This window comes from Canis aureus, chromosome 15 (assembly GCF_053574225.1).
Source record: "Canis aureus isolate CA01 chromosome 15, VMU_Caureus_v.1.0, whole genome shotgun sequence".
Lineage (NCBI taxonomy): Eukaryota > Metazoa > Chordata > Mammalia > Carnivora > Canidae > Canis > Canis aureus.
The window spans coordinates 6,684,616-6,755,753 of NC_135625.1; the positions used below are offsets into that span (position 1 = coordinate 6,684,616).

Sequence of the window (71,138 nt, forward strand, 5' to 3'; positions counted from 1 at the left end):
TGGATCCCTGAGTGGCTCAGTGGTTTGGCGCCCGCCTTTGGCCCAGGGCGTGATCTTGGAAACCTGGGATCTAGTCCCACGTCAGGCTCCGGGCATGGAGCCTGCTTCTTCCTCCTCCTGTGTCTCTGCCCCTCTCTCTCTCTCTGTCTATCATAAATAAATAAATGAATAAATCGATCTTTAAAAGAAAAAGAACTCGTGAATCTGTTCTGTGGGAGGCTCTACAGATTCTTTGGTCTGTCCTCATGACTAATAGATCTTGATATAGAGAGACACCCCTCGAGTGACTAATGGATACCTGGACAGGATGAGCATTGACGTCCAGACACCTAACCAGAGAATCCATCTGCTGACTGTCCAGCCTCCACAGTCCCCACAGTGTGCTATCCAACCATCTCCCATCATCCCTCCTAGGGGTCTCTGCAAGCCTTGGATAGAGATGGTGTGCTTCTCGTTCAATCTACTCCCTCCCCCTTAATTTCTCATACAAGCATCTTCCTGTTCAGAGATCTCATAATTGAAGAGACCCTGAAGAATAATGTCCCTATGTCCCATTGCATTTCCTCTTAAATGGCTGCTGGCGCTTCCCCTATATTGAGCCAGTGAGTAGGAGTGAGAAATTCCCATGGGGGGGAGGATATGAATTTGAGCTGCAGGTGACCTAGAGGTGGCTGTGGAATTCCACTCAGGGGAAGCAGGCAAAGAAGCCTCTGTGAGGAGCCAGCCTGGAAATAAAATAACTGTTTCAAGGTTCTGAAATACTGGGGAGAAAAGGCCTGCACACCAAATTATATGTGGGAATTTTTTATTAAGAATAAAAAACCACACAACTTCGTAATAATATTTTAGAGCAAAAAGAAACAAAGCAGATGCAATATTCTACATAACAATTTGAGAGAAATAATATCAACAAGTACAGAAAATGTCTTCTAGAAGAAAACATGGTGTAATTTGCAAAACTATGGATGGGATCTTTTTCTAAATCAGAAATTCAGACATTTATAAACAATTTCAGATTAACTTGTTAATTTCTGTTTACAACCAGGTTATAAATTGCCAGGATGATTTCCCTACATTTGTTAGAAAATGGATTTCACTATGACAAACTTGACATTCTAGATAGGGAAGCACGATTTGACATTCCTATAGATTTACCTAAAGAAAAACTGCAGCATCTGTGTAGTGGGGGGAGTGTATGTGTAGGCGCACAAAAGCAGGACACCCAGCACGTTGTGGACTTGACCGTTTCCATCCAGTTCAGCGGAGGAATTGCTGGTTCACCACATCAGTCCAGGTGGGGACATATCCTCATTCCAACAGACACCTCTTCAGGGTCCTCTGCTGTGGAGGACAAGTCCCCGAGTCCATGAGCTGTCTCATTCCCTATGACAGTCTTCAGAGGACGGGGATACCTGCAGGTCCTCTTACGGAACTCTTGGCAAGACATGCACACAGGTTCCCTCACTCTTTACGACACAATAAACTGTATTGGCCATAAGAAACACAATTCCCAGACATGAAAGAAACCCTGACACTTTATATCTCTAATCTGTCTTAGGTACATGAAAATCTACAAAAAAGCCTGATTTCTTCTGCACAGATCCTATTGTCCCTTACTCTCCAGTAAGGGTGGCATGTCCAAGTTTGGATACAGAGTGAAAATAACATTATGATGTGATGTTACAACTGCACATCTACGGTCACACTCAGAGGCGTTTGCTGGTCATGCAACAATTTCCATTCTACAAAGAACTTGTCAAACTCCTCTGTAAGAAATGAAATGATAACACAGAACAACTATAACCTGACCTCAAAAAGCTTTTGCTAGATTCATGAACTTGGCACTGTTTTCCAGAGGTATCAACCCAGGTCCAAATTTGAATTTGAACTGGTATGAAATCCAGAGTCCACTGCTTCTGGGTCAGGAGGTGCCACAGAGCAGATGGTAGCAAAATAGTTGTAAAAAGTTATGTTCAGTGGGAGGCTGGGCGTTTCCCTTTGGAATAAGAGCCCTTGTTAGTTTGCTTCTCTTCAGTCTTAATGTGGGAGAGAGTGAGGGAACATAATAAAATCACTGTGGTTCAATCAGGCTGGATGCAGTTATTCCCCAAAAAAAAGCACTTAATTTCCTTCCTACAAATTCCAAGCAATGACCAAGACACATCGCTAGCAAGACCCAACACATACTTATGTGTTCAGACAAATATTCTTTCAATATAAATAGAAGAAAAGCATTGGGAAGTGGGGACCATGACGAGAGGGTCAAACATACTCACTTCAACCCCAGGTCCTCAGCATCATATCCACTGTCAACCCTGACTGCTCACTGCCTCTCACCTGCAAGTGGCCCCCACTCTCCCCAAGGCTGAAGGAGAGGCAGGTTCCTGGATAGACCCCATATGAAATTCACACTATCCCAATATAAGATCATGACAAAGACCCAGGTTTAAATATCAGTGTCCTCTAGTTTCAGTTGAAGGCCATATCCCATGAACACACCAGATAGATGGTTCTTCCATACATACAGAACACACACTTCACACAACACAAAATAATTCCAGTATGGGACTGTGTTCGGGTTTGGAGTGAGTGACGCTGTGTGTGTGGGTGTGTGCGCCCATGTGCACCAAAGTTAGGAGACACATCCCTGGACTGCTTCCCCAGACCTCTGTCCCTTCTTGCTCATCCTCTTGGTAGGTCGGGCTCTCCCTGGCACACGCGGGACTTTGGGCACGTCACCGGCCACCTGAGGTGGGAGCATCCCAGCCGCAGTGGTGAGCAGGTCGACGGTCGCCTGAGAATGATTCTTCGGCGTCTCAGGTCTGTATTTGGAGTGGTGAAGGATGACTGCGTTCGCAGGAAGAGCAATTTCTCTTCTCCTGACATTGAGTTCAGGCTGAGGGCGGTTGCATTCTTGGAGGCATCTCCACTGGTCTAATGTCATTTGTTGCTTTGAGGTCTCTTCCCCACGCTCCTCCAACTCAGGATGGTTCACGGAAGGATCGGTTGCCGGCTCTCCTGAGGCCTCACCCACCACTGTGGGGTCTGCCTCGGGAGATGCGAGTCTTCCCTCCTTGACTGACTCCCTCCCAAGGTCTCTCTCCAGATCAGTCTTCTGCATATAAAAGAGGACATAGGCAGGTTGGCGCAGCGCGCAAGTCACATCACAGGCGCTGACCTTAGCATCATCCATTTTATACCACTGGCCATTTCCTGCCTTTACAAAACAGAAGTAATGTCCGCTGTGGCAACTCCTCCCAGCGTGCACCAGCACGGCATAGAGCACATAAACCAAGGGTCCTGCCCTCTGCTCAGACAGGCAGTGTTGCATGTCAAGGCGCTCAGGATATTGCACCTCCTTAGTCATTTTGTTGCCTGTCAAGTCTGAGAATCGTCTCAAGACCAGGATGAGGACCTTCGGGGAAGTGTGCAAAGTCAACACCTTGGACGCAGGCACCTTCTCCAGACACTTACTACAATGGTAGGCATTTTCACCTTCCAGCAGTTCGGGCTTCACCAACTGCTCCAAAGCTTGGCTGACACTGTGAGCAGCCCCGATGTCCAGGCTGATGTCCAGGTAAGGTTCCAGAGTGCTCGAAATGCCTTGGCAGTGGAGACACTGGATTTGAGACCTCCAGTACCCCCCAAAGAGTTGCTGGATGAGGGTGCTGTCCTGAGGACACTCAGGGTCTGAAGGCTTGTCCTCAGGCAAGCATGCTTGCTGCATTGCATCCAGAATGAACATGAGGTACTCATGGGCATCTTCCTGCTTGTGTCTGTGGAAGGCGGCAAGCAGGAGTGGCAGGGGCCAGAGCACACGTCCAGGATGGCAGAGAACCCGCGTCAGGTGAGCCTGCAGGGTACACAGCATGCAGGATGTCTGCCTCCTACAGGTGGTCCCGTGCTGCTGGGACAGCATGTAGCTGGCGAGGGGCTCTGTGTAGGTCAGACACTGTAGGGTCGCATTCACATAGCAAGTGTTGCCCATGTTCTGAAGCCCGGCTCCCACCTGGGAAAGGCTCTTCCAACTCAGAGGCGTCTTGGTGGGAGGCAGCCCTGCTGATGCGGGAGCCAACGGGTCAGTCGGGGAGGAGAGCGTCTTTGATGCAGGGGATGTCGTCTCGGGCACAGAGGGTCCTCCGTGGACTTCAGCACCGCCTCTCCTTGACCAGCATGACTGGGGTTTGGGAGAGACGCTGAACTGAGGCTCCTCTGAGGGGTGGAGGTGGGCAGCCTCCATGTCTGCAGAAACAGTGTCCACAAGATATAGTCAACCAGGAGCTTCGGGTCGCAAAGGGATGCTCCTCTCACTGTGCCAGTTTCCAAATGTCAGATAGTGACCCTCACCTCCACCTTTCATGGCTTTGGGCCCTGGGATAAGGCACAAAGTCCTCTAATCCACTCTAATTGCCAGATTGGATTACGGGATTTGGGTGTGGTCCCTCCCAGACAGAGACCATTCAGGTCAGACCAGCTCCTAATCTTGCCTCCCACAACAGGCAACACTTTCAGATATTTCTCAACCTCCCTAACTGCCTCTACCTATTTCTGAACAGACTTTCTTCAGTGTTTCTATGTTTAGTGGAAATCTTAATGGGTGTCCTTTTTCTTTTTGAGTAACCTCAAGCGAGCCAAGGAGAGTTACACATTAGTGATCTAGGACAGGGAAGATCATTCCCCCAAAAGAGCTCAGGTATCACATAGGAACACCTTATCCCCACCAGCCAGAATGTTTGTAGCTGTAACCAATTATTTGGGAATATGGTGTCCATGCTTTGCTTCTATACCTTCATCTCTGTCTACTATGAATCCAATATACAAAGATGATGAATGTCTTAATGAATATCACTGTCTGCCTAGGTGTGTCTCGGGTCTACAGCAAGTGAAATCCTCTGGATGGTTTTATGCGTTTGGGAAACATTCCTTTAAAGCTCCTTTCTGACAGGTCTATATCTTAAATCCAGTGTTATTATGCCAAATTTTAATTTTTCCTCAGGTAATTCTACAACAATATTCTTTATATACTTTTGACTTAATTGGAGTATGTCGTAGGCTTGCACCTTTTTTACACATTATGGTTTTGGCAGTTGTAGATGCAGGGAGGTAGGCACGGGGTTAGCTCGTGGTTTGGAAGTGTCATTATGGCTTATTCTGTTTACAGAATTGGTAGTCTCTGCTGAAAGATTTTTGATTCGACAAGACAATTAATTCCTACTGTGACCATGACCATTTCCAGTTTATGAATTTGAATAAGCCTTAGGAAAGGTGAAAACCTAAGTCCATTTGTCTTCTTTACTAAACAGAGGCCAAGAGAAATTTTGCAAGGCCTTGGTCAGTGACTGGGCTGCACAAGCCCTGGGGCCCTGCTGAATACTTGATGTTCACTTGTCGTCCCTGGACACTGAGAGAATAAAAGTGTCATCTCTTATGCCACCATGTTTTAGGATATTTATTCTGAAACCATGGAGTCTAAAAAAATTTTTGTGTAGGATGCTCTTTATGATATCTCCGTGTTTAACTGAAAGTTTTAATTGACAAAATGAATATTACATCATGAATATCGTCAAACTATGACCCCATTTTTATTGCCATTAGCTCTAAATTGAGCAACCATACAGAGACATGGGGCCTAGGAATGATGTCTTTTGCTGAGTCTCCTCGTGTTGTCCAGAGATCCCATTACTCATTGTTTGACATGAGAAATAACTGTTTGGGAAGGTTTAACAATCCCTCTGTTTCTATAATCTGCTTAAACAAAGCCAGGCACATCCTCTGTGCCTGAGAAAGTACAATATTATTATTGTCTGCTTATCATTGTTTTTTTAATCATCATTCTCATTCTTATTATCTGCCTCAATTAAGTATTTAAACACCTTATGAGTATTCCATGTCAGTTGATTGGCTAGATGCCTGATGAACTTCAGTAGTCTATTACAATATCCCCAGTTCAACTTTGGACTCTATTAAAAATTTCCTCTTACTTTGAGCAGAAATCTAAGGCTGTGCAATTCCTTTCTGTTGGTCTGAGTCCTAACTGGGGTAGAACAGGTTCAGTGTTTCTTCAGCATGGTATTATCTCAGGTATACGACAGCAATATGTGTTCTTTCTCCTCCTCAAAGCTGTATTTTCCAAGAACAAGTTCCCTTTGGGAGTGACTGCCAGTTCTTTGTATTATTTCTCCTGAGAACATCTGTCACCAAAAACTTTTTTCAATCATTTATCTCAAAATACCTTTACTCTCTTCAGCTTAATCTTTGTTCTGAAGAAAAACTCATTGTCCACATCACCCTGAATTCCAGAATTAAACCCATTATTCATTGATATTTCTTACAGAATGGATCAGCCTCAGGTTTCTTTTATCTTTGCACCTAAAATCTTGAAACTCCACAGCCACATGGCTGTGGTCTATCGTTGCATGTGGCCTATCGTTGACCTGCCTACAGTATAAACAGCACCATCTTTACCTTTTGTCATATATCTGAGACTATTAATTTGGAGACATGAAAACAATCACGCATTGGGAAGGAATGTTATTAAAATTAGAAAGTAGACTGCCTCCATCCCAGGAAGACATACTCTGCTTCTAGATATCCTAGAAATGACTATGGCAGAAGGAATTGAATACCCAGTAGGGACACTGTGTAAGTTGTGCAGGGAATCTGAGCTCCCATACAGCTGCTCACGTGACATGTGCTTTTTCTGATCACCAGGCGTGTACTCGGTGTCTGCAGGAGACTCGGTAATAGGGAATTGTGATTTTGGCCTGGGTGATGTTATGTTGCTTTCTGGTCACCAAGTACTGGATAACTGATGCCTTGCTTTCTCCACACAGCCCATGGAGCTATACACAGAAGGATGCAGTGTCAGAGATGGATGGTCGCTGTGAGGTTGAGTGCCTTTCCTTTGAAGATAAGATTGGGGGCTGTAGAGCTGAACTGACGCCACTTTGCTGCAAAAAAAAAAAGGAAGAATAATTAAAAGCCAAGCCGGAGCTACAGGAAGTGAGAAGCAAAGATCCTCTGGCTGTGAGCTCCATGCGGCAAACATCTCTGGATTTATTCTCTTGACCTCCAACATGGGCATTCTTTGAATGAAGCTGTCAATCCAGCTTCTGACACTGCAGAGAAATATGAACTGTAGGCCGTGAGGGGCCTGGGGGAAGGCACTGTGTTATGGTGACCTTCGGAATCCTCACTTGCTGGCAGAGGCCCCCTTAATTATTTTATGGATTGATAAAGTGAGTGAGCAGATTAACAGATTAAACAGGTAGAATGGAAAGGTGGGACATGGTTGAAATGTTCTAAAACCCTGGCTTCAGACAGAGCTGTGACCCTGGGTCTTTGTCGTTCAGACTCTGGTCTCTGTAATATGAGACGACTCAACCACATAGTACATGCCCACGTGATGGACACAAATTGTGGCCACCTTAGCAGTCCTGCTGGCTCATGCTTCTCCGGCTCCTTCACAGATAGCTGTTAGCATGGCTTCCCCTCCCTCTTCAATCTGGAACATCAAGTGCCATAATGAAAAGGGCCTGTGTCAAAGTTTAAGCTGGCCAAAGATTGGGTAGCGTCTTCATGCTGGCCTCTTGTAGTGAGAATGTAGCAGTCATGGCCTCTTCAAGAGCAGGGTTCCTAGAGATAGTCTAATTCAACACCTTCATTACAGTGGAGGAGATAGAGACCCCAGAAGATGCCACTGTTGCTGGCTTAGTCACAGCAACACTTTGGCTTTTGGTCTTATGTTCTTAGCATGTCCACAAAATGGGGCCCTGGCTGAGAGCAGAAGCCTGAACAGGGATTATTTATAGCAGCTCCGGTGAGCAGCTGGGTGGAAGAAGAAGTGGAAACAGCTGCAGAAGAGTTGGACACTTTCCAAGATCCCTCCTGTGACCTTGTGATCCTTGCTTGTCTGGGCTGATGGTAACAGCACACAGGTTTGCTTTTGCCCTTATTTGCCAAAATTCAGACTCCCAGCTTTCAGGGCTAGCAATATATATGTCATAGGCCACTGTCATCCTAGACTGACAGCACACTGCTCCAGAACAGAAGAAAGACAGCCCCTTGGCTCAGTCTGGAGAATGTCCTTACCTATTTGACTAAGCCTACTTTCTGTAGAGATGTAAATAAAGGAGAGCAGAATAAAACACAACTTACTTCCAAGGATGAGCCAATTTATAAAGGCTGTAAAATAAGAAATCAAAACATTTTTTCTAAAAAATGTTCTGGTGCTGCTACATATCTTCATGGCTAATGGGCTGATTTTTTTATTCTGAAAACTACACAAGAGACGAGTGGGTGGAAGAAGCTCTCTTTTTGCAAGTATCACAGGTCCTGGGGTCTTCCCAGAAGTTGCTTACCCAGGCCTCAGATAAAACTAACTGCCTTTGAGAATCTAAATGTATTTAGGCCTCATACCCTGTTCTTTCTGTTTTTTTTTTTCTCCTGTTTCCTTGCAAAATTAACAGTGGTGTGTATAGTGTCTTCCTCTGCTTCTCGACTTACAGAAACATCCTCTACCACCTTCAGCCTGCTGGGATTTCTCTTAATGAGGAGACCATGACCTCTTAGACATGTGTTGGTCACCATGCTCTTTGTAAAGACTCCAGGGGCACCCTCGGCAATCTATGGTTGGTATCTCTTGTTACCTCGATACATCGCAAGCATTTCACAATGTGGTCTGTCTCCTCCTTCATTCCTGTCTCCTCTGCCCTTGAAGATAGAAGTCTTCCAGCTACTTTCTTTCTCTTCTTCCCTGTTGTCCTATGTTCTCCCTTTCCTGCGATTGCACACACCCTGGATTCATCCATCTTCATATTACACATGTCTCTAAGCAATTCCAGGAGCTCCTGTGGTTTCAGCCTCTCCTGTTGATGTGGCATTATCTCCTCACCAGCCTTTCCAGGCTCCAAGCCTCCATTCTCTACTCCACTCCACGGCAGTGCATGGATGCCCTGCACACTGCATCTTCCAGACCTTGAGGCCAGTTGCTTCCCATTAGCCCCTTTAATGCAAGACATTGGCAGTAGACAGGAAAATAAGATGAAGGGTGAAGACAGTCCCTTTCATTTCCAGCTCTGGCCAGCAGCACCCCAACAGCAACAGATGGTTGGCTCCAGGCTCCAACTCCTTTTGGCTTTCTCAGCAGCCTTGCAATAACCCTTGAAGGAACTAACAGCACCCAGCACCCATAAAGGCATGGCTGGGCCACAACCTGTTTTGCTGTGTACCCTGGTTCTCCATGGCCCCTGTTTGGCCATATCTTCTCCTCAAAAGTCTGAACATTGGCTGCAGGATGTCTCCACCCCACTTGTCTGGGCCCCAGCCATGGAGCACTCCTTCCTTAAAGTCTTAAGCATCATTCATGAGCTGTTCTTGACTTAGAGGTCTGAGCACCAGCTGTGCTGTGTCCCATACTCACACATCCAGCCTCCAGCTGTAGGTAGCTAACACCAGGATTTCGGACCCCTGCCGCTGATAGCGCCTTTCCCATTTCCTCCTCTGGGCCCGTAGTTATTAATCTCTGTGGACATTTGACCATCTGCTACCTGTGTAAGCAATCCTTTGCATTAAATTTCGTGTTCTGAATACCCAGCATGATTTTTGTTGACCTAAATGAGCTTTGTCTGATAAAAATCCTACACTGTATTTCCGACTTCAACTTCATGCTAAAGTTTTACAGGGCATTGGTCTTCCCTAACTGGATCTCTGATGGGCACCCACAAATAACTAGTTTTTATTGCACTTTATCCCTTCCTTTCCAAAACTGATCTTCATTTACTGTTCTAGATCTTAGTAAATATTGTTACCACTTACTCAGGCACTCAAGTTAAAAATGACTTCCTCAGGCTTCTTGTCCCTTACAAATCACACAATTCCCTCACAGCATAAATGTACATAGATTATTTCCCAGTATGTGCAAATTGTGCCATACCTTTTCCTCCCTTCTCTCTCCTCACTAACATTGTTCTCATTTACCAAGAATTAGGGATTGGATATGGTTCTACATTTCATGCTACATATTATGCATATATGCACACACGCATACACACCCACAGACCGGGTTTCTTGTTCAATCATAAAAACTAAGGATAAGTGTCACACTCAGATTTACAAGAATTCTTAGAATATTAAAATGTTAGAGCTAGAAGTGGCCTTGGAGATAATATAAATCAGTGTTTCTAGAGCCAAATGGATTCTAGTCATCTAGGGATGCTTGGGTGGCTCAATGGTTGAGCATCTGCCTTTGACTCAGATCATGATCCCGGGGTCCTGGGATCGAGTTCCACATCGGGCTCCCCAGAGGAAGCCTGCTTCCCCCTCTGCCTGTGTCTCTGCATCTCTCTCGGTGTCTATCATGAATAAATAAAAAAAAATCTTTTTTAGAAAGTTGATTCTAGTCACCTAGAATATTTTTGAAAATCAGAGGTCTGTTCCTGACTCTCACACTTTCATATTCGGAATTCTTAAGTTAAGAATCTGAATTTTTAAAACCACATGTCCGATCAAATCTCCTGCATAGTGATGTTTGGCAACTATAGATCACCGACCAGAGGAGCATCTGAGATTTGAAAGTGCCCTGGTTCTGTGTCCCACACTTCCAGTTAGAAGCCAGAGTGGAGCTTCAGAACTCAAATCTAGAAGTTCTGTCTTTCAGCCCAGTGGTATTTCACTGTCCTGCACTTTTTGAAAAGGAGATATTGAGAGGAACATAACAAATGGCTCACCTCCTTGCTCGGGAAAGAGAAGTTCAGACTTTATAGATAGATTTACTTATTTGTTTGTTTGTTTGTTTGTTTGTTTTTCAATTGAGAGAGAGCTGGTATACACAAGTGGGAAGGCAGGGGCAGAGGGAGAAGCAGACTCCCTGCTGAGCAAAACGGGGCTGGATCCCTGGACTCCAGGATCATGACCTGAGCCAAACGCAGATGCTTAACCGTTTGAGCCACCCAGGTGCCCTAGAACCTCAGACTTTCATTGGAAAATACATGTCCAGCAAAGTAACATAGAACATGGCAGTTTCCACAGCCTGATGGGAAGCCTGTGGGAGCTCAGAACAGAATGACTGAGTTTCACTTTAGTTAGCAGAGTCTGAAACAAGTTCTCAGACAAAATACCCTGTCCTCGTTCAAACCAACTTCTTGTCAATCTAGTCAAAATCACTTTAACTGACCTGAAAGATTGCTGTTCCATTTTATTGCCAAAGTGTCCGTAGCTTATGTTCCCATTTGACAATTACTTCCATTCAAAACTGCCCACTTCCATGAGCATCCAAAATAACAAGGACTCTCTGTCCTCCCTTGAAGGCCGTTCTGCTACCATAGGACACCCCTGTCCTCAGATACCTGTAGGGAGGTATTAAAATGTCCTCATGATGCAGGGACATTCTACTAGTCCTGGTGAGTGCGGACTGAAATGAAGTCATTTTCCACCTGTCTGTATGGACACCACCACCCATGAGAACCATTACTATCTTCGTGCAAATCTATTCTTTTTTGAACCAAGTCTCCTCAGGTAACAAAACAAGTTTATAAAAGACTTATTCAGTTTGAGAAACTGAGCACTTGAGAGAATCCTACACATAGGCCAAAGACTCCACGACCTACACTACCTACATCCCACTACGTCCTATGGGATAGTCAGTGTTTGAGAGACCATAGTTCCCTGGTACCTGAATGCTCCCTCCTGATTGTGTGCATCACATCCTAGGTCTGGTAAGATGGACTTGGATGAACTGCAGTCAGGGGCTTTCCAGGTGTTTAGAACCATCTGTACTTCATCAGTGAAACAGAACAGGAGATGGGTAACAGAAAATGGGGCATTTTCCTAACAGTGTTTTTTGTCTCCAAACCTCCTCTGCTTATATTCTCCAAGAGTTAGTGACTTTCAGATAATAGCATGACAGAGCCATGATACAGCTCAGGGGCCCAGGCAATGGGAAATGATAAGGACATACTTATAGGAAAACTGAGTCTAAGAAAATTAGCTCCATACAACTGATCTTTGGGGCTTAAGTCATTTTTTATGGCTTTATTCCACCCTTGGCTCCCCCTGTTACCTTTCAACTCTGGTCTTCTCAAATGGATTCCTCCTGAGATTCCAGCTGACTCCCAAACCGAATGTGCCCTTCTACATTTAGGGTAGAAACAGGAACTAGAGGTCTTAACCATCCTGTCCAACCATGCCTTACCATAGCCTGCATCAGACTCCCTGCTTTTGACCAAGGAAAGAACTGGAAGTATAAAAGAGAACAGCCAGTATCTAAAAGTCCTGGCCAAGTATATTCAAGGAGGAATAGGCGATATTATTACACTTGAGGTAGGATATTTATTCATTTGTTTTGATGAACAGAAACCTAGGGTTTGCTGAAATGTATGAAGTAGACACAGAGGTGACAACAGTGCTTAATTACCAATGGTAGTAACTCAAAATGGGGGAAGAGTAATGATGACGGTGGTCCTGGAGTTTTTTATTAACACACATTGCAGACTTATGGACAAATGGGGCACACTCTCTAGTCTCAAGGAACCTACTAGATCTTCAATGAAACAATTATGTATACTTCACTTCTATATTTTCTCCATATATAATTTTACTAAGCAAAGTTATTTGCTTTTAAAGAACCAAGGCCAATTGTGAAAACTGCAGCAAAGTATTTTCATCAAATGAGACAATGAAGTATGTAAGAAACATAGAGAATCCATAGGGGTTTCTCCAGTGAGATACCACCATACGACTATTAAAATGACTCATTGTAGGTTTTAGGCCTCCAAACCTGTAAAAAAAAAAAAAAGAAAGAAAGAAATATTTTCTGTTGTTTTTAGTTACTAAGTGTATGGTAATTCATTACAGTGACAATAGGAAACTAGTGGAAAACTCAAGAGAACACTCTGGTGGGAATCCCAGGATGAGAGCCAAGAGACATCTCCATGCGACAGGGAGCAACATGCACAGCTGGCAACAATATTGGTTGTGACACCTCAGAAATCTCTGAGACAGAGTTCTACAAGATGATGAGATTGATGGACATACCTGATCAGACTGAACTTTTTAAGAGGGTCGAACAAAAGGCAGAGAGCTTAGGATTGAAACACAGAAAAGGGGGAAACAAAATCAGATATATTAAAAAAGAGAAAAGAATGAGCCCTGGGGAGAATGTCACGTCGAGCAGGACAGGAACTCTGTAGCGCTCTCTAAACAGCACCACTTCCAAAGCAAGCACTGACCACGGCTGTGCCTGAACACCCAGGGGATAAGGCTGGGGGCAGGGGTGAGGGGTGGGGAGATGTGCTTGTCTACTCTGACAGTTGGGGTTGGTGGTCCCTATTCATGGAGCTCAGGTTCCCTCCCCAAGTAGCTCTCCCTTCTCCTTTTATCTGCTCCATCTCTACTCCATCCTCATTTCAGGGAGTTAACTGAGCTATGCCTGGTTTTCCCTCTGAACGCCTCCTAGAAACCCTCTCCACATAGCAAGCTGCGGCCATTTCCGGGCATCCTTGGTCCACCAGAACCTCCACAAAGTTTTTAAAGAACACTTGGGGGCCCAGGGATCACTCGCCTCTGTGAAGATGATGGAGAAAGTTATCCTGAACTGAAGCATCCTCAGAATTATCTGCTTCAGCTCAGACCCTGAGAACTGATAGTGTCAAAACTTGAAATCCAACCAGGCTTCCCATGACCTAACTGAATCTCTAATAAAACTTTATGAGAGCTCCTGTAGGTCCAGATACCTCCTGTGATGAGCGGGAAGACATAGGGATTTTGTTCTTGGATGGCCAGAGTCGTCAAATGTTTTCGAGTCTACTTGGGAACCAAGGAGCAGCTCTTGTCTTCCTGGAGAGGTTTCAGCTGACACCTGCCCAAATATCCTTAGAATTTTGTACTTCAGCTCAGCGTCAGGGAACCACCATTGGACAATCTCAGCCAGCCTGAGTCCCTGGATATGTTTAAAGTCCTCTCGTTGTTCCAAAAAAGGGGAACTTGCCTTTTGAAGGCACCGGGTGGTGACTGCCCACCTACTCCAGCAACTTCAGCACTTCCTGGGTTCACCCAAAGGCAATATGAAACTCAGATGCTTGCCTTTGTCACCCCTGCTGGTCTGGTTGACAGAGGCTCACACTCCAACAGCCCAGAGCCTCTATATGCAAATATGGTTACCTGGACCTCCAGTGGTTGGATGGAAGAGGTGGAAGAAGGGCAATGGGATGCTAAGGCTAAGAAAATGCTGGGGTTTAGTGGGAGTCATAGCATGGTTCATGGACCCTGGCTGTGAGTCTGGCTCCTGCCTTCTCTGCATGCACCCTGGGCTGGCCAAATACTTGAAATCTGATGGGTATCATGTGGCTGGCCAGCCCCAGACAGCCCCCCTTCCACCTCCATTCTTTAAAGCTCCCCCACTGGGATGTGCACACAAGTTCCCAAGATCCCCCATTACCTGGACCTAGTTGGTTTGACTTTCTATGCCACAGGCTACCTGTTTTGGCCTTATGAAATAATTTTCTTGATCAGAACATGGGGCTCAGAGCCTGAGATACCCCAGGAAGAAGGTCCTGATATCTTGTGATTTGACAAGGAATTTGAGAAATATGTACCGGAATCTCCCAACTTCTTAGGTTTGTTGTAGGAGACTTGGCAGTATTAATTGCTTTAATAGCGTTAAAGTCACTGTGATCGTCCTCCAATCATTACATTGCTCTTGATTATTACTTTTACTATTATGTCTCTTATTATGGATTGTTCATGGGTGGTTGTTATAAAACACTGACTACATTTTCTATTCAAGAGGAGGGTCTGATATTTGGAGACCATTTCTGATTGTTCCCCAGAAGACTTTTACACAACGAGGCTACAGTTCTCCCACTCCACTGCTTGGTTTCCTTTCATGCGGAAACCTTCTCAGCATGTTCCACATTCCTCTCCTGAGGCATATACCCTCCATGAGGGCAGGGAAGCCAAGTGGATAATGTCCCCAGGTTGGCAGATCCTAGAAAAATGTACACGTTCCGTCCAGAGATCAGCACCATTCCCTGTAGACCTGGGAGAGTCACACAACCCTCCTTGCCTCACTAGAGCCCGCATAAAATTTCTAATGTCATTTGGGTGCCCTGCAACTGCTCTTGCAATCCAAAAATACTGGAAAACAAATTAGCAGGGGCCTGAGTACCCTCAAAATTTTGCCGCGGCCCGGCGGCAGGAGTGACCTGATGTCCTGTGTCCTCCCGTCCTCTGCCTTTCCCAGGGGAGCACCGGATCCTGGGCTGTGTCCCCCGGTGCCCTGGGCTCCGAGCCTGCCACACTGTGATTGACCTAAGTACAATGTAGCATTTAAAACCATCAGAGTCAATTTTGTGTGAAGTTAACTTATCCTTTATTACAATAAAACTCATAAGCCATTATACAGGTTAAAGGTTAAAGAAAAATGGAAAATATAGAAACAGTGAAATGCCAGGGGAGGGCAAGCCTCCGTTGGGCTGCAGCCACCACGAGCCCTGCGTTGGGAGCTGGGGCGAGCTCAGGGGTCGAAGCCAGTTGTTCCAGATGCAGGTGGCGGCTCTGGCACTCTGGGGACCCCGATTGCAGGTGCCGGGGCCTGCTCCTCCTCTGGGGTGGCCGCAGGTGCAGGGGGCTCCTCCAGGGCTGAGCAGTGAACTAGAGCAGTGACCACTATCTGCAGGGGCTTCACCTCCCCAGCGGGCGCTTCAGCGCGGGCCGAGCCCTCAGCCCCAGCAGCCGGGACGGCCTGGATCCCCGCAGGCCCCGACGGGGCAGCAGTCCCCACGGTCAGAGCTGGGACTTGCTCCTGAGCTGCTTCAGGGTGTTTTCCTTGGGCTGAAGCTGTAGCTCCAGGAAGGCAAAGTATCCCCATTAGGACGGACGTTCCACATGCCTCCCAAGTCAAGACCACTCTTCCCACTGCTCCACGTGCGTGAGGGCATGAGCCCTGGGAGGTGTCCCCAGGCTGCAGCCCGTGGGGTGAAGTGTGAGCCCACCCCCTGCTCCCAGCCCAGCTGCATGGAGGCTGGATCGGCGGGGCCCACCCTGTCCCCAGCTCAGTCACCCCCAGGCCTCCTCACCCCCAGCCTCTGGCTCCACTGTATGGAGGCGTCTGAATTGCTGGAGGTTACGCCGGGCACGGAGTTCCACGTCTGAACCTGGCATGTGCTGTCTTACGAATTGCAGAATTTTCATAAGGGAGGGAAATTCGGGGAGCTGACAAAAGTCGTCCCCATAATAATCCAGCCATATTTCCAGCATGCAGGAGATGGCCCTGTGGAGGGACAGGCGGGCACAGGTGTCAGAAGACAAGGCTCTGTCACATGCAGGTGTCCCGGGGAAGCCGTGCAGGACCCGGGGACCCGGCCTCCCATGCGGGGTGTCAGAGGCCAGTCCTGCTCCTTGTGCCCCTGCCACCTGGCGGACCTGCCTGCCACAGGCCTGCTCCCTGAGGAGGGGCTGATATGCAGCCTCTGTTCTGGGGAGCCCACGCCCAGCGGGGTGACCATCACCGTCTCTCCTGGGGAAGCGGGACTCCCTCCTCAGCCTGGTCCCTGCCCACCTGCCCCTTGAGTCCACCGGCAGGCGTCCGGGGACTGGGGGCGTCTGGCCTGTCATTGCCCTCACTGCACACACTGTCGCTCTGGGAAGCTCCAAGGCAGGAGGGCTCGGGCTCTGTGTCCTGCCAGGCCTTGCCAGGAGCCGCCCAGGACCGCCACCTTCCCTCCTGTGGCTCTGGCCTGCCTCCCTCCAGAGGGGCCCCCGGGGGTGTCCTTCCACTGACTCTAATCTCTCATCTCCCACAGGGTGGGGGCCGCCTGGTCTGGAGGCCTCACCAGCCCTCCTGAGCACCTGCTGTGCCCCCAGGTCCAGGTGCCACCAGATTGGGGAGTGCGATGCTCCCCACCCCCTCTGCTCTGGGCCCCAGGTGTGGGGCAGAGAGAGGGTTGGGGGGCATGGAGAAGTTCTCCTTAGGGGTCCCAGTGTCTCCCACCAAGACCGCACCCCATCCTGGCTCTCCTGCCCTCTTTTCCAGAAGGGGCCTTAGACCTTTACTCTGTCACAGGAATTGCAGATGTGTGAGGTGAGGGTGCAGCCGCCCCCCCGCCCCACAGCCCCTTCGCTGCCCTCCTGGAGAGGGAAGGCCCTCCTGCAGGAGCCGGAGTCACTCACAGTTTCCAACGCTGGACCGTGTCGTCGTCACCACATGCAGCTATGATGTACCCATATCTAGAGGAGGGCGGGGGCATCCCATGAATCGTCCTGTGGACGTGACCTCTCATCATGGGGGCTGTCACCCTCTGACCCCTGACTAGGCCGGAGCCCCGGGGGCCGTCAGCTCTGTGCGTGGGGCCACGGGCAGCTCACGGAGAAGTGCCCGCACCTGCTGGGGCCTCCTGAAGGCTTGAGCATGAAAGGGCTCGGCGAGGCCCATGGCCCATAACCGAGTGGGCCCGGGGTGCCCCGAGGTCCCCCGGTCTGGTTGCCCGAGGACACAGACCCCCGATAGACTCTCAAACCTCCCTTTCAAATGGGAAACAGGCCGCTCAGGACCCTGGTGACGGGGTGGAGGAGGCCCAGGCCTCATGATGGGGGAGGAAGACAGCTGCTGAGCACTGGCACAGACCCTCTGGCTGACCCGGGGCTGCCCTCCAGGACCCCGCTAGGCCCTGGGGGACCCTGCTCCAGGCGGGGGAGCAGCCCGAGGCCGGGAAGCTCACACCATCCCCAGCCTCCCCAGCAGCAGGTGGCACAGCCCTGGGCTGCGGAGGGGCAGGTGCTCACTCGGTGAACAGCAGGTCCAGCACCTCCTCCGTGGTGGCGAATCCACGATACTCGTCTAAGAAGCTGCAAATGGAGATGACGTCCCTGCGCTGCAAGGCGAGCAGCAGTTGTCGGTCTTCGTGCCCCAGCAGCTCCGTCCGGCTGAGCTTCTTCGGGACAATCTGATGCCCCTTCCCGGCCGCGGCCCCAGCACCCTGAGGTGGGACAGAGGGGACGTGCAGCCTGCAGGGAGCCGCCAGGAGACCTGGGTTCCCGCCCCGGCAGGCCCTGCGCTGGGGCCCCGTGGGCTTGAGGAGCTGGGGCTCCCTCTCCCGCTCAAGCTCCCTGCCTGTCTCTTACACAAACAGGACCAACTATGCAATAGAGAAACAATCTCAGAGGATAAATGTTCAAAATATTTGGATCAATACGAGGACCTCAAGAGACACAGAGAGAGAGACCGAGAGAGGCAGCCACACAGACGGAGGGAGAAGCAGCCCGTGCAGGGAGCCCAGGCGGGGCTCGATCCCGGGCCTCGGAGATCAGGCCTGGCGGAAGGCAGGCGCTAACCACCGGGCGACCAGGCCTCCCCTGAGGGCTCTATTCTGATGTTCCCACACATCTGTGCGCAGGGACTCTGCATCTGGCCCTGGCAGGGGCAGGGCCATGGGGGCAGGTGTGGGGAGGAGGGGATCCAGACTCATGTGGGAGCAGGAGTGTCGGGGGGCCCAGGGGGTAGCAGGCTGGCTTCTGGGACCCGGTGCCCTTCCTGCCACATCAGGGCCCGGGTGTCGGGGGTCCCAGCCCCTGCACTCACCCTGAGCCCGCGCTGGCCTCTGTTAGCTGCGCAGGGCACCTCCCTGCTCCTGGAGGCGGTGGGGCAGACGACCCCTTCCTCCCGCTCGCGCCCCATGTCCCGGGTGGAGCTCTGTGGAGACAGTGCCCGGCAGTCAGGCAGGAGGCCTCAGCGCCTGGTCTGGCCCCCTCGCCTGGGCCGCACCCCCAGCTGCCTCCACCCAGACACACCACAGCGCAGGCGGCACCCACCGCCCCTGGAGAGAGGAAAGGGATGTGGCTGCAGGGCCTCGGGGTGACTCCGGGGGGGGGTAGAGGACCTCAGGAACCCTGTTTCCCCCCTGCCCACTGTGACATCAGGGTGACCCTGAAGGGATCCCCGGGGAATGTGCCGCCCTGCAGCGTCCCCCAGCCTGCATGGGACCTGCCCACACATTCCTGGTACCCTGAACCTGAGGAGGAGGGGATGAGGCTCCCAGGATGGTGGCACAGGGGGCCTGGCCTGGCCTGCGCTGTGTTACCTGACGGCGCCTCCGGATCACCGCCCTGACTCCTTGGTATCTATCCTGGAGCCAATGCCTACAGGATTGGAACAAGCGGCTCCCCCGGGGTTCCTGGGAGCCAGAGCCCCGAGAGGTGGGCCGGCAGCAAGAGAACATCCTCCAGTAGCAGATGTCTCCAGCCAAGTGAGCCTGAGCTGGGGCTGCACTGGATGCGGGTGCCTGGTTACGGGGGTTCCAAGTTCTGTTGGGCTCTGTGACACGGAAGTGACCTCACTCCCTGGGACCCCCTCCCTGACCCACTCCTGGAGGAAGCTGCAGGGGCAGTGCTCGTGCTGCCAATGCTTCCCCCCTCCCTGCAGGCGATGGCCTGTGCACACAGGGACACGACCGCAGCCCTGTCCACAGGCCCCAGGGAAGGACTGTGTGCACCCAGGACCCCAGCCTGGACACACGCCTGGGTTCAGACATGACTGTCCAGTCTTCCCCGGTTTGACACCAACAAGCCGTTGTGCCCATGGGGATGGTCGGCGTCTTGACTGTGGGACAGGGAGTATCCTAGCGGGTGCTTCCCCCAGATGTCCCCAGGCCACTGTGGCCTCATATCTATGACCTTGGAGGCGGGTGTCACCTGCAGGACATACCTCCACCCACACGTTCTTCCTTGGTGTGTACATGCGTCCAGGTCCACGAGGTCCTCTGTGCACACAGGTGGGCACCGGTACCCTCATTCTGGAGGCCCAGAAGGTGACAGTCCCCTTGGGCAGGGATGGGCAACAGCTTCCCAGGATCCTAGGCTCCTGAATCCAAGGCAAACCCTGCAGAAGGTGTCGTCTGGTCTCCTGTTGTGATTCTGAGTCTCGGGTTGTGGATTTGCTCCCGAATGGGACCCTCTGTGCCCTGTGACCCTGGGTCAGGTGTTCAAAACTGCAGCTATTTCAGAAAACCGATCTATTCCTCAACTTTCGATTCATGAGTTACACATCCAAGAAGACTGACTCCACACAAATTATTCCAAATTTAATGATATCTATGCTGACACGCATGTTCACTATCTCATGTGCTATTTAGAAGAGTCCAGAAGGGGGTGGTTGTCCTATGTCTTCTGGAACGCTTGCTTTCACAGAACTGAAGCTCCAGTGCAGCTCGTGTGCTGACTGTGTCACAGCGATGGGGAAGGCTATGGGCCATGGGGCAAGCGCTCAGGAGGACAAAGGATCAGGCTCTGGGCCAGGCCACGTGCAGACATGTTCATGACCAGGTTAATGGAGGACATTGTGGTGTTTGTCCAAACGGGGGCTCCTGTGTTTCCTTTTTCTCTTCTCTTGGACATGGAGCTATTCACCAGGAAGCAGCAGCCTTGCAGGCAGGACTTTCTAGGAAAGAGAGGAGTCAACATGCCTGTGCCAATGTCATTTTCAATGGATTTATTCACAGGCTAAGTCATTTGAAAACACGAGACAGTTACATTTAAAAACTACCATGTACTGGGCCAAGACAGTCCTGCCTTAGTAGTTTCTGTGAAATCAGGTGCAGAGCGGCAGGAAAGTCATCTCATCTCCTATTATGTGAAAGTGAATATGTGCATTGTGAGGAATGAGAAATTTCTAGGTGTATGATGGAGAGATGATGGAGGAGAGATGGATGACAGGGAGGCTCGTCAGCGATAGATGGACACACAGTCGATGGAGAAATAGATAGGGAGTAACATTGCTCTTGAGAGCTATTCCTCAGCCCTCCTTCCCTGCTTGGAAGGTCCTGGCCAGGGGTGAAGCAGGAGGACCCATTACTCGCAGGGCAATATTATCAGAAACTTCCTGGCACTTACAGGGTCACAACCTGATCTACTCTTTTCCAAACCAATATTGACCTCCCAGTAGGGCCTCCAGGCTTCCAATGAAAGCCATGGTTTCCCCAGGTGCAGGGGCTGCACAGGGGATGAGCAAGGACTGCGGAGCATTGGAAGCACAGCACAGGAAAGATTTTTCTCCTTTCCTCAGCAGGCAGTGTCCAGCTGTGGCAACATTAGAGTTGCAAGGTGGGAACCACGTCCCCAGACCTTCTGTCAATACTCATCGTGCCTCTGCAGCTCTAGCAAATGCACACGCTGCAGCCCAAAGTGTGGAGCTGCACACCTGCCAGCCTGAGCAGCTGCACAAAGTGGGGTCCTCCTGGAAGCCTAGGAACAACTTGGGCTGGCCAGCGTCGCCCTCTGCTGGTCTGAGCTCACGGTGCAAGGCTCCTTCCTGTGACCTCCCCTATGCAATGGGAATAGGTGGGTGGACTTGCTCAGGTGTGGATAGCACAGGTGGGAGAAGGTCATCCGGGAGGTGCTGGCCACAGCGTGCAGGGAGCTGAATGGATGATTCTGTGGGTTTTCATAGTGTGGGTGTGTGAGCGTGTGTGTGTGTGTGTGTGTCTGAATGCAGATGTTAATCCAGCAGAGGTTTGGATACAGAAATTTATACACATTGACTTGCATATGTGGATTTTTCTGTGGCTTTTTCCTTCATCATTCATGTGTCCTGCCCTATTGCCATTTCACTTAAGATTCCTGTCAGTTCAGATCAAATCAACAATAAAAGACACTTCATTGGATGTAGTCATTCAAAATCTAACTCCACTTTGTGAATTTAAACCCTTTAATTCCAAAAATACTTTTTTTTTTTGAAAGTTCAATCACACAGTTTAATGCAAAATACTTTTTTCATTTTGAAATAATTTTAGACTTCCAAAAATTGGCAAAAATAAGACAGAGTTCATATGCCCAGCTTCCCCAAATAACATTTTACATAATCACAGCACAAGAACCAAGGATCCTGGTAATCAGCTGCTGGCCACCGTCCTTCCTGGCCCAGGGCCCTCATGGCAGCCAGTCTGTCTCCTTGGACCCCTCCTCAACACAGTTTTTGTCTCAGGACCCTGATACTTGTGAAGAGCACTGGCCTTCACTCCACAGAAAGTCTGTTTATTCTGGGGTCTGCTCACTAGGCTGAGATAAACAAACTCCAGGAGGGCATCAGAGAGGGGACACTGGGCAGGTCACCAAGTGGTGAGCACAGTTGTCTCTACTGCTCCCTTGGGAATCCCTGAGTGCCCTAGGGGTGGCCCCCAGACAAGGCAAACACACTGGGCCCCGACTCCAGGACCCCATGGGTTCTCATCCACACCCCTTGCCACTGCAGTGTGACTGCTGTCTCCACCGCCGCTTCTGCACTGGGCTGGCCACTGCCAGGAGCTGTCTCTGTCCCGCAGACAAGTGCATTCCTGTAGTTACTCTCGCATCAGTGCAGACTTGAAAACATTTATTCTGGAGACTAGAGCCCAGTACAACACTACTTGTCAGTCTTCATTCATCTAGAATTCCTGGATCCAGGGCTGTAGAGGATGGTTGGTTTTCCAAAGCGGCTCCGGCCAGAATGACTGACACAGGATTTCAGGGCACAGAGGGAACTATTTAGGAGGAGATCCACAGCCCAGGCTCAGAGTCACAACTCGACTTAGACATGATTGTTGTCGGAGAGAGAAAATTTCAGGAAGAGTGACAGGTCACTCATCACTAGAATTTTCAGGGTAGTTGGGGCTTTGGAGGACAGGGGTGTGGGATGGGCAAGGTCTGCTCTTCCTCCAGGTAGACCCTCTTTCCTGAAACAAACACCCAACACACACAGATACTCAAAGAATACACACATCCATACATAAAGGAATGATTATAAATGCTGTATTAGAAAGTCAAATGGTTTTCCACATGTATTCATACCTCATTAGGTCTGGTGTCAATGTATTTTAACTTTTTGAAGCAAGTGACACATATTTATTTTACGTTATAAAAGAGAAGAGGATACTTTCTCTACATGTGTGTGGATTCCTCAGGATAGGAAAACCACCAGCTATGCCTGAGCATCCTCTATTAAATAAGCAAAGGTAGAGTCATCAGATCCTGCTACATCAGTTAAACAACAGTTGAGCAAGAAGCGTATTCTATATCCGATTTGAAAATTCCCAAATAGGATTCGGTGCATTTAACAGAAATTAGGAGGACGGTGGGCGTTCCGGCTTCCGATAAATGCATCCGTATCTACTGTTGGATTTGAAATAAGGTATTGTCATCCTCTAACCCTGTTCCTCTGCACATCATAAACTCAAAATTGATTCATCACAATACTTGTATTTTCATAATTACTTACTGAATATATTAGGCTTTGTGTATGTACCAACTCCCCGAGGAACCTGAGATAATTGATTATTGTTATCGCAAGAATAAATATATTTAAAAATTCAGTGAGCTCAACTGTGTAAAACACTGGCAAAATTACAATTGCAAAGAAATAAGATAGTGAAGGGGCAAGATTGTCGAAAACTGGGGACCTCCGCTCAGCTGGATCCTTGACGGTAGGTAGATGCTATCCGATCGTTGTGAAAAGGTAGGAATCCCACCTGACGTTTAATAAAAGAATTGCTGGAACTCTTCAGTAGAAAAGCGACCACCCTCTGCAAGGTGGGAGATGCGAGACGTGAATCCAAAGTGATATATCAGAAGGTGAATGGCAGGGCGGGCAGTTTACGCACCCCAGAATCGGGAAAGGGAAGGGCCACAGAGCCCACATTTCAATCTGCCTTAGCAATCTGATCCGGTGAGACACAACCTTGCCTGAAATGAGCTCAGGTGGTGAAATGGGCAGACACTACTCTGGACACAGTGTCTCAGAATTCTCAGAGTCCCAGAAAGAATGGGGGTGCCCACGGGGGTGGAGTTCCCAAGCCTTGGGGTGTGGACACTGGTCATGGCCAACAAGAGTGCAAGGTGCCTCACAGCTCAGTTGGCCCTAAAACTGGAACCACTTTGCCTAATCGGCTGACCACTCTCCACATGGGAATCCTGCAAAGGACAGGGAAGTGGGGACCCTGCCCCTTCCCCTGGGATAGGCAGAGAGTGTAGGTGCACCACCGGGGGACAGCTCTCAGTGCAGAGACCCTGGAAGGAACAGTAACAGGGCAACCCTCTCTCTTCTGGCAGACTGGTCTGGGCGCCCACCACAGGCGTCTGCAGCATCTGGCACACCCCAGTGACTCCTGCTTGGCCCTGAGTGCTTACTGAAGAGCGGGACCCTGATCTTTCTGCTCTCAGGCTGGAGATCAGATTCCAGCCATTTCGTGTTGGTCTCCTAAAGAGGCACAGGGGGCTTTCAGGGAACAAAGCCACGCAGGAAAACCAGAAAGAGCTCACAGTGAGCCCAGCCCCGAGGCAAGGGGACGTGTAAACCGGACCAGGAACAGACCCTGAGCATCAGTGCAGCAGGCCCCTCCCCCAGGAGATCAGCTCACAAGATGCCATGAACACCATGTGTATGGACATCAAAGGGCTGCGTATTCCAGATTCCAGGTGGGGACAACACAGTATAGAGAATGTGACTGTTCATCTAATGATTCCTATATCTGCAGTTTAAAATTCCGTGATGCTTTTTTGTCTTTTTCCCCTTTTCCACTGGTTTCGTGTTTTCTCAACTCTTTGATTTTAAGACATTTGGTAACTTCAATTTTTTACACTCATATTTTATAGATACATTCTTTATGTTTGGTTCTTGTCACTGGAATGAATTTTATTGTTCTCCATATATAAGTTTTGCTTCTTGACAATTTGAGATTTAGTGTCTCAGGCTCATGGTATATCCATAACCTATGCCAGCTTGTCCAGATAACTCTGTCTTCCTCCATATCTGGATGAGAGTGGATTTTCCATTGGGAAGATAGATTTGGTCTGGTTTGCTTTGGTTTGGTGTTTTGATGGCAGGGAAGAAAAGACACGTGAGGTGACTAGAGGGGAGAGCACAGGCCTGCTCAGACCTTCTTCCGCTAGCCTTTCTCCCTGGTCTCCCTGGGCACATGGACCAAATCCCCTTCAAGCACATGAAGTGCCAGTTCTGCTGGAGAGCCCAGCCTGAAGGCCCTTTGCTCAAGCCTGCCTGCATCCTCACCCCTGTGCCCTATACACCTGCAGGTCCAAGGATCCTTAGGCTACTTCACTAGCTCCAATCCCGACATCCCCTGTGAGGATAGGCCTTCCTACCCTTGGACCCCTGGGATCCTCATAGGCTTCCAGAAAGTAGGGAATATTTCTGTTGTGGCATGCATCCCTTGAGTGCCCAGGAAGCTGCATTTTCCTCTGAAGCCATGAGGCAGCAATAGGGCAGCTTTCATGGAATGAGACAGGGGCCTGAGGCTCCAGGGACCAGAATCTGACCCGGGTCACATAATGATTGCATGAATGGGAGTTACTTAGGGCTTGAGGGTGGGAGAAGGATCCCACACCGTGGCTTCTCTACTGCCCTCTGACTTTTAAAAGCCTAGTGTGCACATCGAGGAGCTCCTCTACCCTCCATATGCACAGAGAGAGGGAACACCCTTGAACAGGAGCTCTGGAGTGAGGAAAGAGCAGTCAGTTGTTTTTCCTAAAAAAGAAATCCTCACGACACAACTATGGATGTGCTTTGGTTTGGTTTCGTTTGGGTTGGTTTGGTTTTGCTGAGTTTCATTTGGTTTGGTATCACATGGTGTTGTATTGTTTCCATTGGCCCACTTCAGAGATATGCCTGAGAACGAGGGACAGAGAGAGAAAGACAGACAGTCAGAGGGAACTACCCAGTCCTGGGTCCTGTGCTATTTGGACCATTACATGCCCACTAGTCAAACTTTGCCTTCTTAGGAAATCATCTGGAGAGAGATAAATCTCCATGCTCAGGCCTCTGAAAGGAAGCATCATTACCCAACATTGAAGTGGGTTTCAGGATATATAAAGAATGAAACTGTCAACTCATCCCATTACAGACCATGTGCGACCGCGGCCCCATGTGGAGCACATGGCACCCATACTGGATGCTCAGGGATCCACATTGCCTGGCTAGTACTTCACGCAGAACACTGGGTGTGCAGGAGACCCTCAATGTCTACGTATCCCCTGAACCTATCAAGGAGCATGAGAGGCAGCAGGCTGTGGACCCAGGATTCCCATGCAAAGCAGCTGAGCAAGTGCTGATTCCCCACATGAGTCCAGGAGTGGCCACGTCCTGAGGTCCGCAGTCTCCCCGTGAGGGTGCAGTGGGGTGGAGGACAGTGTCCGAGGCCAGGAGCTGGCTCATTCGCTCTCAGTGTCTTCTGAGGATGAGGACACCTGTAGGTCACCGTGGAGGACACTCCAGGGGCCACAGACACAGGCTCCATCCGACAGGTGGGGGGCAGGAGGGCCCTGAGCAGGGCCTGGCTTCTCCGGAGGAAGGAATGAGGGAGCTGCGAGGAACCGGGAGCTCCAGCAGCTTCTGTTCAATCTGGTGAAGACCATTCTCAGGGGCTGAGTGGGGGCCCGCGCAGAGGGCGGCCGTGGGGGCTCGGTGCACGGCTGCAGCGTTCCCAGGTGAGGTGTGGCAGGTGTGGGCTGGGGGCCCTTGCTTGGATGGAGGGCAGGTGTCTTCCTGGTCTGCGGGGGCTGGGCTGTGCATCCATGGGCACGTCTGCTTCCTGGAGGACACAGACTCCCCAATATCCCTAGAGGGGCTTCCTCAATGATCCTGCAGGTGTGCTGGGAGGGCCTCCATCACGGTTTTTTTCGGGAGTTCTGGGACCTGTCTAGGGGCATCTGGGCACATTTCTTGCCTGGAGTCTGGAGGGGCATTTGGGAATTGTCTGCCAATGCTTTGCTGACAGCGGGACGGGTGTTCTCCTCAGGATACTTGGGTGGTGCCTGGGTGTGTCCCAGCCCATGGCCCTTGGAGCCAGCCTGGGGACCCTCAAGGGAGACTCTGCAGGGCCTCTTGGCTCTCTGCTGCACAACCAGGCTGTCAGCCCTGACACAGGGTTGGCGAGCCGGCAGAGGGGTGTCAGTGATCGGCACTTGCTGGGCACCTCGAGGTCCACCAGGTGGGCTGAGGCTAACTTTAGGGCTTCTGAGATGAGAGGTGGAATGGGACGGGAGTGTTATGTCAGGGGGCTGAGTACGTGGTTCCATCAGCAGGGCAGGCTCAGGGATAGAAGGCCTCCTGGTGGTGTAGACGGGCATCGGCATGTGTGGACACTGTGGGAAAAGAGAACACACAGGACTCCATGAGTTTGGCCCCGGCACCAAGGCAAAATGAACATTCAGGAAAGAAAGAAAGAAACCAACAAATGGCCAGGACCCTAGTAACCACCCCCTCCCCCGGAACAGGGAAAGAAAGAGTTGGGATCTGTTGACCTAGGAGTAGGGAATCTGGCTGCAGGGCTCGTCCAAACAAGGCCTGACAGGATGCTGTTGATGCCCTTGAGACATGGGGGGGACACGCAAAGTCCTGCCTCACAGCGATGCTTCCTCCATTGGACCAGCGCTTCCATCCTCTCTGCTCATGAGGAGATAGGAGTCCTGCTGCTGGAGAGTCATGGTGGGAGCTCCTGAGTGGGGATGGGCAGTGTGGGATGATGTGTCACAAAGGACAGCGGCCTGTTCTTCTCTGAGGTTGGTATGTGCTCCAGGAGTGCCCGCCAATGACCTTCACACGTCAAACAGCCAGTGTTCACACACATAGAAGGTGGGAGGCTACATCATGGGCACCAAGGGAAAACTGGGTGCAAATCCACCCTACTCAACTGCCACTGGTCAGAGAGGAAGTGGAGCCCCGCTTCCACCAGGAGGCCCATGGAGCCCAGGGAGTCCCCAAGGGCACAGTCCGGGAAGCAGCGCACACTCACCCTCACATAGTCACAAGATTCCGTGTCTTCCTTCCAGGTGCGCTTCTGCCCCTCCTGGGGTCTCCTGGGGAACCTGTGGAGCAGGGCCTTCCTCTGCTCGGCTTCTTGCCTGCACGAGAAATCAAAGCAGGGAAAGGAGTAGGAACTCCCTTCCCTGGCTTCCAGCCGGACACCTGCTTGGGGCTTGGGCCAACCTGGTCCTTTCCGTCCTCAGCCAATCTACGCCCACCTCTGCCCCTCGTCCTAACTACAGGGAGCTGAACAGGTCGTCCAGGCAGTTTCTTACATACAGAGTCTGAAAGGGTCTGCCTTGGCATGTGCCAAGCTCCATACATTCACTGGTGCAGGGACACTGCTCCAGCCACAAACCCCACACCAAATCAGCAGGGACAGCTCCATCACCCAAATGTGGCCCCTCTTAGCCTGGGAGCTCCTCTGGCTGCCTCGCCCTGCCTGGCTCTGCCCGCAGTCGCCCTGCACACTGTGCATGCACACGGACTCGGGGTCTGTCGTATCAGCCCTGGCGTTTGGGTCACAAGCCCCATTCCTCACCTTCGTCTCCCTGCCTTCTCCCTCTCAGCCTGGTTCAACAGCCCAGCCTGGTGCCGCTGGCCCCGCTGACTCTCCAGCTCCACATTCTCCTTCAGCCTCCTGGAGCCCAAGGCAAGGGGAAGGAAGGTTGCACCCCAGTGTGTTACCGGGCATCTGGTGCTTGGTGCTATGTGTTCAAGGTCCCGCGGTCTTGTACAGGTAAAATGAGGCATATAAACACTGGATTTAGGATATAGACTCTTGTAGGAAAGGGAGTTTCAAAGGAGTGTTTCCCAAAAACATTAAACCAGTGAGAGAATTCCTGTTGTGGTGGACCCGGGCCACACCAAGGCAGAAACTGGTATTCATCAAAACATTCACAATCTTTGTAGATTGGAATCATAGTCCAGAGAGATAGAAGTGGAGAAGCCAAGCAATGGATGCCATATTCCCAAATAATTGGTTTCAGCTACAAACATTCTGCTGGTGAGGAGAACGAGTTCCTATGTGATACCTGAGCTCCTTTGGGAGAGTGATCTTCCCTGTCCTAGAGCACTAACGTCTAACACTCCTTGGCTCCCTTGGGGTTACTCAAAGGAAAGGACATTCAAAAAGGTTTCCTCTGAACATAGAAACTCTGAACAAATTCTGTTGAGAAAGGTGCAGGGACAGTTGAGGTGGTTGAGAATAATCTGAAAGTTGCCTGTTGTGGGAGGCAAGAATAGAGCTGGGCTGACCTGAATGGTCTCCGTCAGGGAGGGACCACACCCAAATCCCGTAATCCAATCAAGCAATTAGAGTGGATTAGAGGACTTTGTGCCTTATCCCAGGGCCCAAAAGCCATAAAGGTGGAGGTGAGGTTCACTATCTGCCATTTGAAAACGGCTCAGTGAGAGGAGCATCCCTTTGCGACCTGAAGCTCCTGGTTGAATGTATCTTGTGGACACTGTTTCTGCAGACATGGAGGCTGCCCACCTCCACCCCTCAGAGGAGCCTCAGTTCAGCGCCTCTCCCAAACCCCAGTCATACTGGTCAAGGAGAGGCGGTGCTGAAGTCCACGGAGGACCCTCTGTGCCCGAGAGGACATCTCCTGCATCAAAGACTCTCTCCTCCCCGACTGACCCGTTGGCTCCCGCATCAGCAGGGCTGCCTCCCACCAAGACGCCTCTGAGTTGGAAGAGCCTTTCCCAGGTGGGAGCCGGGCTTCAGAACATGGGCAACACTTGCTATGTGAATGCGACCCTACAGTGTCTGACCTACACAGAGCCCCTCGCCAGCTACATGCTGTCCCAGCAGCACGGGACCACCTGTAGGAGGCAGACATCCTGCATGCTGTGTACCCTGCAGGCTCACCTGATGCGGGTTCTCTGCCATCCTGGACGTGTGCTCCGGCCCCTGCCACTCCTGCTCGCCGCCTTCCACAGACACAAGCAGGAAGATGCCCATGAGTATCTCATGTTCATTCTGGATGCAATGCAGCAAGCGTGCTTGCCTGAGGACAAGCTCTCAGACCCTGAGTGTCCTCAGGACAGCACCCTCATCCAGCAACTCTTTGGGGGGTACTGGAGGTCTCAAATCCAGTGTCTCCACTGCCAAGGCATTTCGAGCACTCTGGAACCTTACCTGGACATCAGCCTGGACATCGGGGATGCTCACAGTGTCAGCCAAGCTTTGGAGCAGTTGGTGAAGCCCGAACTGCTGGAAGGTGAAAATGCCTACCATTGTAGTAAGTGTCTGGAGAAGGTGCCTGCGTCCAAGGTGTTGACTTTGCACACTTCCCCGAAGGTCCTCATCCTGGTCTTGAGACGATTCTCAGACTTGACAGGCAACAAAATGACTAAGGAGGTGCAATATCCTGAGCGCCTTGACATGCAACACTACCTGTCTGAGCAGAGGGCAGGACCCTTGGTTTATGTGCTCTATGCCGTGCTGGTGCACGCTGGGAGGAGTTGCCACAGCGGACATTACTTCTGTTTTGTAAAGGCAGGAAATGGCCAGTGGTATAAAATGGATGATGCTAAGGTCAGCGCCTGTGATGTGACTTGCGCGCTGCGCCAACCTGCCTATGTCCTCTTTTATATGCAGAAGACTGATCTGGAGAGAGACCTTGGGAGGGAGTCAGTCGAGGAGGGAGGACTCGCATCTCCCGAGGCAGACCCCACAGTGGTGGGTGAGGCCTCAGGAGAGCCGGCAACGGATCCCTCCGTGAACCTTCCTGAGTTGGAGGAGCGTGGGGAAGAGACCTCAAGGCAACAAATGACATTAGACCAGTGGAGATGCCTCCAGGAACGCAATCGACCTAAGCCTGAACTCAATGTCAACGGAAGAGAAATTGCTCTTCCTGCGAACGCAGTCATCCTTCACCACTCCAAATACAGACCTGAGATGCCAAAGAATCATCCTCAGCAGACCGTCGACCTGCTCACCACTGCGGCTGGGATGCTCCCACCTCAGGTGGCCGGGGACGTGGCCAAAGTCCCGCGTGTGCCAGGGAGAGCCCGACCTACAAAGAGGACGAGCAAGAAGGGACAGAGGTCTGGGGAAGCAGTCCAGGGATGTGTCTCCTAACTTTGGTGCACATGGGCGCACACACCCACACACACAGCGTCACTCACTCCAAACCCGAACACAGTCCCATACTGGAATTATTTTGTGTTGTGTGAAGTGTGTGTTCTGTATGTATGGAAGAACCATCTATCTGGTGTGTTCATGGGATATGGCCTTCAACTGAAACTAGGAGACACTGATATTTAAACCTGGGTCTTTGTCATGATCTTATATTGGGATAGTGTGGATTTCATATGGGGTCAATCCAGGAACCTGCCTCTCCTTCAGCCTTGTGGAGAGTGGGGGCCACTTGCAGGTGAGAGGCAGTGAGCAGTCAGGGTTGACAGTGGATATGATGCTGAGGACCTGGGGTTGAAGTCAGTATGTTTGACCCTCTCCTCATGCTCCCCACTTCCCAATGCTTTTCTTCTATTTATATTGAAAGAATTTTGTCTGAACACATAAGTATGTATTGGGTCTTGCTAGCGATGTGTCTTGGTCAATGCTTGGAAATTGTAGGAAGGAAATTAAGTGCTTACTTTTGGGGCAATAACTGCATCCAGACCTGATTGAACCACAGTGATTTTATTATGTTCCCTTCACTCTCTCCCACATTAAGACTGAAGAGAAGCAAACTAACAAGGACTCTTATTCCAAAGGGAAATGCCCAGCCTCCCACTGAACATAACTTTTTATGACTATTTTGCTACCATCTGCTCTGTGGCACCTCCTGACCCAGAAGCAGTGGACTCTGGATTTCAGACCAGTTCAAATTCAAATTTGGACCTGGGTTGATACCTCTGGAAAACAGTGCCAAGTTCATGAATCTAGCAAAAGCTTTTTGAGGTCAGGTTATAGGTGTTCTGTGTTATCATTTCATTTCTTACAGAGGAGTTTGACAAGTTCTTTGTAGAATGGAAATTATTGCATGACCAGCAAACGCCTCTGAGTGTGACCGTAGATGTGCAGTTGTAACATCACATCATAATGTTATTTTCACTCTGTATTCAAACTTGGACATGCACCCTTACTGGAGAGTAAGGGACAATAGGATCTGTGCAGAAGAAATCATGCTTTTTTTTAGATTTTCATGTAACAAAAACAGATTAGAGATATAAAGTGTCAGGGTTTCTTTCATGTCTGGAAATTGTGTTTCTTTTGACCAATACAGTTTACTGTGTCATAAAAAGTGAGGGAACCTGTGTGCATGTCTTGCCAAGAGTTCCGTAAGAGGACCTGCAGGTATCCCCGTCCTCTGAAGACTGTCATAGGGAATGAGACAGCTCATGGACTCGGGGACTTGTCCTCCACAGCAGAGGACCCTGAGGAGGTGTCTGTGGGAATGAGGATATGTCCCCACTTGGACTGTTGTGGTGAACCAGCAATTCCTCCGCTGAACTGGATGGAAACGGTCAAGTCCACCACGTGCTGAGTGTCCTGCTTTTGTGCGCCTACACATACACTCCCCCCACTACACAGATGCTACAGTTTTTCGTTAGGTAAATCTATAGGACTGTCAAAGCGTGCTTCCCAATCCGGAATGTCAAGTTTGTCATAGTGAAATCCATTTTCTAACAAATGTAGGGAAATCATCCTGGCAATTTGTAACTTGGTTGTAAACAGAAATTAACAAGTTAATCTGAAATTGTTTTATAAATGTCTGAATTTCTGATTTGGAAAAAGATCCCATCCAGAGTTCTGCAAATTACACCATGTTTTCTCCTAGAAGACATTTTCTGTACTTGTTGATATTATTTCTCTGAAATTGTTATTCAGAATATTGCATCTGCTTTGTTTGTTTTTGCTCTAAAATGTTATTACGAAGTTGTGTGGTTTTTTATTCTTAATAAAAAATTCCCACATATGATTTGGTGTGCAGGCTTTTTCTCCCCAGTATTTCAGAACCTTGAAACAGTTGTTTTATTTCCAGGCTGGCTCCTCACAGAGGCTTCTTTGCCTGCTTCCCCTGAGTGGAATTCCACAGCCACCTCTAGGTCACCTGCAGCTCAAATTTATATCCTCCCCCCATGGGAATTTCTCACTCCTACTCACTGGCTCAATATAGGGGAAGCGCCAGCAGCCATTTAAGAAGAAATGCAATGGGACATAGGGACATTATTCTTCAGGGTCTCTTCAATTATGAGAGCTCTGACCAGGAAGATGCTTGTATGAGAAATTAAGGGGGAGGAGTAGATTGAACCAGAAGCACACCATCTCTGCCCAAGGCTAGCAGAGACCCCTAGGAGGGATGACGGGAGATGGTTGGATAGCACACTGTGGGGACGGTGGAGGCTGGGCAGTCAGCAGATGGATTCTCTGGTTAGGTGTCTGGACGTCAATGCTCATCCTGTCCAGGTATCCATTAGTCAATCGAGGGGTGTCTCTCTATATCAAGATCTATTAGTCATGAGGACAGACCAAAGAATCTGCAGAGCGACCCACAGAACAGATTCACGAGTTCTTTTTTTTTAAAGATTTATTTATTCATTCATTCATTCATTCATTTATTTATGATAGACAGAGAGGGGGGCAGAGACACTGGAGGAGGGAGAAGCAGGCTCCGTGCCCGGAGCCTGACGTGGGACTCGATCCCGGGTTTCCAGGATCATGCCCTGGGCCAAAGGCAGGCGCCAAACCGCTGAGCCACCCAGAGATCCCCAGATTCATGTGTTCTTTCCTGGGAAACTGGAATTGCCAATCCTGGATGGAGTTCTAGGTGGACCTCATACCTGTTTCCAGGCTACAATGTGTTGAGTCCTGGCTCCATCAACCTGCGGCAAGATTTCAGGCTGGAATTGTTTTCACAATAGAAATCTGGGCTGAAACTGAGTTTTGGGGACAGCCCCAAGGCTAGATTCCATGGCAGGATATGGAGGTTTAATCTGGGAGGCCACATCCAATTAATGATCTGTGAGCTTGACAAGGAGGGTAGGTTCCTGGCCATGGTGGGTGAATGTAAGCAGAAGGATTACCTGACTCCCCTTCCTGAGCTTTTCTGTTGTCCAGCAGGAGAAAACAAAGTCAGGACTTTTCACAGGAGATATCCTAGGGCATGTGTCTCGTGGCAGGTTTGAGCTCAGGCAGGAGACAGGAAACAGCTTCTAGGGAGATTGTCTCCTCCTGTGAGGTGTGCATCATCCCATTACCAGCTGCTCCAATAGAAGACACCACAGATGGACCACATCTTAGCTCTGCCTCTCCACTTCATAGAAATCAAGCACAGTAAAGGCATGGAGATGAGAACAATCCATTCCACGGTGATATTATTAAAAGTGCTCATTTTAATGGGAAAAGAACCCCACCCCTGTGGTGATAAGGGGACATAAAATACATTAGCCTCCTGTTACCAGAGGGTCAGATGAGAAGGTTTCAATACAGTGTTTTAGTTTCCTTAGAAGAAGCCATTGCATTCACTCTTCTGGCAGTGGACCGAGCTAATCCTGTCTTCAGAGTGTAGGGATAGAGGAACATTCCTCAGCATCTTAAAAGCCATCTACGGAAACAGCTCAGCAAACATCATTCTCAATGGGGAAACACTGGGAGCCTTTCCCCTAAGATCAGGAACAAGGCAGGGATGGCCACTCTCACCCCTGCTATTCAACATAAGATACCTAGGAATCAACCTACCCAAAGAGGTAAAGGATCTATACCCTAAAAACTACAGAACACTTTTAAGGAAATGGAGGGAGACACAAACAGATGGAAAAATATTCCAAGCTCAAGGATTGGAAAAAGTAATATAATGAAAATGTCAAGAGTACCCAGGGCGATTCACACATTTAATGCAATCCCTATCAAAACACTGAGGACTTTCTTTAGAGATTTGGAACAAATGATCTTAAGATTTGTGTGGAAATAGAAAAGACCCTGAATAGCCAGGGGAATATTAAAAAGAAAACCATAGCTGTCTTTAAAATTTTTAGTGATACTGTGTGTGATACACGATTTGGAATATATATGGAATCAATACATTTTGTTGCATTAGGGATTTTTCCATTTGGAGACATCTCAGTAAATCAGTTCCACGTGGTGGCTCTAGCATGTTGGGGCTCACATGTCAGCGATCACACAGAAGCAAAGAATTGAAGGACACATGGAACCTGAAGACCCCATAAGCAAGGGAGGGAACTCGGGGAGAGAATGGAATTTTAAGAAATCCCTCACGGAGGAAGAGCATGGAGTGAAGACACTCTGGGTGCACAGACGGGAGACGGTGGTGGATAAGGAAGAGCCCCGCCGTCAGGAGGGAATCCGATGCTGCCAATTCCTTCCAATGTGGCTGCTTTTGCCCTTGGAGTGTCCTAGATAATGTCTGCTTGAGGGCCTTGCTGTCTCATGCTTCTTACCTGGAAATGAAAAATAATGCCAGACATGTGGGTCTCAGGAATGTGGGAGGGAGCCCCGAATCCAGCAGCACGGCCACTGGGGAGTCTCCTTGAGAATCTCTCTCCCTCTCTTTGTCGGGCCCCCTCTCTCCCGCTACTCTGTGGTCTCTCTCTGGTCTCTCCCTGTCTCAAACAAATAAACAAATAAATCTTAAACAGAAACAAACAATGAAACGTGTTCATGTCTTGGCATCTATGTCCCCACATCCAAGTCGATTAGATCCAGGGAGCCCGGTGTTACTCAGTATTTCAGGGTGTGGGAAGCACTGAGTCCTTTGCACTTTGCTACACTGACCTCCTCTCTCGTGTCCGATCCACCTCCCAACTCAGAGACATTTTCAAGATTTTTCCAACAATGTGGTTTGGTTTTGGGGTCTGCCGTGCACAGTCTGGATCCCTGCTCAGTGAGAGGCTCCATCTCACTCTCCAACTGGCACAGATCTATCCGCTTAGCTCTCTATCTCAATCTGTCTGATGAATAAATAAAAATTTTAAAAACCCTGATATTTTCTCTACAAAATTCAAACTGTCACATTATTTTTCTAATAACTGTGATTCGTGAATGTTATAATTCATTCTTAAAGGAAATAATGGAAACATTAAATGCATGTATATGTCACCAAAGTTTAAAACAGCATGAGAATGGCCTCCCAAATCATAAGAATCTGTATAATCACGCATTAATTACCTTTCAACAATGCATTAGTCAATCTTGCCCCTAAGAAATATAATTGTTACATAGCACCCATTAGTTAACCTCAAAACCCACATTCATTCAGTGGAGAATGTCTTTCTGAGGTGTCACCCAAGGACCAAAATTGGAGTGGAAGTGATCTGAAATCCTGTGCCCACCTCTTCCTTGTCAGGAGATTGTTACACAGACGGATGACTGTCAAGTGTTCTGGACAGGTTAGAGTTGCTGGGATATGGAGCAATTCCCTGCGGGAGATGGGTCCTTGCCAGGCACCTTCTCTTCAGTCAAAGGTGGGGGTGGATTGTGAAGGGGCTGTGATTCAATCAACATGATCTAATCAGGCAGGATGCATTTAACTCCTGAAATATAAGCATTTCATTGCCTCTTTGCATTTCCAAATATTATCAAACGCCGGGTTTATAGGTTAACTTCTCAATATATATTTTGTGCCCATAATTTCCTGAAAAGAAGTCTGTCGCCATACAAGGCTGTAGGTCATTGACTTACACGGTAGTTTGTCATTTCTTTGTGTAGGTGCTCTGGGTTTTCAAATCGGTGCTGGTTGTATATGACCAAAAACATTGCTGCCAACACTCCACCCACGCTGGTTTGGACAAATGGTCTTTCAATATAAAGAGAAGATAAGCAATGGGATGAGGGATGCATGAGGACACGGTCAGACATGCTCACACTGACCCCAGGTCCTCAGCATCATTTCCACACTCAAAGCTGGCTGCTCACTGCTTCTAATCCTGCCACCTTCAAGTGGCCCCATTTTTCCCCAAGGCTGAAGGAGGGGAGGATTCACCCAATGTGCTTCCAACTGTGCTAAATCCATCTATTACTAATATCCATAACCTATACCAGCTTGCTCAGATAACTCTGTCGTCTTCCATATCTGGATGAGAGTGGATTTTGCTTTGGGAAGATAGGTTTGGCTCTGTTTGGTTGGGTTTGCTTTGGTTTGGTTTGGTTTGGTGTTTTGATGGCAGGGAAGCAAAAGACATGTAAGGTGACTAGAGGGGGAGAACAGGCCTGCTCAGACCTTCTTCCGCTAGCCTTTCTCTCTGGACTCCCTGTGCACATGGAAGGAATCCTCTCAATTGCACATGAAGTCCCAATTCTGCTGGAGAGCCCAGCATTAAAGCCCTATGCTCAAGCCTGCCTGCATCCTCACCCTTGCGCCCTATATTCCTGCAAGTCCAAGAATTCTTAGGCTACTTTGCTAGTTCCAATCCCAGCATCCCCTCATGATGATAGGCCTTCGCACCCTTGGACCTCTGGGATCTTCTGAGGCTTCCAGAAAGTAGGGAACATTTCTATTACTGCACACATCCCATGAGTGCCCAGGAAGCTGCATTTTCCTCAGAAGCCATGAGATAGCAATAGGGCGACATCCATGGGATGAGACATGGGCTTGAGGCTCAAGGGGCCAGACTCTGACCTGGGTCACATAATGATTGCCTGAATGGGAGTTACTTAGGGGTTGGGGTGGGAGAAGGATCACACACTGTGGCTTTTCTACTGCATTCTGACTTTTTAAACCCTAGTGTGCTCATAGAGGAGCTCTTCTACCTCCACCTACAGGCATCTGCACAGACAGAGGGAACACCCTTAAACAGATGCTTTGGAGTGAGAAAAGAGCAGTCAGTTGTTTTTCCAAAAAAAAGAAATTCTCTAAATACAAGTATGGAGGTGCTTGGTGTGGTTTGGTTTCATTTGGCATGGTGTTGTATTGTTTTTTCCCATGGGCCCATATCAGAGATAACCCTGAGAAAGAGAGACAGAGAGAGAATGAGATAGATAGATGATAGATAGATAGATAGATAGATAGAGAATGTGGCCTTGGTCTCGTGCTATTTGGACGACTTGTCAACCATTGCCTCCTTAGGAAATCATCAGGAGGGTAAAAAATCTCCTTGCCCAGGTCTCAGAAAGGAGGCATCATGATCCAACATTAAAGATGGATCCAGAATATGTATAGAGGGAAACCACCCACTCATCCCATTAAAGACCAACCTGTGACCCAGGGCCCATACAGTACACAGGGCTCCCTCACAGGGTGCACAGGGTCAATGTTCCCTATGCAGTACTTCACCAAGGAGACTGGGTGTGCAGGAGACCCTCAAAGTCTACATATCCCCCAAAACTATCACGCTGTTGTCTCCTCTCAGTTAATTAAGGCTGGAGGAATTAAATTAACTATAGAGAGTTTCAGAATTGCTGAGATTAAAAAAACCCAGAAACCAAATCAAATGAAACACATGCACGCTATTCATCAGTGGTAACATTTTATTAAGGGAAATAAAACACTACACACGATTCTAAATTATGGCTGAGAATAATCGAAATGCGCAGATGAAATATTGCCCATCACAGTGCCCACAAAGCTACCACCACAGTCTAGAAAACTCATCTCAGGAGAAAACACAGTGTCCATTTGCAGAGCCCACAGGCGCTGTTCGCAGCTGAAAACCCAAATGCAGACATGTGTATGCCAATGAGAGCTTAAAGTCTGAGTTTCTATTTCCATTGGAGTGACAAGTGCTCATTCGAAATTCCCTCCACTTCTTGGAGAATCTATTTGCTGAAGAGAAAATTGACATTCCAGAGGGAAGAGTAGCCTTCTCCACAGCACACGGATTTCCCTAAAAAAAGGGCATTGTGTGCCTTTGGGGTTCAGTGTCTGTGCACGGCCCCAGGAACATGAGAGGAAGCAGGCTGTGGACCCGGAAATACCCATGCAAAGCAGCTGAGCAAGTGTTGATTCCCCACATTAGTCCAGGAGGGGCCACGTCCTCAGGTCTGCAGTCACCCCGTCAGGGTGCAGTGGGGTGGAGGACAATGTCCGAGGCTAGGAGCTGGCTCATTCGCTCTCAGTGTCTTCTGAGGATGAGGACACCTGTAGGTCACCGTGGAGGACACTCCAGGGGCCACAGACACAGGCTCCGTCCGACATGTGGGGGGCAGGGGGGCCCTGAGCAGGGTCTGGCTTCTCGGGAGGAAGGAATGAGGGAGCTGCGAGGAACCGGGAGCTCCAGCAACTTCTGTCCATCTGGTGAAGACCATTCTCAGGGGCTGAGTGGGGGCCCACGCAGAGGGCGGCCGTGGGGGCTCGGTGCACGGCTGCAGCATCTCCAGGTGACGTGTGGCAGGTGTGGGCTGGGGGCCCTTGCTTGGATGGAGGGCAGGTGTCTTCCTGGGCTGCCGGGGCCCGGCTGTGCATCCACGGGCACGTCTGCTTCCTGGAGGACACAGACTCCCGGAAATCCCCAAAGGGACTTCCTTTATGATCCCGGAGGTGTGCTGGCTGGGGCTCCATCACGGTTTCTTTCAGGGGTTCTGGGACCTGTCTAGGGGCATCTGGGCACATTTCTTGCCTGGAGTCTGGAGGGGCATTTGGGAATTGTCTGCCAATGCGTTGCTGACAGCGGGACGGGTGTTCTCCTCAGGATACTTGGGTGGTGCCTGGGTGTGTCCCAGCCCATGGCCCTGGGAGCCAGCCTGGGGACCCTCAAGGGAGACTCTGCAGGGCCTCTTGGTTCTCTGCTACACAACCAGGCTGTCAGCCCTGACACAGGGTTGGCGACCCGGCAGAGGGGTGTCAGCGATCGGCACTTCCTGGGCACTAGGACGTCCACCAGGTGGGCTGAGGCTAACTTGAGGGCTTCTGAGACGAGAGGTGGAATGGGACCGGAGTCTTATGTCAGGGGGCTGAGTACGTGGTTCCATCGGCAGGGCAGGCTCAGGGATAGAAGGCCTCCTCTTGGTGTAGACGAGCATCGGCATGTGTGGACACTGTGGGAAAAGAAAACACACGGGACTCCATGAGTTTGGCCCCGACACCAAGGCAAAATGAACATTCAGGAAAGAAACCAACAAACGCCCACGACCTTAGTAACCACCCCCTCCCCCGGAACAGGGAAAGAAAGAGTTGGGATCTGTTGACCTAGGAGTAGGGAATCTGGCTGCAGGGCTCGTCCAAACAAAGGCCTGACAGGATGCTGTTGATGCCCTTGAGACATGGGGGGGACACGCAAATCCTGCCTCACAGCGATGCTTCCTCCATTGGACCAGCGCTTCCATCCTCTCTGCTCATGAGGAGATAGGAGTCCTGCTGCTGGAGAGTCATGGTGGGAGCTCCTGAGTGGGGATGGGCAGTGTGGGATGATGTGTCACAAAGGACAGCGGCCTGTTCTTCTCTGAGGTTGGTATGTGCTCCAGGAGTGCCCGCCAATGACCTTCACACGTCAAACAGCCAGTGTTCCCCAAATACCAGGCATAAGGCAACATCATGGGCACCAAGGGAAAAAAGTGTGCAAATCCACGCTGCTCAACTGCCATTGGTCAGAGAGGAAGTGGAGTCCCGCCTCCCCCAGGAGGCCCATGGAGCCCAGCGAGTCCAGAAGGGCACAGCCCGGGACGCAGTGCACACTCACCCTCACATAGTCACAAGATTCCGTGTCTTCCTTCCAGGTGCGCTTCTGCCCCTCCTGGGGTCTCCTGGGGAACATGTGGAGCAGGGCCTTCCTCTGCTCGGCTTCCTGCCTGCACCAGAAATGAAGGCATAGAAAGGAGAAGGAACTCCCTTCCCTGGATTCCAGCCGGACACCTGCTCGGGGCTTGGGCCAACCTGGTCCTTTCCCTCCGCAGCCACTCTACGCCCACCTCTGCCCCTCATCCTAACTATCGGGAGCTGAACAGGTCGTCCAGGCAGTTTCTTACATTCAGAGTCTGAAAGGGTCTGCCTTGGCATGTGCCAAGCTCCATACATTCACTGGTGCAGGGACATTTGTCCAGCCGCAAACCCCACACCAAATCAGCAGGGACAGCTCCATCACCCAAATGTGGACCCTGTTAGTCTGGGAGCTCCTCTGCCTGCCTCGCCCAGCCTGGCTCTGCCCGCAGCCGCCCTGCACACTGTGCATGCACACGGACTCGGGGTCTGTCGTATCAGCCCTGGCATCGGGTCACAAGCCCCATTCCTCACCTTCGTCTCCCTGCCTTCTCCCTCTCAGCCTGGTTCAACAGCCCAGCCTGGTGTCTTGGGTCCCGATGACTCCCCGGCTCCACATTCTCCTTCAGCCTCCTGGAGCCCAAGGCCACGGGAACGAGGGTCGTGCTCAGTGTTTTATGGGGCATCTGGTGCTTGATGCCTTGTGTCCAATGGCGCCACAGTCCCTGCACTTCACCTGTGGGAGGAAGGGGCAACGGTCAGTGCATCCACTCAAATGTCAGTGAATCTGTCAAGCACACGAATGGGAGGCCATCCTCATGGAGTGGCACATGGGATGAGGACAGGGGAAATCGTATCTGCTAGTGAGGTGTCAGTATAGTGAAGACCTCTGGATGCTTACTCCCCATCCCGTGGAAGGAAGGAAAGGGGAAGAGGGATTGGAGGTGTCAGTTTGAGGACAGGTGGAAACATCATTAAGACTGGGGACAAACACAAGGCTCGATCTGATCTTATGGTGCCCTGGGGCTGATGCTCAGAGCCTCTGAGTGTCCCAGTGTGTAGCCTGGGGGATTTCCTGCCCATGTCACGATGGACAACTGAGTCCGGGCCACGATCTTCTGGGAGCCTAGCCTGTCTCAAGACTCCTGGCAGAGCTCCTGTTTCAAAACCCATGCCAGCCTCCCCACTCACCCTGGGATCCTCCTCCTCTGGACTGGGAACTCTGAGGGCCAGTCCTCCTATCTGTGGCCTCTTGCCTTTCTGGGGTCTCAAGGGACTGTCGGGCCCAAGGTGGGCATGACCAGCCGCCATCAGTCCCACCTTCTGGAGGGACAAGTCAGTCTGCTTCAGGGATGGGTTTCGGGTAGCCTGAGGGAAAAGAAACAAGAGAGTCCTATTCACCTGACCTAGGCGTCCTCACTGTACCATCTTCCCAAGAGGCCTTAGTGAGCTTCAGGACAGTGGTGCCAAACACATTTCCCCCTGTCACTTCTCTTTCCTCCTTCCTGCCTACGCTCTCCTGGCCAAGCCACATCCCCGCTCTGAGGAAGGCCGCCCTTAAGGAAGGACTCTTGTTGACACTATCATTAAGTCTCTCCAAATCCCCTGTGGGAACAAAACCAGGGACGGGACCTCTCCCGATTGAGGTCCAGTGGGATGCACCATGGAACACGCAAAGGGCAAAAGCGTCAGGAAAGTGGGCTTCTCTCTCATATCTGAATGCCCCTTGTGACTCCAGAGGAAGCCATAGTTAAGTCCAAATTCATTGGGAAAACACATTCTTCTCTACTCGATGGGAAGCTGCCCATCTGAACACTTCCATTCCATGTGTTCGTGGCAGTGCCCCCAATTAACTGCCATTGAAGGTTTGGGAGGTGAATTTCTTTTCACCTTGGGGACCAGGTAATTCTTCTATTGAAAAAAAGGTCAAATATTTATGGGACAGTGAGTGTGTGTGTGTGTGTGTATGAGGGAGAGTGATCACCTGAGCTGTAGGAAGGACAGAGGGAGAAGCAGACACTCAGTTATCAGAAACCCAGTGAGGGCCTGGATCCATCTCCAGAGCCTGAGATCACAACCCGACCCAAGTCAGTCCCTGAAAAAACGGAGCTGACCAGGTGCCCTGATCCTGTGTCTTCTCTAGGTCTGCAGGGCTTAGTGAGACATTTACAGGCCTTCTGTCCCTGCTCGTCCACCACCCCACACCAATGTGACACCTGAGGCCCCATTCCACTGGCATTGGAACCTCCGGGTGTCCAGGGCATTCACAGCCATGCCTTGGTTCAGTCTCTGTCCTCAGAACATGTTAGACCAGAAAAAGTCCTTAACCTGTGGAGGAAGGGCCAATCCCTCCATCATTTCCTCACTGTCCCATTGCTCGGTCAGGGAAGGTAGGACCAGTGGCCCGAAAACTCACCTGAAGTGCACTTGTGGTCCTCACGCCCATCAGGAGAGGCTGAGAAAGGTCCTGGACAGACTCCGCTGCAGGAGACTGGGTGTCCCGTGGGAGAGAGGGATGGTCAGGAATGGCCACTTCCGTTGCTCCCGGACTTTTATACTGCCCCAAGGTCACGTGACATTTCAGCCACTTGAAAGACATCCACCTAATCCTCTTAGCTGCTGCAGGGATTGAGCCAATCAGCAGCTTCAACAGGCTAATGATGTCCTCATGAGAGCGATTTCTATGACTCCGTGTGTGTGCCTGTGTGTGTGTCTCTGTGAATGGAAGTGTGAGTCCATGTGGATTTGGTGGAGATTGGAATTTCTGCAAGTGAAATTATATTGGTACATTTTAGCATGGGAATTAGCCTCAGGACTCATGTTTCCTGAACTATTGGTATTTTACCAACACTTCTGCTGAATTTAGACCTAATGGTATTAAAAATGGGGTCAGGGTTTGAGGTTATTCAAGATGTTATATCCATTTTGTCAACTAACTTTCAGTTAAAAACTGAAATATCATAAAGAGCAAGATCTTCCAATCGGCTATAATTGCTTGATTGGATTAAGGGATTTGGGTGTGGTCTCTTTCTCATAGAGACCTTTCAGGCCAGCCCAGGTCCTAATCTTGACTCTCTCATCAGACAGCACCTTCAGGTCTTTCTCAACCTCACTAACTGCCCCTGCTCATTTCTGAACCGAATTTGATCAGTTTCTATGTTCAATGGATATCTCTATGAATATCCTTTTTCTTCCTCAGTAACCTCAAGCGAGCCAAGGAGTGTTAGTCGTCAGTGCTCTAGGACAGGGAAGATCACTCTCCCAAAGGAGCGCAGGTATCACATAGGAACTCGTTCTCCTCACCAGCCAGAATGTTTGTAGCTGTAACCAATTATTTGGGAATATGGCATCCATTGATTGGCTTCTACACTTCCATCTCTCTGGACTATGATCCCAATCTACAAAGATTGTGAAGGTTTTGATGAATACCAGTTTCTGTCTAGGTGTGGCCCGGGTCCACCACAAGAAAAATTCTCTGGCTGGTTTTATGCTTTTGGGAAACATTCCTTTGAAACTCCCTTTCCTACAAGAGTCTCTATCCTTAATCCAGTGTTTATATGCCTCATTTTAACTGTTCCTCAGGGAATTCCACCCCAATATCCTTTATATTCTCTTGATTCAGTTGGAATATGTTGTAGGCTTGTGCCTTTTTCCACATTGTGGGCTTGGCAGGTGTAGATGCAGGTAGGAGGGCACCTGGTTAGCTTGTGGTTTGAAAGTGTCATTATGGCTTCTTCCGCCCACAGAATTGGTAGTGTCTGCTGAAACATTTTTGAGTCGTCACGACAATTCATTCCTACTTGTGACCATGATCCTTTGCATTGGGAAAGGAGGCATCTTTGTGCAGGATAGAATAGTGAAGAATAATGAAGTATAGGAAATTGTATAAGTCTAGGAAAGGTTGAAACCTAAGTCTATTTGTCTTCTTTACTGACCAGAGGCCAAGAGAAACAGGAACATTTTGACAGGCCTTGGTCAGTGACTGGGCTTCACAAGCCCTGGGGCCCTGGTGAATTCTTGATGTTCACTTGTCATCCCTGGACACTAAGAGAATAAAAGTGTCATCTCTGAAGCCACCATGTTTTAGGATATTGATTCTGTACCCATGGAGTTCAATAAAAGCTTGTGTAGGATGTTCTATATGATATCTCCATTTTTACCTGAAAGTTTTAATCCCTGAGCCTAACCTGCCAATGAAGACACATACTGAGACCCCTGATGAGACTGTCCAGTCCCATTCCACATCTCCTCTGAGTAGCCCTAAAGTTAGCCTCAGCCCACCTGGTGGACCTCCTGGTGCCCAGGAAGTGCCGATCGCTGACACCCCACAGCCAGCTCGCCAACCCTGTGTCAGGGCTGACAGCCTGGGTGTGCAGCAGAGTCTCCCTCGAGGGGCTCCAGGCTGGCTCCCAGGGCCATGGGTTAGGACACACCCAGGCACCACCCAAGTATCCTGAGGAGAACACCCGTCCCGCTGTCAGGAACGAATTGGCAGACAATTCCCAAATGCCCCTCCATACTCCAGGCAAGAAATGTGCCCAGATGCCCCTAGACAGGACCCAGAACCCCCAAAAGAAAGTGCGGTGGAGCCCCAGCTAGCACACCCGCAGGAGCATCCAGGGAGCCCCTGTGGGGAATTCAGGGAATCTGTGTCCTCCAGGAAGCAGTCATGCCTGTGGATGCACAGCCGGGCCCCCGCAGCCCAGGAAGACACCTGCCCTCTGGCCAAGCAAGAGCCCCCAGCCCACACCTGCCACACGTCACCTGGAGATGCTGCAGCCATGCACCGAGCCCCCTCGGCCGCCCTCTGCGCGGGCCCCCACTTAGCCCCTGAGAATGGTCTTCACCAGATTGGACAGAAGCTGCTGGAGCTCCCGGTTCCTCGCAGCTCCCTCATCCTTCCTCCTGAGAAGCCAGGACCTGCTCAGGGCCCTCCTGCCACCCACCTGTTGGACGGAGCCTGTGTCTGTGGCCCCTGGAGTGTCCTCCACAGTGACCTACAGGTGTCCTCATCCTCAGAAGACACTGACAGTGAATGAGGCAGCTCCTGGCCTCAGACATTGTCCTCCACCCCACTGCCACCTGACGGGGTGACTGAAGACCTCAGGACGTGGCCCCTCCTGGACTCATGTGGGGAATCAGCCATTGCTCAGCTGCATTGTGTGGAAATTCCCGGGTCTACAGTGTGTTGCCTCTCATGCTCCTGGAGCCATGCACCCACACCCAAAACACACCTTGTACTTTCCTTAGGGAAATCCATGCACTATGACAAAGGCTACTCTTCCATTTAGAATGTCAATTTTATCTTCTGCAAATAGATTCTCAGGCCTCGCGGCGGCTCCCTGCAGGATGCATGTCCCCTCTTCCCACCTCAGGGTGCAGGGGCCTTGGCCGGGAATGGGCATCTGATCGCCCTGATGAAGTCCAGCCGGACGGAGTTGCTGGAGCACAAAGTCCGACAACTGCTGCTCGCCTTGCAGCGCAGAGATGTCATCTCCATTTGCAGCTTCTTAGACGACTATCGTGGATTCGCCACCACGGACGAGGTGCTGGACCTGCTGTCCACCGAGTGAGCACCTGCCCCTCCGCAGCCCAGGGCTGGGCCACCTGCTGGTGGGGAGGCTGGGGATGGTGTGAGCTTCCCGGCCTCGGGCTGCTCCCCCACCTGGAGCAGGGTAACCCAGGGCCTAGCAGGTCCTGGAGGGCAGCCCTGGGGCCTGGCCTGTGGCGGGTCGGCCAGAGGGGCTGTGCCTGTGCTCAGCAGCCATCCTCCTCACTTGTGAGGAGACTTGTGCCTCCTCCACCCATCACCAGGGGCCTGAGCTGGCCTGTTTCCCCATTGAAAGGGAGGTTTGAGAGTCCATCGGGGGTCTGTGTCCTGGGGCAACCAGACCGGGGGACCCCGGGGTGCCTCAGGCCCACTAGGATATGGGCCATGGGCCTGGCTGGAGCCCTTTCATGCTCAAGCCTTCAGGAGTCCCCAGCAGGTGCGGGCGATTCTCTGGGAGCTGCCCGTGGCCCCACGAACAGAGGTGACGGCTCCCGGGGCTCCAGCCTAGTCGGGGTCAGAGGGTGACAGCCCCCATGATGAGAAGTCACGTCCCCAGCACAATTCATGGGATGCCCCCGCCCTCCTCTAGGTATGGGTGCATCGTAGATGCGTGGGGTAACAATGACATGGTCCTGCAGCGCTGGAAAATGTGAGTGACTCCAGCTCCTGCAGGAGGGCCTTCCCTCTCCAGGAGGGCAGCGAGGGGGCTGTGGGGTGGGGAGGCTGCACCCTCACCCCACACATCTGCAATTCCCGTGACAGGGTAAAGTCTAAGGCCCCTTCTGGAAAAGAGCACAGGAGAGCGGTGGATGGGATGCGGGCTTGGTGGGAGGCATTGGGACCCCTAAGGAGTCCTTCTCCATGCCCCGCAACCCTCTCTCTGCCCCACACCTGGGGCCAGAGCAGAGGGGGTGGGAAGCATTGCACTCCCCAATCTGGTAGCACCTGGACCCGGGGGCACAGCAGGTGCTCAGGAGGGCTGGTGGGGGCTCCCGGACCAGGCGGCCCCCGCCCCGTGGGAGATGGGAGATTAGAGTCAGTGGAAGGACACCCCCAGGGCCCCCTCGGGAGTGAGGCAGCCCAGAGCCACAGGAGGGAAGTTGGCGGTCCTGGGCAGTTCCTGGCAAGCCCTGGCAGGACACAGAGCCCGAGCCCTCCTGGCTTGGACCTACCCAGAAGACAGTGTGTGCAGTGAGGGCAATGACAGGCCAGATGCCCCCTGTCCCCGTACGCCTGCCGGTGGACTCAAGGGGCAGGTGGGCAGGGACCAGGCTGAGGAGGGAGCCCCGCTTCTCCAGGAGAGATGGTGATGGTCACCCCGCTGGGCCTGGGCTCCCCGCACAGAGCCTGCATCCCAGCCCCTCCTCGGGGAGCAGGCCTGTGGCAGGCAGGTCCGCCAGGTGGCAAGGGGACGAGGATCAGGACTTGCCTCCAACATCCTGCAAGGGATGCCGGGTCCCTGGGTCCTGCAGGGCTTCCTCAGGACACCTGTGAGTGATGGTGCCCTGTCTTCTGACACCTGTGCCCTCCTGTCCCTCCCCAGGGCCATCTCCTGCATGCTGGAAATATGGCTGGATTATTTTCGGGATGAATTTTGTCAGCTCCCAGAATTTCCCTCCCTGAGGATGATTCTGGAATTCATGAGGCAGCGCATGCCAGGCTCGGACGTGGAACTCCATGCCCTGCGTTACCTCCAGCAATTCAGACGCCTCCAGCTTCGGAGCCAGAGGGGGTGGCCGAGCGGGGACAGGGGGTGCCCGGCAGATCCAGCCTCTATGCAGCTGGGCCGGGAGCAGGGGGTGGGCTCACACCCCACCCCACGGGCTGTGGGCTGGGGACACCTCCCAGGGCTCTTGCCCCCACACATGTGGAGCAGTGGGAAGAGTGGCCTTGATTTGGGAGCAACGTGGACAGTCTGCCCTGATGGTGATACTTTGTCTTCTTGGAGCTACAGCTTTGGACCGAGCAAAACACCCTGAACCCGCTCTGGAGTGTGCCCCAGCTCTGACCGTGGGGCCTACTGCCCCGTCGGGGCCTGAAGGGATCGAGGCCATCCTGGCTGCTGGGGCTGAGGGCTTGGCCTGCGCTGAGGCACCCACTGGGGAGGCAAAGTCGTCACTGGTCTAGTTCACTGCTCCGCCCTGCAGGAGCCCCCTGCACCCCTGCGAGCCTGGAGGAGGAGCAGGTGCCACCCCTGCTCTCGAGGTCATGGATGTGCCCGAGCAGCCTCCTAACTCGATGGAGCAACCAGCCATAGGACCGAAGCAACCCTGTGAACCACCTCGGGAGCCCGCCCCAGCTCCGACTGTGGGGCCTGCTGAAGCTTCAGGGTGATGGAGCTGGTCCTGGCTGCTGGAGCTGAGGACTTGGTCAAAGCCGAGATGCTGGCTCCTGAGTTTAAGGTAGTGCGGATGCTGGTCGAACCTATGGTTCCCTGCCCCGATGAGGAAGAGCCACCTGCACCCGCGGCCACCCCAGAGGAGTAGGCCCAGGAGCCTGCAATTGGGGTCCCCAGAGTGTCAGAGCCACCACCTGCCTCCGGAACAACCTGCTTCGACCCCTGAGCAGCCCCCTGGTCACCTCGGGAGCCCGCCCCAGCTCCTGCCGCGGGGCTCGTGGTGGCTATAGCCCAATGGAGCCTTCCCCTCCCTGTCATTGCATTGTTACTCTATTTTATGATTTTCGTAAACCTTTTGTAAGGGCTTATATATTTTATTTGTAATAAGGGATAAGTTAACCTGGTACAAAATTTACTCTGATGCTTCTGAATTTCACATCGTGGTACTTTAGGTCCATTCACAGTGTTGCAAGCCCCCTGGCCCAGGGCGCCGAGGGACACAGCCGAGGATCCGTTGCTCCCCCGGGACAGGCAGAGGCCGGGAGGATCCAGGACAGCCAGGTCACTCCTGCTGCCAGGCCCAGAGCTGTGCAGCTCAGCAGCCCCGCCCTGGAGCACCCAGGCCCTGCACACTGGGGGCTGTTGTAGTTACTGCGGGAGCTGACTCCAGGGCTGCACAGCTGGCTGCCTGCACTGTTGTTGTCCCTCCTGGTGTCACCCTGTACCTGGGACTGAGCAGGGGGCTCACAGGATAAACTCCCACTGAGCCGTACACCTGGCAGAAGGCGGGGCAGCTCCCCAGGTACACACACCTGAGAATCAGCACAGCAGGACCCTCCCCCAGAAGAATTGCTAGAAGGTAAGGGGAAAAGCCAGTTATTGACCAAGCAGCACTGGAAAGTTCCAGGGGAAGTGGAGGGATTTACAGTATATAGAATCAAGATTTGTGGTTTCCTGCCTTGTTAATTTTCCCCATTCTCACTGGTGTTAGGTGGGATCTCATGGTGGTTTTGATTTGTATTTCCCTGATGGCAAGTGATGCGGAGCATTGTCTCATGTGCGTGTTGGCCATGTCTATGTCTTCCTCTGTGAGATTTCTCTTCATGTCTTTTGCCCATTTCATGATTGGATTGTTTGTTTCTTTGCTGTTGAGTTTAATAAGTTCTTTATAGATCTTGGATACTAGCCCTTTATCTGATACGTCATTTGCAAATATCTTCTCCCATTCTGTAGGTTGTCTTTTAGTTTTGTCGACTGTTTCCTTTGCTGTGCAGAAGCTTCTTATCTCCATGAAGTCCCAATAGTTCATTTTTGCTTTTGTTTCTCTTGCCTTCATGGACGTATCTTGCAAGAATTTGCTTTGGCCAAGTTCAAAAAGGGTGTTGCCTGTGTTCTCCTCTAGGATTTTTGATGGAATCTTGTCTCACATTTAGATCTTTCATCCATTTTGAGTTTATCCTTGTGTATGGTGCAAGAGAGTGGTCTAGTTTCATTCTTCTGCATGTGGATGTCCAATTTTCCCAGCACCATTTATTGAAGAGACTGCCTTTTTTCCAGTGGATAGTCTTCCCTGCTTTGTCGAATATTAGTTTACCATAAAGTTGAGGGTCCACTTCTGGATTCTCTATTCTGTTCAGACTTTTTGGTAAAACTAGAATCTGCATTCACAGCTTTCATATTTGTATCTTTACCTAAATTCACTAGAGATGGGTTCCTTCTGCAAACACTTGCTTCTCCTATTATAAAAAGAAAGGGAAGTGTAGCAGCCTCGAGGGAAATGCTACTGTTAACCCATCACCAAAGAAGAGGATCTTTATCACATAAGCAAAATAGTAGCCCCAGAATGGCCTAGAACAAATCTATGCACAGAGGAAAATAAATTCTCAAATGGTAAGTCAGGAACGTTTGGGGGAACACTCATGGATGGGTCTTTTCTCCCCTCTTTTTTATAACCTTTGTCTAATGCATGCCTCAAGGATAGTCACTCTCGAAGATCAAATATTCCATTCACTTTCCAGGTGAAAGCCTTCATTCATTCAAATCTTTCAAAATAAATTGATTGCATATTTATTATGTACCAGGCACCGTTTAAGCAAACAAAACAGATAAGGGTCACAGCCTCATGGATCTCACATACTAGTCAGAGAGTCAGATAGTAAGCAAATAAAATAAAGTTCAATTTTTACACCATCAAAAATGCCCTGAAGGGTCTCTCATTTTCCAATACACACAATCATTATAATTGACAAGCTGACTGCACGATATGTTGAATCTAACTGGGTAAGATAAGGAAATCATTATTCTCAGTATGAAACTAAAAAGATCTACTTTTTTTTTTATTACCATGGTGTGAATCAGTGACCCAATTAAACATCTAACTCCCAAAGCACACCTGTCATCACCAGTGCATTAAATAACAAGGACAAGAATCCATTTTAAGTGCAATTTCTTCCATGTCTGGAGCACTTTTTAGAATGCTTTCATAAAGCAGTGTCTTATTCTTCTGAAATAATTACATTCTCTCAGGCATTGGATTCATAATCTACTCGTAGCCTAAAAATCCACATTTGAATTTGATCATGGTTTTTTGAAGAAATTAAAAGACTTAGGCACTGCAAAGAATTTTACTTTAAGCAAACCAGGGGTTGGGTACCCTGACGTTGGCCACAGAACCTGACACAGGAAGAATACAAATGTATTTTTGTGCCCATCTCCCCACATGCGCCCAGCACTGTGCAATTTACAGGCATGATTGCATGAAATCTTGCTGTAAAGCAAGTGGTGATATCTCAATTTAATAGTTGAAGAGAAAGAGTCTACATGGCTTTCTCAAGACTGTGTTGCTAGTAAGTGATGTGGCTCGGGGCGCTTGAGGCAGAAATTCATGCTCCCTCTCTATATCCCTTTTTTTTCTTGGGCATATCACATCTGGGATTGGTATCTGTATCCCATGTGAGCACGAATTATCAACTTTAGTGTGTTCTTTTAAAAATATGGTAGTGTGTTTCATGAGTTGGTATTTGTTGAACCCAGGGAATGTTGTGCAGAACTACATGATCTACTGACAAAAAAAAAAAAATATATATATATATATATATATATATTCCTTGACTTCTTCATATATAGCACTTTTCTGTGAATGCATTTCTCAAGGTTTAAATCTGGAAAATACAATTCCGAACAATTGGGCGTGTGTATCAGTGCTAAAGACTTGGCTGCTTGACAGTCCCCGTCGCATGACCATCAGCACCGGCGGGCTTCTGGACCTTGGCCCCTTCCCAGGCCCTGGGAACGCATGTTCCCACATGGCCCACCTGTATTCTTTCTGGGATTGTGTAATATTTACGTAACACTGTATGAAGATTTATAGAAGCAAGTAGACATGTGCCCACTTTTCACTCCCCTCCACTGAATGAAGGCAAGTTTCCAGGTCTTTTATTGTCCCTTGAGCAGCATCAAATATTTCTTGCCATGTTTCTTTCAATACTCTTATTGCAAACATGCCTGGAGGCGATGTCGAATCCCCTTGCAATTGCATCTCTCTCTGTGAGAATTCTTTTGCTTGCACCTGCTTTGTTTTGACATGTACATTTTCCTTTGGGAGCCATATTCAAGAAAAACTAGAAAATCCTAGATTTAAAAATATTGCCTCAAGTCCCCTGTACAATGCTGCCTGCCTTTCACTCTATATCCAAAGGTAGATCTATAATGTTCTTAATGCTTGTCATTGGCTCAGGGTTTTTTTTTTTTTTTATGATAGTCACAGAGAGAGAAAGAGAGGCAGAGACACAGGCAGAGAGAAGCAGGCTCCATGCACCGGGAGCCCGACGTGGGAATCGATCCTGGGTCTCCAGGATCGCGCCCTAGGCCAAAGGCAGGCGCCAAACCGCTGCGCCACCCAGGGATCCCTCAGGGGTTCTTGTAAGAAAGCCCCGAGGCACACATTTAAAACTCTATGCTCTGTGTTTTTCTGTTTGTAAGTCACACATCACACTAAGGAGCTGGATGACCCAACCATTCCTCATCTGTTTCCAGTGAAATACTTGGGGGTGCCTGGCAAAATGGCAGGTGTCATTTCCCAGAAAACCTTACATTTCACAACATACATAACACTATTTTAATATTAATTCTTGATGATTTACCTCCTAAATTTTGAACAAAAGGAGTATTATTTTGGATGCTTTTATGTAAGCCATTTTTCCTAAATATCGCGGAATTGTGACTTCATTTCTTAAAGTAGTTTTGTTTCTGGATCTATCCGAGGGAGAAAAAGAGCAGGAAGTGCTTTCTAGAGTAAATGCCAGTGCTCCCTGGAATCTGCCGTTAAATAAGGCACTTTGGAAGGACAGCACACTTACGGCGGGTTGTGAGGTTTTGTGTTAAAACTCGTAAATTCTCTACCCACAAACGTAGGAGACAAAGGTTTTCAAGCTTTACAAGCTCATTTTGATTTTTGTAATGTAGTTTGAAGGAATCTTTTCTGGAACAGCATTCTACGCTCCCATCTTCCCAACACACACACAGTGCCTATCCAATAGGAATATATTTTACATCTCTGTTCTTTTCTTTGTTAGGGGACATAACTGCTAGTTTCTGGGGAAAAAATGATACACAAATGTTTGTGAACAGACCCCCTGTCATCTATCACAATGCTTGCTCTTCATCCCAGAGAAATTACCTGGAGAACTTGATGCCAATGAATTGCATATCTGAGGTATTATTCGTCCCATATCTTTGGGAAATTCAGAGAACTGAGACTTCACTTTTTTTTCTATCAAGAACAGATCTTGTCTTACATGAATGCTGTGATCTTAAATACTTCAACATTCCATGATGATGTGAAGCATCCATTTTATATATTTTCAGGGATATCGGTGACTTTTGGGGGATCACCCAGTTAAATGCAACTCATAACAACTTAATTCTTGGGATATCACACTTTATCACATGTATTCTCTGCGATTTATATTAATCTAGCTACAAGAAAGGAGACAATAATCATCGGATTGCTTAGGGTTAGATTCATAAGAAATCTGCCCATTTTCTTGCTCTAATATTTTCTTTTACTTAATGATGAGACTGGGGCTTGGGTATACTGCAAATTTTGATAATTCGCTCACAGTACAAACACAGTCTAGAATTTATATAGACAAAGTCACTGACACTAGGGAGGGGGTGTCCAATATTTGGTGTCTGGTTAGGGCAGTATATTGGTCTGTGCCAGCATCCATGTTCAGAGACTTGAAGCATCTTCATGCTCCCTGACTAACTTGGGAGCACACGGGGACCAGGTGACAAATGAATTCCTGACTAAATCTGTCTGTAACGGGCCCACTCAGTCCACAGACCCACCCCATGGCTATGTCTTCAGTTCTTTTTTTTTTTTTTAAACAAACACCCTTGTCTTATTCTTTTTTTTTTAATTTTTATTTATTTATGATAGTCACAGAGAGAGAGAGGCGCAGAGACACAGGCAGAGGGAGAAGCAGGCTCCATGCACCGGGAGCCCGATGTGGGAGTCGATCCCGGGTCTCCAGGATCACGCCCTGGGCCAAAGGCAGGCGCCAAACCGCTGCGCCACCCAGGGATCCCCTGTCTTCAGTTCTTTTTTTTTAATTTATTTACTTATGATAGTCACAGAGAGAGAGAGAGGCAGAGACACAGGCAGAGGGAGAAGCAGGATCCATGCACTGGGAGCCTGATATGGGATTCAATCCCGGGTCTCCAGGATCGCGCCCTGGGCCAAAGGCAGGCGCCAAACCGCTGCGCCACCCAGGGATCCCCCCCCTGTCTTCAGTTCTTAAATGAGTAAGTAGAGTGGGCATGTCTGAGTGTGTCACCGGTCCCATACCGGGGCCTCACCTAGTGGCTGAGAAGCTGTCGTATACACATGGTCACATGGAAGCCTCTGAAACTGCCCCCGTCCCCATGTGGCCAAGACCTCACATCAGCGGCAATACCCCATCTCTTGGGGATTAGGAGCCACCCTTACAAACATAAAGGGTCTGGAGATGGTGCCCGTCATCTCAGCATTTCAGTTGCCAGTCAGTGTCCTGCGAAGCCCATGTTGGCCGTGGAGGGTGAAAAGAGGCTTCTCACCACTTAATCAGACATCAGTGTCCATGCCTGAGGCTGTGGCCTTAGCAGAGTGGGTAAACACAGGTTAGCTGGTGACAATCAGAAAAGGGATCAGAACAAGTTCATATCCACATGGATTAAACCCCCCCCACACACACAGAAAAAACAGGGTACATTTAGAGCTTGGCCCAAGGCTGGGTTAAATATCCTACCCTTTGCCATAATATCCTCCAGAGAGGCCTGAATTATCTGAACATCCTGCTGATACCATGTTAATCCACTAAATCGGTGGCATCGTGCTAATGTATCATGTACCCGTGCAGAGACAGATGTGTTCCGTGTGATGGGGATGTCCTCCGTGCACGTTCAGAGTCCCACCATGTTATGTGAAATATTTAGATGCAGCTCGGGGGGTGCTGAAACACATTATCAAAATTAAGGGAGAAATCACTGATCACACAGCTCCCATCACAAAGAAGGCTCAACACTGCCTGGGACGGTCAATCCCATGTGCCAACCTGGGTAGGCTAGAGTGGCCAGCTGACCGGTCAAACCCCAGGCCAGATGCTCTGACGAGGGTATATTTCAGATAAGATTAATGTTCAGAAACATTTGAACTCAAATGTTCAGTCAACTTTGAGGACCTTTCATACTATGGGTGAGCTCCGCCCAATCAGTCTAAGGTCTTACGAGTAAGATCTTTTTGGATTTCCCAAAGTAGCGGGAATTCTGTCCCAATTTCCATCCTTCTAAAGAATCCTGACTCATACGGTGCCTCGTAGGCCAGGCTGTGGCCACAGTGTGCTCTACACCCGAGAATACCGCTTCAGTTCAGACAGCAGTTGACTCCCAAGGTGGTTGCTCTAAGGGGGCTCCAAACAGGAAGGATCCTGCTGTGGTCCCAGGTGAAGGTTTGAGCTACAGTGACACGTGGGCCATAGGACCTGGCATGTTCTAGTTCTGGAGATATCAGTGATGAATTAGTGTGAGCCCCATTGAGGAGCCCACATCGTGGATGCTTCGGGCTGTGGATCAAGCGCATGCTGTCCTCTATGAGCATGTACGTCTTTTGTAGAACAACTCCCGATGTGCTACTGAGTCTTGATAGGGACAGAGCACCTGTCCCACAGGCAAAAAGTAACCATATGGCCACTGCTACTCTCTGTGAACTAGGCTATCATGTACCCATTCAACCATCAGTGTGGGTGGTCCAGAAACAATCTATTGCAAGATGGAAGGTGAGCATTAAGCAAATCATAGGTTAAGTCTCACACATAGGTAACGAGTGGCCCCATGTCACCCATCACTAACTGCACTCGGCCTGCCAGTCAGCATACACACATATGGGTGATCCTTTGTGACGAGCTGACATGGGAGGAAAAAGCTTGAGCTTGGCTCACGATGGGCCAGCTCAGTATTTGGGTGTGAGTTAGAAATGAATGTCATTTCACAAATGAATGACAGCCCAGCCCAGAGAAGGTACTACCAGAGAGTGGTAAGGCTACCTTGCTTCAAGCAGGGCACCTGGTGGGCCACACATGTGGAAATAGAAGTAGCCTCAGGTTGGACTGTATAGAGAGATGTGATCTGCGTTGAAGGGCTTGGCTAACATATCCTGGGATGAGAAGGAGAACGGTCAGGAGGGTGGGGACAGGAAATCTTGGTGTAGACATGGTGGCGGTCATATGGGATAAACCTAGAAGGTAGAGATCTTTGCATTGCACGGCATGCCCCCCAGAAAGCATCCACCCCAGCAGAAGCACTAGGCAACAAGGTGGACAAAATTACTTATGACAACATCTGGCCTTTATCACTGGCCACACAAGTGCTGGCATGAGGGTCACATGAGGTGAGCCTGCTGGCAAGAAAGGACACTGTGTGTGAGACTCACCTAGCAAAGGGCACGTAGCTGCTGAAACTATGGAATTCCCAGCTTGCCAGTGACAGAGTCGATCCTAAGAAGCATTTCTTTAGGAGACCTTGGGATCCCTGGGTGGCGCAGCGGTTTGGCGCCTGCCTTTGGCCCAGGGCGCGATCCTGGAGACCCGGGATCGAATCCCACATCGGGCTCCCGGTGCATGGAGCCTGCTTCTCCCTCTGCCTGTGTCTCTGCCTCTCTCTCTATCACTGTGTGCCTATCATAAATAAATAAAAAAAAAAAAGGAGACCACCCACCCGCTGGTGGTAAACTGATTAAATCAATCCCCTTTTACATCAGAAGGGAAAAGCAGTCCATCCTGATTAGAAATGATATGTATTGTGCATGTGAATTTACCTTTCTCACCTTCAGGGGCTTAGCCATCTCCACTCTGTGAGGGGCTTTGGAATATTTGTTCCTCCATTACAAGAATGGACTAACATTAATTCAATTAACTCAGTAACATTAACTCAGGGAAGACCCATTTTACAGCAAGAGAGGGGAATGGGTCCTGCCCAGTACATCCACTGTTCTGATCACAAGCCATACCATCCCAGAAACAGCTGGCCTGTGGAAGCATCAGGAGGAGCTGGGAATGTGACAGGTGATACCGTCCACCAGGAGCCTACACTGTACAAAGATGGGACACCAGGCTCCAGGACGAAGTGCACATTTTGGTGCCATGTCTCCAACAAGAACATGATAAGAGTCTTGGCCAAGGTGCAAATGGAGGGGTTCCTCACTGTCACCCCCAGCGACCCACTTAGGGAGTCTGACCTCCTGTCCCTGAAACTCTGGGCTTTGTAGGTTTGGAGGTCTTCATTAAGAGAGAACACTTCACGCAGGGGCTCACGAGAAGAAAGTTCACCTTAGATTCTGTGCCAATGGAGCTGCGGACAAGAAGAATCTCTCTTCTAGCAGGTATAATAATGGCCTGAGACCAAGGGGAAGATAGGGGGATGTTGTCACCGAGTGGCATGCAGGTGACACCCTTGGATGTGTCTAGGTGCCCATTGCCAACACTGGATGGTGAATGAACACGCACAGCAGCCTCGGCCTCAGCAGCACATACCCTCAGGGATGAGAGTCTGGCTCATGCTAACGAGCCAACAGGTGCCAGTTGAAGATGAGGAGCCTACAGTGGATGGTGGGAGTGGGAGATACCCAGAGTGGCTGCCAAATCAGCCTCTCTCTGGAGTTGGGGGGCTGCTCCTGTACCCTAGAACGCCCTCCGCCATGTTCCTCTTAGACAGGGCCTTTCACTGGGATCTTAGTGGGGCTTCTCTCAGGACAGGAAGGACTTTCTTCCAGGGGAACAAACCTTGTCATATGTGCCACTCATACCCTTGAGGATAAAGATGTATCCCCCGTTACTGGCAGTGCTTTCTAGCAGAGGGCCCTGCAGGTATCACCCCACCCGAAACCACCACCTGTCCCAGACCGTGCCCCCACCTGAAGCAGCTACGTCCAGGAATGACCAGCAGGGATCTGAAGAAACTGGCTGAGATGACCCAGCCTGGGCTGCCACTGAAGAGGTGCTGTCCAGACCCCTAGGGCATTGTCAGCCCTCCACAGCCCCGACCTCTGCTGGCCCAGCTCTTGCACCGTCTCTGCCTCCACATGTACTGACCTGAATGCACAGTAGGAAATGTTTGTACAGTAGTCCCTACATCAGAGGCTACGACTTCAAACTCCCATTTTCTTTTTTTTAATGTATGGGTTTTGTTTGTTTGTTTGTTGTTTGGTTTGCTCTTTAATACCTAGAGTAAATGATAAGTACCAAAATAAAGTAGAAAGAGTCTAGTAGAAAAAGAAAAAAGATAGTTTAATATCTTTTTCTTAATTCCACATTTTGGCCTATTCCAATCCATTCTTGCTCCAAGTAGGTTCGTGCAAGATCTTTACCAAGGTAGATCCTGAGTTTATCGATATTAAAAGTGATAATCTATTATTTTAAATGGTCACATCCTTCTTAAAATAAAAGCATCATCATTCATTCGTGTTCCGAATCACTTGTATGAGAACGAGATAATTTTCGCTCTTCTATGCTAAGTCATTCCATGAAAAATCATGACAAAATCACTTGTCCAAGGAGTAACATATTCAGCAGTTTTAAATGATGATAAACTATGAAAAGGTAAAAACCAGATGCTCTATAATATGCATGTTTATACCCACAAATAAATCTAAATGCATGAGTAGACTCTCAGCCGCTTTCTGAAGAGCTGTCCTTAAAAGGCTGTTTTCTCATTAGATCTAAGATTTCTCTTGTGTTGAGTTAAGAGACATGGCTACTCATGACCAAATGTGCATGCCTAGGGTCCCTTTGCACTTTAATAAAATTGGCCATTTAAATGGAAATATATCAAAGGAGAACATTATAAAGGATTTCACTCACACTTTTTTTTTCAAATAATATCCCATTTACACCACCACATATCCAAAACCTTCTGTTAAAATTAGAAGTGTAATAGTTGAGTCCATTAATGAAGAGCTTTGTCTTCTGAGGGCTGTCAGGATAAGTAAAATAACAGTAGGCATAGAAGACATACAGGCTTGATGAAGTCTCCTTTATAATCCGTGAGCTACGGTCTTGCAACCTTTTGACAAAAAGTAATTACTTCCTTTATTTTGCCCAAGGGCTAAATTTCTAACAACAACAAAAAAAGGAAATAAAAATTACGGAATGCATGTTGAGTTAAATGCATAAATGGAAAGGAAGGCATTACTACTAAACAGTCATATAAACTCAAACCGAGATTAATTGCTTACTTATATGCTAAAACGCAGAATAAAGAGAAGTGTTTTCTTTCCATCTACATTGCTGCTTTAAATTATAGCAAACATGTCCAAACATTATGCTGTTTTAAGAATTATGAATAATTCAGTTTGACTCACAATGATTAAAGATTTGAAATGAAAAAGAGAGAAGTTCTATTTACTGATAAGTAGATTTTTATTGCAGCAAACATTATTGTCTAAAATAAATATGTACGCCGTGTGTGGGATTTCTAGTTGCAGAGTTTATGAAAAAAATTCTAACTTCTGATTGCAAATAGGGTTTGTTTAGGAATCTGCTACACAGGTGGTGTTGCGATGGTCGCTGGCTCTCCGGGGGTGAATGGAGGAGCATCACAAACAGGAGTGTGGAGAGAAGAAATGTGTTTCACTCTGCTTGCCTCACTTGACACTGATGTCACAGACCAGTGGCCAGGAGGTCACACAATATAACTCTGAGCTTCACGGGTACCCCAGTAGAATAAACTTTACACAGCTGGATAATTTCATCCACTAATCCTCTGAGATCATGGATCCAGAAGAAAGACTCTGGGTCCAGATTAGATCTTCTAGAAATTGAGCAGAGACAAGACAGAAAGGCTCTGTCTTTCTGACCACCCCGAGATGGGATATGTCACCATCTCGAAACTGAGAAAATGAATTGGGGGCATGAAAACCCACTGAAGAGGAAGACCCTGGGCAGAAGGAAACAAACCAGGTGTCGGTGTACTTTCTGGAAAGCTCAGTTTAGAAAGCGAATGAGGAAAGGGATCTTCGGAGGTGGGCACGTGGTGATGTAATATGCAGGCTGGGTCCATAGGAGAAAGGACAGCCGAGCATTGTAAATGGGCAACACGAAGCCTAGTGGGGCCTCATGCCCCTGGTGTGTCAGTTGGCGTGCTGGGGATGGAAGTGGGATTGGAGCCACGCCACGTGACCCTTGAGGATTTTTCCAGAACGTAGATGCTTGGAGACCGACCACAAATATCTAATATTTGTGTCACTGTGGTTCCAGAAGGAGAGGAAATAGAAGAGGGGCCTGGAAACAGTCAATGGTTAAATCTTGGCAAATTTTGACAAGACACGTAAACTAACAGATTCAAGAGCTGTGGGCAGCCAAACAGGGTAAATCTGTGCCAAGATATCATGATTAATTTTTTTTTCAAAATGAAAGAAAGATTTAAAATCTTGAAAGAAATCACAGAAAAATCGTATAGGTGAACAGCAATTAAAATGACCATAGAATCCTAGGGATCCCTGGGTGGCGCAGTGGTTTAGCGCCTGCCTTTGGCCCAGGGCGCGATCCTGGAGACCCGGGATCGAATCCCACGTCGGGCTCCCGGTGCATGGAGCCTGCTTCTCCCTCTGTCTGTGTCTCTGCCTCTCTCTCTCTCTCTCTGTGTGTGACTATCATAAATAAATAAAAATTATTAAAAAAAATGACCATAGAGTCCTGATCAGAATCTAAATATTCCATGAGTCAAAGAGGAAGTCTCACAGTCGGTTCAAAAATACATTGACTATGGGGCACCTGGGTGGCTCAGGCGGGTAAGCATCTGGTTCTTGATCTCAGCTCAGGTCTTTACCTGTAAGAGACAAAGAGACAACATCAATTCACTACACTTCATCAAAAGTAAACACTTTTATGCTTCAAGTGACTGTTGATAGGATAGAAAAACAGCTACAGAGTAAAGGAAATCCTTGTGAACCATATACCTGGCAAAGGATTAGTATCTAAAGCATATGAAGAATCTCAAAGCTCAACAGTAAAACAAATTCCAAGTAGAAAATGGGTAAGAGGTATTTCACCCAAAGGGTACATGGAAGGCAAATGACACGAAAAAATGTTGGGCAGCCCTGGTGGCGCAGCAGTTTAGCGCTGCCTGCAGCCCGGGGCGTGATCTGGAGACCCTGGATCGAGTCCCGCATCGGGCTCTCTGCATGGGGCCTGCTTCTCCCTCTGCCTGAGTCTCTGCCTCTTTCTCTCTCTCTCTCTCTGCATCTCTATGAATAAATAAATAAAATCTTTAAAAAAAAAAAGAAAAAGAAAAAATGTTCGACACCATCAGCCTTCAGGGAAATGCAGATTAAAATAATCAGGAGCCACCCCAGTGCACCAATGAGAATGGCTAACGTGACAAATAGTGATGGTTCCAAATGCCGGTGGGTATGCAGAGAAACGGGATCCCAGAAACGCTGTTTATCAGAAGTGGTACAGCCTCTCTGCAGAACAGCCAGGCAATTTAAAGCACAAGGCATGCCCCTACCCTAGGACCCAGTCCATCCAACCAGGGCTTTTGTTCTCAAGAAACCAAGACATAGACCAGCAGAACTCTATGCAAGTATTTACGACAGCTTTGTTCCCAGCAGCCCTAACTGGGAACAGCCCAGCTGCCTTTCAATGATGAGCAGGTAAACAGAAGTTCGTACATCAGCTCCGAGGGGCACTGCTTAGCAGCACGTAGGACTAAGCCAGTAATGCACGCCATGACGTGGATGGACCTTTAGAGACTTGCTCTGAGGGAAGGAAGGAAGGAAGGAAGGAAGGAAGGAAGGAGGGAGGGAGGGAGGGAGGGAGGGAAGGAAGGAAGGAAGGAAGGAAGGAAGGAAGGAAGGAAGAGGGAGGAAGGGAGGGAAGAAGGAAGGAAGGAGGGAAGGAAGGAGGGAAGGAAGGAAGGAAAGGGGAAAAATCCAACCCCAAAATGCCGCAGGTCTTCCCATCCCATTAAGGCTCCTGAGTGAGGAGACCATGGGAAAGGAGCCAGGATTCCGCGGCCCCAGGGGGTCAAGGAGCAGGGAGGGGAGGAAGACAGGTGCGTGGTGATAATGTCCTGCTTCTGGACTGCATCAGTACCTATGGCCTCGTGGAGGTGTTGTGCAGGAGAGCCGCAGGAGGTCACGGGCGGGGAGATGGGGAGTGAGCACACGGAGCCTCCACGTAGTGTTTCTTACAACCGTATGTGCTTCTGTAATGCTCTCAAAATAGAGAGCTTAATTTTAAAAAAGTGCTGTCTCTTCCCAGGAGCAATTTAAACTCCCACTAGGAATATGATGAGCGCCTTTACTCCCACTGTCATCAGCAGCGGGTATTGCCAATCACGCCTTACTTTTTGTCAACCATCAATCTCTATTATTACATATTTATATTTCTCCTTCATTTGCTTGTTCTTGCTTTTGCCTTTTATTTAAAAAAATTTGAGAGATTTTTGTTTTATTTATTTGAGAGACAGAGAGAGAGACAGAGCACAAGTAGATGGAAGGAGAGAGGGAGAGGGAGAAGCGGGCTCCTCGCTGAGCAGGTGTCGGGCTCAATCCCAGGACCCTGTGATCGTGATCTGAGCCAAAGGCAGATGCTTAGGCGACTGAGTCACTCAGGCACCCAAATACGTTCTTAATATCCAACATACTTATGCATCTGATTTTCTTTTTATGTAATAGATTTATAAAATGCTTTTCGTGGTAAGATTTGATTTCTTTTTTAAGATTTGATTTTTCAATCAAAATATTTTTGATCAAAATTACATGTGATAAATACACGCTTAGATACGTGGTGTCTGGCTCTTAGTCATGGTTGGGAAATAATGCCCTAGAAACATTAACAATCCCAATCTAGACACATTTTAAATTGTATTGCAGTGGCACCCCGGGGTCCCTCCCAACGAAAATGTGTGTCATCGGGAAAGCAGACACAGCCCTTGCCAGATACGCTGCATGTTTTTGGAAAATCATTTTATTTAAACTCTCAGTCTTAATGTCCACAAACCAAAACTGAAAATAAGGACGGCACCTGTTCCCTACGTCTGTGGGAGGAATCAATGCGAAAAGCCTTCCAAAATGCTTCAGATCCTGCTTCACGCTTGCAAAGCCCTAGGCAAGCATGTGCTGTGCCATCAAGACCCGACGGCCGAGCGAGGACCGTCCTGACTTCAGGTCGGGACCCCACGCAGCCTCGCCTGCACCCACGCTGGCGAGGTGCCCACGCTGATGCCCGCGGACTGCCGGCCCGTCCCAGGTCGACTGCGGCTCATCGCGGGGTCTCCCCGATTCCCTCTCCAGTCCGCTGACTGCGGGTTCAACTCCCGTCCTCTGCCGCCTGGGAACCTGTGTGTCCACCACCCGCACCCCAGGCCATGTCCTCCTCCGGGCCCGGCGGCCCACACCCGCCAGCCGGCCCTTCCCAGGCGGCCGCCTCCTGCACCTGTCCCTGCCCCGCCTGCTGCACAGGTGCCCGCGCCCAGCCAGGCTGCGGCAGGGGATGCTCCGGCCTGCGACCCCACCGGCTTCCCGGCTGCACCTGCCGAGCGCGGCCCGCTCCCTGCCCTCTGGGATCTGCGTCGAAGTCAGTGTCACGGGGCTCAGATGGCTCGCAGGCCCCTTCTGGTTCAGGACTTCCTTTCTAAGTATTTGTTGAATTCCATCTTCCCATCCCTAATTAGCGCCCCCCAATACTCTTTCCGCATCTGCAGAATTGTTTCCAGAATTGTTCTGTGGTTGAAGAGTTTTCCTATTGTCCTCCCTATTCAATATACCGTAAATTCAGTGACTTCTTATACATAACCTTTAGGCGTTTCCCTTCCAGTTGTCTTATATCTTTCCTCTTCTTTCTTTTCCACCTTTTTGGCCAATTTGCATTAGCTAACCATTTAGAATTCTGTTTTATATCATCTTCATAGTACGATCCTTAAGCTCTGGTGTCATCAGTTGATTACTCTTCAAATGATCTTTTCCTGTTCTCCACTGTCTTACTTTTTAAATGTGATTGAAATATTGCTTAAATTTCTGTTTTATTTTTTTATTTTTTATTTTTATTTTTATTTTTTTTATTTATTTATGATAGTCACACAGAGAGAGAGAGAGACAGAGACACAGGCAGAGGGAGAAGCAGGCTCCATGCACCGGGAGCCCGATGTGGGATTCAATCCCGGGTCTCCAGGATCGCGCCCTGGGCCAAAGGCAGGCGCCAAACCGCTGCGCCACCCAGGGATCCCTAAATTTCTGTTTTAAAAGTCATTTCATATTCTGCTAATAGTAGCCTCAGAATTTCATAAACAATCTCTAAAAGGATTCTGATGCCTTTATTGGAATTAAATTTGAAAAATTCAATATCTAGTAGTTTAGAAATGAATGAGTTAGTTGATATTACTAGTACGTGGACACTCTTTTCTGCATTTTCAATTCTTTTGTTAATATTAACTGTGATCAGTGACATTAGATACACAAAAATGTCCATTAAATATAATTTTGAGAAGCAAGTGAAAATCTACATATAACTAACAGCTCAAAACCCTGGGTGCTTTCAAACCATGTATTTTATATGTATTATATTGTATTTTATATTTATATTAGAAAGGTGGAAACTCTTCGTATCATTAACAAATGGGTGTTTTACTTGTAAGAAATAAATTTAAAAACGACCAAGTACAATGTATTTTCTAAACAATGGCATCCAAAGGTAATTCTAGAAGCGTGAATCTGGAAGTGAGTTTGTAAAAAAAAGATCACAGGAAGTTCAAGATAGGCTTCCAAACAGCCTTTGTGGTGATTAGTCAGAGAAAACATAGTAGTTTATTTTTACGTAAGATCTTCCTCTATATTTTCTTCTTAGAGTCAGCTCTTGCAGTTAGGTCTTTGGTACATTTTGAGGTTATAAGTTAAGGGTCCATCTTCATTGTGGATATCCAGTTTTCGTATTTCTATTGGAAAGATTATTCTTGCCCCTTTGTATGGGCCTCGCATGTTTCAAAAATCACGTGGCCGTTTACGTGAGAGTTTATTCTGGGTTCAGCATTCATTGGTCTGTATGTCAATTTCTAGGCCAGTATCACACAGTTTTAATTGCTAAAGCTTTGTAATATGTCTTGAAATCAGGAAGTGTGAGACCTCCAACTTTTCCTTTCTCAAGATACTCAGGGTCTTTTGAGGTACCATGTACATTTTAGGGTGGATTGTTCTATTCTGGGGGGGGGAGCCATTGGAATTCTGATAGGGATTGCACTGAATCTATAAATTACTTTGGGTTGAATTGACATTTTGGCATCATTAAGTCTTCCAATCTAGGAACAGATCATTTCTTCCCATCTTTTGTGTCTTCTTTAATTTATTTTAGCAATATTGTAGTAGCTTCCAGCGCACAAATCCTTTACCATCTTTGTTAAATTTATTCCTAAATTTGTATTCTTTTAGGTGCTATTGTAAATAGGATGGTTTTCTTAACTTTCCTTCTGAACCGTCTATTGTTAGTGTACAGAAGCACAAGTGATTTCTGGGCATTGAGCTTGTACTGCAACTTTGCTGAATTTGTGTATTAGTTCCAACACTTTTTTTAATTTTTTTTATTCATTTATGATAGTCACACAGAGAGAGAGAGAGAGGCAGAGGCACAGGCAGAGGGAGAAGCAGGCTCCATGCACCAGGAGCCCGACGTGGGATTTGATCCCGGGTCCCCAGGATCGCACCCTGGGCCAAAGGCAGGCGCCAAACCGCTGCGCCACCCAGGGATCCCAGTTCCGACACTATTTAAAATGGAATTACCCCAGTTCTTAAGCAAGCCAAAACTTTCTATGGCCTCTAAACGCGGTAAAATCAGCATTTTACTCTATAGATGCTAGAGTGGCATCTGGCAACTGCCAGTTAAAGTTAGCCAATGTTATATTTAGGTTCAAATTAGTTGTATTTTAATATTATGTTTTCTACATGGTTTAGAGGAATATGTTGTGGGGAAAAGAATTCAAAAAAAAATTTTTTTCCTATACAGCTGGATGGAAACTATTTAGGAGTGTGAAACATCCACAGCAGTGAAATTTAGAACTTTTACCTAATTTTGTATTATTATTATTCTCATAAATCTTTTCTATGCCTGAGTAAGGGCAATGTAATCCCCATAAATCAAGAGTTAATGTGATGCTGAGAAAATGCTGTTTACCTTGAATTACGTAGGCTACAAGGGATAATATTCAAAATATTTAAAGACGCTGTGGCACAAGCTTCAAACCATTACTCCAGAAGGCTGGCTCAAACCTCTCTCCCAAGCACACTGACCTTAGGCAGGGAGATTTTTTTTCTCCACGCCCCCTTCCTGTGCTCCCAGGCTTCATCTGAAAGCAACTGACACATCTTCTCTGCGCTTGACCCCACTTTTCTGGAGGCTTCTTCCTGCCCAGCAAAGTGTCCCGCAGGAACAGGTAGGTTGCAGATCCCTGTCAAGTGCTTAGAGCACCTGAGCTGGAGAACATGAGAAAACGTGGATCGACCTTGACTCTTGTGATGTGACCCAGGAGCCTGTGATGAAGCTCAAGGTCCCAAATTTGCCTCATTATTTTCTGTGCTCTGAAGGCACAGTGGTTTTGGAATGCCTTAGCCTCAAAACCTATGTGAATGAAGAAAGGGTCATAGTAAATTTTTAAAAAGATGTAAAAATCATGTAAATTATTACCTTTTATATGTAAAATTATAGCGTGTTATTGATAGAGGACCTGGCTGCCTCTAGAATTATAAGAAACTCTCTTTTCTTTTTCATTCAACCTCTTGGTTCTTGACTCATGGTTGCTTGAGAAAGTCTAGCTGTTGTGTAATGCTGCCAGTTACCCACAACTGAGAAGAGCCCCCGAGTGACACACATACCCATATCAGCGGACATGTCTTTAAAACAACATGTCTTAAAAATAAATAAAAAATAAAAAATAAAAAATAAATAAATAAAAATAAATAAATAAATAAATAAAACAACATGTCTTTAAAAAAAGAAAAAGAGAAAGAGAAAAGAGGAGAAGGACTAGGGGGGTGGGGAGAGGGGAAAAGATCCAAATGAAGAGCCCTAAACACAGGGCTCTCACGAGCTGTGTAAGGATAATGAAAAGGGCCCAGACAGGACCCCATGACCAAAGGTGGAAGTGGTTATTTGGGGCACCAAGGAGCAAAGCAATCAAGGTGAAGTAAGTGAGTGCAGACAGGAAGAAGCTCATGCAAGGGGCAACCACAAGGGTGCACACACTCCGCCTGTATACAGGTCTTAAAGTTGTATTTGATCAACTTAATCAATTCGATGAGGAATGGGAGATGTAATAGAAGCACATACTTTTATTGTAGTCCTGAAGGATAAGACAGTGGAAAGACCTTCTAACGGAGTGAATAGCTGCCCGAGAAGCTTTGTGTAGTATTTTGTTTCCCTTCTCATTCAGGACATTGGTGATGGGGGGCAGGGACGATCTAACAGACAGAGACTGTCTTCTGAAGAGGCAATGATGCTGAAAGACCAACAAAATTCTGTTGTATTCTTCTTTCAAAAAAATTAAAAGAAATAAAAAGAACTGTGTCTATCTATTATATATATACACACATATATAATATATATGCATTACATTATACACAGTATATTTATTATTGTATATATGTCTATATTTTATATATAGTTCTCTTATGTTATATATAGTTTGTGTTATAGCACATGTAATATAATTATATAGTTTCTCAGTAAACAAATTTAGGCAGTTTCCAATGAGGAACTCCGTCCACAAGAACGCCATACCTTCTGCTGTTGCCCCCTTGGAGACAGAGAACTGGAGAGATGGTTGATTTGACCATAATCGTCACTCTTCGTTTTTGTCATTTATAAAAGCATTTCACAAAAGAGGTCTAACTTTAACGTAATCATTGGCAAAGTTGAGGGGATTTTTGCACTATTCCATAAGTTCTGATCCCGTGATATTGTTGCCGAGTCCTTCTACTGGTATTTTTCACGGAGACTGAGTGTACGTTGGCATGAAAGATGTCATATATTTAGAGCACTTTGGGCAGACCATAGGAACTCTGTGGCCTGTGGAACAAAGATGTTCCTAGAGATTGTCACCTACCAAGTAGAGTTTATGATTCTGTAGGATTGGCATTATTATCATATGGGAAGATGGCATTACATGTATATTCTCACTTAATTTTCAATATTTAATATGACCCTTATTTGAGTCCTACACTCAATTGTCCTATTATTTTTTAAAGAAAAATGTGTTGTTGCAATCTCAAAGTAACTTCATGCTGACGAGTAGAAGGTACTTCCAATAAAATGAAATATGGTGAAGACCACCTTGAATCAAAAATCACTAACAATGATTGAGTTTTATATGGCAGCTACTTCTCCATTTGTTACTTTTATTAACTCCTTTGACCTTCAAAACTATATAAACCAGTTTACTATCCATTTCCCCCATTTTATACTTGAAGAAGGTGAGACATAGAAGGATTACTTACTTGGTCCAACATTTCAGAGCTGGATTCTGAATCCTCGGTGGATTCTGGAGCCTATGATCCTAAATACTACTCTCTATTGCCTCCAAATTGAGTAGGATATTCTCCTTTTAACATGCTACTTCTTCCTGAACTCAGTGGTCTACAACACTCTATAGTAAATTATGGTCACATATATTGTATATTTACAGAACTCAGTTAATTTAGAATAATAATGAAATAAAGAACAGGGAATAGACATTAATGGAGTGAACTATTTTTCAGAAGTTGAACCTCAAAAAGAATATAAAGAAAAGCAATGTTAAAAGAAATATGTGAGATAAATAGATCATTTAAGAGCTTCTTCAAAGTATATTTTCAGCTCATCCATTTCCAGAAAATTAATTTTTCCCTAAATATAGTCATTTTATAAACATAAGAAAATATGCCACTATCTACAGTCATTGGTTAAAATAAATAGGGTAGACTTTTATATTCCTACATTTAGGATAAGTTATTTTTGCTTCAACCAAATCTATTCGGAGGGGTTTGTACTTTGTGGTTGTTCAAAAAATTTAGTTGTGACAGAAATGATATTGAAAAGGTTGATAAAGATCCATTTTGACTCAGAGAGTTTAAAACTACCATATATTTGTGTACGATAAAATGTATTGGCATTCAAAATAACTTGTCTGGGAGAAAAAAGATGGTTTCCCACAAAATCAATCTCTAGTGCAATAAATTTTTTTACTATTATGATTTATTGAAAGCCTAGTGTCCCAACTTCAATACCTACAGCAACTTAGATTCTTAGAAACTTATAAAAGAAATTCAGCTTAACTTAAATGAAAAAACCCAACTCTACTTATCACTAGATGCTTGCTCTGATAAGGGACACTGGAATGACCTAATGCAATTGAATATCAAGTAGGACAATTACACTATGGAGTGTGTGTTTGTGTGTGTGTGTGTGTGTGTTGTGTATAGAAATAGATGTTTTCTTTCAATGCTATGTATAATAAGTATGTAGTCTCATGATGCTAATAAATTATTTTAAGGAATAATTATTGTTTCTGGAAATGCCTTTGTGTTCACAGTTCATATCTTTGGTAGTTTTAAAGCTGATGATATAGAATTCCATTGTGTTTTTTTCCTTTTTTACTCTGGATATTATCTACCATGTGAGTGTTCTGTCTTTAGAGATTCTTATTCTCATCCACCGGGAGACTGTGGGTATCTTAAGGGAAAACATTTACTTCCTTCCTCTCTATATACCCTGAGCCTGTCACCATGGCTGGTTTATAGCAGCAATTCACTTACCTATTAACTAAGGCATTGACTCACACTTCCGTGTTATTTTTTATCTTAATTTTGGTTCTTTTTCATTAGTGGCATGACAATTACATTCTTTAAGTATAATCCAATCTTATCTTTCAAAGTGTTTTTAATGTTACGATGACTACTGTTATTCTTCCCTAAATCAAGAAAAGTCAGACACAGTGTTTATATTTTAACAGATGAGAGAACTATAATTCTAATTCAGGTAAAGAAGGGTGTAGGTCATGCATTCAAGCTTCTGATGGACCCGGGTCACATGGGGACCTGGGAAACTAGCCTGTGGTGGAGACCAGGAGTGTTTGTGGGCAGTTACCAAATCAATGTCCCGCATCAGTCTCAAAGTAACTCTATCTGAGGTTCCTCATCCATGTTATGAAACAGGAAGGTGAGCCAAGATGTGAAGCCTGCTGTGCTAGCGATCAGAGTAAATGGATGATTGGATTTGTAAAATTCTAAAATTCTAAACGGTGGCAAGAACAGGTCTCGGGGAATTCCTGAGCCAGAGCGCAGTAGCAGATGGAACTTGTGCCCAAGTCTTCTCAGCCTCCAATACTGCGTGTGTGTGGGGGGGGGGATCATGTGGTAGGGACAAGCATCCACCGTGGAGTTGGGAATGAAATGGACAAAATGTTTTCAGACTGACATGATGGAAATCCAGTGGCATATCTAAAATCCCAGGAGACAAAGGTTCAGGAGAAGCCAGCGATTGAAAGGGCTAAGTGCATAGTCAGTCGTTTTTCAAGTTTCACTTGGATAGTTTGGAGAACAAACCAATTACATGTTTATGAAATCCACTGAAAAATGAACTCGACAACTGGGGACAGCATTTTATTTTATTGTTCTATATGATAAAAGAACATTGCGTGAGAGAGATCATCACTGAAGGGGTGAAGGCCATGAAGCCCTCACGAGGATCCTGAGACCCATGTCACATAATAGTCATGGATGAACACCCATAACTATTAAACAGCAGGGACCAGGCTCTCAACAGGAGATATTGTTCTGATGCCCTGAACACCAGAATAGGTTATGAGCTAAAAAGAGGATAATGTAATTTACTGGAACGATAGCTCCAAGTACCGACCACGACCACAAAAACGCTGAGCATATAAACCCTGGACAGGTCTCGAAACAAAGCAGCCCTGAGAATCCAGAGAGGAGTATGTAATGAACGTCCTCGTCAGACAGAACAGTGGAATAAATCGGGCACACGCAGTTTTAGTCGAGAATGACTCCATTCTGGAGTTCAATGTCAGGGGGAGATGGGCTGAGCATTTGAGCTGGGGGCCAATCCCTTTCCAGGTAAAGGAGGGGTATCTGCAGTGGCTACTCCATCAGGATTGTGTGGCATGGGGTAGGGGTGACTCCCTCAAGGCAAACTAAATCACCAGAATAGAAGGAATGAGACCTGTATATGCCAGGAAATAAAAATGAAATGACAACCATTAAAATATTATTATTCCTAATGACTGGCACAGTCTTTCTCTAAAATTTGGAAAGTATCAAAGTCCCCATCAAAAACAAAACAAAAAAGCAACAGC

At 48.3% G+C, this 71,138-nt stretch overlaps 3 protein-coding genes and 1 long non-coding RNA gene across 4 annotated transcripts; 2 read left to right on the forward strand and 2 right to left on the reverse strand.

Annotated features, from left to right (window-relative positions):
- Positions 1–1,680: 1,680 nt before the first annotated feature.
- LOC144285139 (ubiquitin carboxyl-terminal hydrolase 17-like protein 6) lies at positions 1,681–4,240 on the reverse strand. The gene is made up of 2 exons (XM_077850386.1): positions 2,740–4,240; positions 1,681–1,766 (listed from the first exon to the last, which is right to left on the reverse strand). Exons 1-2 carry the CDS (start codon positions 4,238–4,240, stop codon positions 1,681–1,683), a joined length of 1,587 nt encoding a protein of 528 aa, XP_077706512.1.
- A 3,497-nt stretch (positions 4,241–7,737) lies between these two features.
- Positions 7,738–9,594, forward strand: LOC144284242 (uncharacterized). The gene is made up of 2 exons (XR_013352608.1): positions 7,738–7,937; positions 8,508–9,594. It is a non-coding gene; the product is annotated as an uncharacterized LOC144284242 (long non-coding RNA).
- A 5,749-nt stretch (positions 9,595–15,343) lies between these two features.
- On the reverse strand, positions 15,344–29,260 carry LOC144285140 (uncharacterized). Its single transcript, XM_077850388.1, has 8 exons — positions 29,212–29,260; positions 26,896–26,989; positions 24,088–24,217; positions 17,802–17,972; positions 17,378–17,472; positions 17,167–17,256; positions 16,074–16,267; positions 15,344–15,834 (listed from the first exon to the last, which is right to left on the reverse strand). The coding sequence occupies exons 1-8, from the start codon at positions 29,258–29,260 to the stop codon at positions 15,512–15,514; spliced, it is 1,146 nt and encodes a 381-aa protein (XP_077706514.1). The 3' UTR covers positions 15,344–15,511.
- A 187-nt stretch (positions 29,261–29,447) lies between these two features.
- Positions 29,448–32,277, forward strand: LOC144285141 (ubiquitin carboxyl-terminal hydrolase 17-like protein 6; the record flags this gene model as incomplete). The annotated part of the gene is made up of 2 exons (XM_077850389.1): positions 29,448–30,780; positions 32,066–32,277. Coding segments are annotated over 2 exons (1,545 nt in total), but the record flags the coding sequence as incomplete, so codon positions are not given.
- Positions 32,278–71,138: the final 38,861 nt, after the last annotated feature.

Coding starts and splice junctions, on each gene's coding strand:
- LOC144285139 (XM_077850386.1), bottom strand. CDS start 4,240: ATGGAGGCTGCCCACCTCCACCCCTCAGAGGAGCCTCAGTTCAGCGTC. Junction 1,767..2,739: donor GCTCCCACCTCAGGTGGCCG/GTGACGTGCCCA, acceptor CATTTCTTACAG/AGGAGTTTGACAAGTTCTTT.
- LOC144285140 (XM_077850388.1), bottom strand. CDS start 29,260: ATGTCTGCAGAAACAGTGTCCACAAGATACATTCAACCAGGAGCTTCA. Junction 24,218..26,895: donor TGCCGGCTCGCCAACCCTGT/GTCAGGGCTGAC, acceptor GTGCCTCTTTAG/GAGACCAACACGAAATGGCT. Junction 17,973..24,087: donor AGATGCTGCAGACGCCTGTG/GTGGGCGCCCAG, acceptor GTCCCACCTCAG/GGTGCTGGGGCCGCGGCCGG.